General features: G+C 32.0%; 3 protein-coding genes across 3 annotated transcripts in view; 2 read left to right on the top strand and 1 right to left on the bottom strand.

Annotated features, from left to right (window-relative positions):
• Window positions 1–1,662: 1,662 nt before the first annotated feature.
• On the top strand, window positions 1,663–2,325 carry LOC126891656 (uncharacterized). The gene has a single exon (XM_050660882.1). The coding sequence runs from the start codon at window positions 1,663–1,665 to the stop codon at window positions 2,323–2,325; it is 663 nt and encodes a 220-aa protein (XP_050516839.1).
• A 37,390-nt stretch (window positions 2,326–39,715) lies between these two features.
• On the bottom strand, window positions 39,716–62,261 carry LOC126891655 (dnaJ homolog subfamily C member 2-like). The gene is made up of 3 exons (XM_050660881.1): window positions 62,255–62,261; window positions 55,953–56,586; window positions 39,716–39,821 (listed from the first exon to the last, which is right to left on the bottom strand). The coding sequence occupies exons 1-3, from the start codon at window positions 62,259–62,261 to the stop codon at window positions 39,716–39,718; spliced, it is 747 nt and encodes a 248-aa protein (XP_050516838.1).
• An 8,217-nt stretch (window positions 62,262–70,478) lies between these two features.
• Window positions 70,479–72,089, top strand: part of LOC126892961 (uncharacterized) — an 18,271-nt gene continuing 16,660 nt past the window's right edge. Inside the window, exon 1 of the mRNA XM_050662906.1 lies at window positions 70,479–70,757. Within this exon, the coding sequence (XP_050518863.1) occupies window positions 70,536–70,757 (222 nt within the window). The 5' untranslated portion in view covers window positions 70,479–70,535. The remainder of the gene's footprint in view (window positions 70,758–72,089) is intronic.

Genomic DNA, 72,089 nt, shown 5'->3' with positions numbered 1-72,089 from the left:
ACAATATGTTGTTTTATATGCCATTAGAGTGGAAACTTAGTCTTTTGCTAGCAGTTGCCGCTAGGCAGTGGCGTAGCGTGAGTGTCGGCTGCCCGGGGCGGAGGACAATTTTGCCGCCCTTTTATTTAGGTATTTTAATTTAATGTATACTATACATTATATACATTAATTATACAGAACTTTTCGGCAATAAGAGTCATCATTATTTTGCATTATACCTACAGGTTAGATTTTAAATAAAAAAAGGTTATCTAAGTTTTACAATCACGTTTAATAATTCTCTGTCAATATTATCTGAAAAGCATTTACTTTCTGAGCGCACAATTTTAAATCAAGTCCCCTTGTTTGTAAATATTTTTGTGCATCATTTACTTCATGTAGCACCGGTTGCTACGGGCCCAAAAAACAATGAAAATGACTGTATCGAAACTAGTAAAGCACCTGCATCTGTCCTAGTGTTTAAGCTTTCATCTGCCTCTGTCAGTTTTTCCAAAGTGACAAGAATGTCTTTGTAATGATACCATGTCACATTTACGGCATCGCCTCTTGCACTCCACCGCGTGTCTTGAGCCCTTTCTAAGAAGCTTCTGCCTGTAGCTGCTATCATAACTTCCCAACGATGTGCCGATGAGGAAAAAAAGAATAGCAACGTTCTAAAATGCCGAAAAAATTTACTGAATCTACCTCAACTGAGGCAGCGTGTAAACAAACTAGGTTTAAAATGATTTGAGCAACGTACGAATTCAGCTTTGGGGTTTATTTCTTGAATTCTTTGCTGAACTCCTGAATACTTTCCAGCCATAACAGCAGCATTATCATATGCATGGCCTCTACAGTTGCTTATATCTAGGCCATTAGCTTGAGTCTTGTCCAAAATCATCTTTGAAATTCCTTCAGAAGTTTTGTCTTTAGTTTCAATGAAATCTATAAAAGATTCCTCCATGAGAAAGATCTGGAGTGCTGTCGAATATAATTGAATAATACTTAGCCTTTTTTATTTGCCCGATGATACGTTGGCGAACATTATTTCGCAAAATGGCAATAAATTCGTTTTGTATTTGTGGTGACATATAAGTGATTGAAATTTTGCCCCACATTTTAGAACTTACAAGATGTTCAGGAAGTACAGGATCGTATTTTGCAATTAAATTAACCAATTCTAAAAAGTTTCCTCTATTCGTATTGGTGTCGTTTTCTAATAACGTATGGTCCTAAAGTTTTGGGAAAAATTTCACCTGGTCTGATTGAGAAGCAAAATGCATTTAACAAAGAAGGCCATGGAATTGAAATGTCATCAGTTATTGACATTTAATAAACAAAGCAGAATATTTTGGTTTGTGCTCTGCAAAATGTCTTATAAAATTGATATTCGTCAAGGTGTTTATAATATGGTTGGGCGAATGTCGAAACGAGATATTGAACCATATAAGAGAGGCAAGACTGATTGAAGCAGCTAAGAACAAAATTGGGGTCTCACAGCGAAAACTGGCCAGAAGATTTCATGTTGGAAAGACTACAGTATACAGGACCCTACCGAGTAACAATATTATCTACCGGAAAAGAAGGAAAGCTCCAAAATACACAGAGGATCAATAATTAGAGAGAATTCCGAGATGTTGCCGCGCGTTAAGGCGAGTACATTTCGTCAACAAGTTGATCGTGATGGACGATGGAAAATATTTTACTTTGTCCAACTCTGAGATGAAGGGTAACGATGGGTTTTACACGAACGATTACGAAAATGTACCTGATGAAATAAAATTCAAAAGTAAGAAAAAATTTGAGGACAAAATTTTGGTATGGTGTGCAATTTCTGAGGCTGGCTTTATCTCACAGCCCTACATTGGTGTTGTTCGAGGCGAAGCCTTAAACGCAAATATTTATATTCAAAGATGTCTCTCTAAATTGCTTCAGTTTGTGAACACACATCATGCAAATGATCAAATAGTCTTTTGGCCAGATCTTGCTTTATGTCATTACGCGAGGATCACAAGGGACTGGTACGAAACTAACAACATTACCTTTGTACCGAAAGCAGACAATCCCCCCAACCTACCTCAGGCTCGTCCAATTGAAGAGTTCTGGGCAATATTAAGTCGAAAAGTCTATAATAACGGATGGGAAGCACAAAATCAGGAACAGCTAAGACGCCGCATATATACAAAAATTAGAGAAATTGACGCCGAGGTCGTCCAAAGGATGATGCAACGTGTAAGGGGAATTATTAGGCAAATCAAAAATAATGGTCCCTTGTCTGTCATTTTAATTTTGATTTATAATAAGGATGTCCACGTAAAACCAAATTTTTGTGCACTTGACTCGTAACTTGAAATCATAGGATTTAATTTACACCAAGTATTAAATCCATCAGATGAGCAAAATTTAGATCCATTCGGTTTATTTACGTGTTCTCAAATAAATGACAACAAAAGCAAAATAATGATGCTTTAGATGGAGAATAAGCCATCCAAGTACGTAAAACTTTTTCGCCGTTAGTCAATGTACGGTAAAACCATTCCTTAGTAAGCCGTCTTGTCTCTCCTTTTGACTTTAAAGATTCCGTGCTTCTTTCAATCGGTCCGAATTTGTAGTTGCGATAAAAATATAAAATGGTTCAAATATTTACAAAATAGTTTTATTATTTATTATTAAATTTTGCCGCCCCCTAAAAAGTGCCGCCCGGGGCGAGCGGCCCCCACTACGCTACGCCACTGCGGCTAGGGCATCTATGCCATTTCGTTCGTTGCAATTCGTGACTGCACGCCGGGGTTTGTTTTGGTTGGATCGGAGAGAGCAGCATATGTGCCTCCTGATGAGAGACTAATAAGTTTTGAAACCGGTAGAGGTGCTTGCTGCACTCTCTGATTTAACTAGATTTTACTAGGCTGTATTTTCGTTTTGCAACGAAATTGAAAATGGTTATTCATTTTTGATTTACATGTTTACTCTGATTGAGGTACGAAGGGAACCATTTTCGTTGGAACTTTACCACGCTGAGCAGATGGGACGTGAATTAAAAATTGTAAAGTTCCCTCATCTTCCTTAGTCTCAGCATCCGTATGGCTTGCAAATTCTAGAAGCCTCGGAGGTGTAACCAGAGAAGGTTCCTATTGTTTTCAGTCTGGTGGGATGTAGAGTAACATTATGTTGTTTTATTATATGCCATTACAGTGAAAACTTAGTCATTTACATTTATATTTAAGCTTTAGGTACGTCGTAAGCTTAATATCTGTTGGTGCAACCAGGCATAAGAAATAAATCCATATCAATAGGTCCCAAATTAAGAATATAGAGAACGGTTATTAGGCCTATAGTAATTTATGTGTCAGAGACATGGACATTAAATAAAAAGCAGCAAACAATGGTGCAGATATGGGAACGAACAGTACTAAGGAAAATATCTCCGGTTCTAATAATTGGATCAAGGTTTACCAAACATCATTTTGTAGGTTTTTTAATCGAAGAAATTGCATTTTGTAAAAAGGATTTATATTGTTTAGTTTACGAATTATGATCATAAACAATTAAATTGTTTATAACAAATTCCCATCATTTTCGACACAAAAGCAAGTTTGAAATTCGAATTCAGCGGGTCCAAATACATAGGAAAACACTATAAAACTCATTTGACTTTGATCGTCTACGGAGGAGCAACGGCTCCCGGACTATTTGTTTAACCACCAATATTAGCATATTTGCTACCGTTTTCTTAAAATTTATAAACAAATAGTTGTCACTGTCAGTGGCGTGCGCACTGTGGGTGCTGCAGCACCCACAATTGTGACCGAAGGGCGCTAAAATTCAATACTAAGTTAGAAAAAAAAAAGATTTATTGTGTATGATTCGCCAATGTGGATAAGTGGAAAGTAAGATTATTCCATAAAATTTGCCTTCGTAACAATATACCTTCTCCATATCGGCCTGATTCGCCAGGGAATATTTGAACAAGTTCGTTGAATACTTTGAAACAGTGATAAACTTATTAACACTTCGCTGGTCTATATATTTACGTTCATATGTAATTTAACATTTATTATAAATTATAACCTTTAACATTTTTTAATATTGTAGAAAATGAAGTTTATTATAAAGTTAGGGGGGTAGAGGCAGTAAAATTATTCTCGGCACCCACATTAGAAATATGCTGCGCACGCCTGTGGTCACTGTATTAAAATATACGATTTATAATCTATTGCGGTATTTCATTTACATAATATATCTAAATCTACGTTATCACCTTTAACGTAAATGAAGACGATCGTTATCAAATTTAAACGTTTTTGGTCACCTACAAATATGGTCCGAGAGCTGGTAGAAATTTTTGGGCAGGTATTTGAGGAAATCTGAAAATTTTTCAGGTAACTCTTCCATGATAGCCTAATACAAAAATGCCGGCCTGGCTAGATCGTAGCAGTCATTTACCCCAAAAATTACTCCCAAACTTCTTCTTCTTCTTTCTCATAATCTTTAGTGCCCTTCAGGGCATCGGATGTATATACTCTTAGTTTAGTTTTGTTATCTATTTCTGGTTTCCTAAAAATTGTTTTATTTAATGATTAATACACGTTAGTAGCGTTCTTCAGTTTATTACTTATTGCCATGTCCGTTTTTCCATCATAAGTTATTATACTCGCATTTCCGAAATATTCAAAAGTAGATACTTGTTATAGTACGTGTTCCTTTTCTATTATGTTGGTATTCCTTTCTTTTTTCTCATCGTCATTTATTATCATAAGTTTTGTTTTATTGAGATTCATTTCTACTTTTAAGTTCTTTATCTCTTTTGCCAAATGTCTATTAGTTTTTGCATTTTTTCTACTTTGTCTCTTATTGAAGCTACATATATCATCAGCGTAGAGAAGGGACTTGATCGTTACTACATTTAAGTGTTTGTATCCTACTATATATTGAAGGTTTCTTGTTTGATCTTTTGTATTTTTTATTAAGGTATCCATGACTATTATAAAATTTATATTTAATATGAGAGGACTTAGTCCATCTCCTTGTTTAATTCCCTTATCCCATTTAAATCCTTAATCCCCTTATCCCCCAAACTTAAAAAAAAAACGTGTAAAAATTATTATTACAAAAAATATCTTTGAGGAAAATATCTTTTATTAACTTGTACTTTTTTTAAGTAAATTCATAAAAGTATTAAAAAAAAAAGAAAATAAACAAGCCAGGCGTTTTGCGATTGATTGGAAGTCTGCAAGAGGCTTACATGATTATTTTCGGGGGACTGCATCTGAACTTCGGGGGATCTGACTCGTTACATACTATACTTCTTTCTACGGTGCCTATCCGTTCTGGATGATGGCGATCAGCATGGCTATCCTAACTTTGTTTGCTGCTTTTCGGAATAGTCCGGTTGTTGATGTATGGAACCAATTTCTCAAGTTTTGAAGCTAAGGTATTCTGTTTTTCCCTGGTCGTCTTTTCCAAATACCTTGCCCGGAAGAATGAGTTGCAACAAGCCATATATCTGTTCATTCCGCATAACATGGCCAAGATACTCTAGTTTACGCTCTTTGATGGTGTTAATAATCTCCCATTCCTTGTCCATTCTACGTCGGACCTCAACATTAGTCACACGATCCACCAACGAAATTCTTAAAATGCGACTGTAACACCACATCTCGAATGCCTCTAGTTTTTTTAAAGAAGCTTCGGGAATTGTCCAGGCATCCACTCCGTATAATAACGTAGAAAATACATAGCATCTGATGATAGAGCTTTTGGTAGCAAGTGGCAAATGGTGACTTCTGAAAAGAGATTTCATCATTATGAACGCTGATCTCGCTTTTCCTATGCGTTGTTTTATTTCACTTATATGGTCCCATTGGCTGTTTATGTTGGTACCAAGGTATGTGTAACTGTCCACCCTCTCAATTGGTTGTTGGTCAACCAAAAGCTGTGTATTTAATATTTCGCGCTTACTGACTACCATGTACTTAGTTTTTTTCGTATTGAGATCAACTCCGTATTCTCTACATATATATCTGATATGCGCGATATTAAATATTATTTGCAAACGTGTCTAAACACGTATAAATTTATTCTGCGTCGTCGGCATATCTAATGTTGTTTAGACGCACTCTCTTGACTAATACGACCTCCTGCAGTTCTCCCAATGTTTGCTCGAATATATATTTAGAGTATATATTAAACAACACCGGGGACAGAATGCATCCTTGCTTCACTCCTCTATCTATGCAGACTGTCTGTCAATTGGTTATCCACTTTAATATTGGCAGTTTGGTTGTAATATAAATTATATAAATATGATTCTTAAGTCTCTATCATCTAATCCAGTTTCTTTCAAGATTTTTATTAGTTTATCATGTTTTACTCTACCAAATGTAGAATACAGAAGGTTAGGAGTGTATTCAATAACATGGCCAAACTATTTAAAAGCCACAACCTTAATCTGGAGATAGAAATAAGGCTCCTACGATGTTATATCTTCTCAATATTACACTACGGAGTTGAATCCTGGACAATCACTGAAACGATGGAGTAAAAACTTAAAGCTTTCGAGATGTGGTTATACAGGCGAATCCTAAGGATATTATGGACGGACAAGATAACCAACGAGACCGTATTACGAAAAATTGAGGAAAAAGAGAGGTGATGTATACCATTAAAAGGAGAAAGTTAGAATATCTCGGACACATAATGAGAAACGGCACTAAATACAGATTACTGAAGGTAATCCTTCAAGGCAAAGTATTCGGAAAGCGAGGAATTGGGAGAAGAAGAATATCATGGTTAAAGAAACTGAGGAAATGATTCTCCACAACAACAACTAATCTATTTATAGCATCAGTTAATTAAATAATTATAGCCAGAATGATCGCCAATATTCGACACGAATAGGCACCAAAAGAAGAAGACTCTATCAAATGCCTTTTTGTAGTCAATAAAACAAATATACAAGTCACAATAATTAACATCCCTGGGTCTTTGCATAAGCACTTAGAATAGAGCCTCTCGGGTGCCTAAAGTATCGCCAAATCCAAACTGTGTCCATGATACTTGTTCTTTGCATTGTTTATATATTCTGCCGTGTACCACGGCATACAAGCAGGCAGGCTTACATTTTTGTATTAGGCTATTGTGGAAGAGTTACCCGAAAAATTTTCATACTGCCTCAAATACTCTTTTTCTTATTTTACTTCGTGGATATCTTTCTTCTTCTTCTTCCTCTTTATAAGCAATTCTGCTTGTTCATTGGCGGATTGATACCTCTATGGAAGGTTGTCACTTTATCTTTTACGCGGTCATCCGATACTTCTACCGATTGGTGATTTATCTCGTGCTATTTTGACCACACGTGTCTCCCCCATTTTGGTTATGAGCTTGTTCCATTATTCTTTATATTTAGTGTCCATTAGTTTATACACTGTACGTTACATTATCTTCTAATGTCTTCACTCCTCTTTTGATCTCTCGGCGTATTTCCTGTGATTCTTCTCAGTACTCTCCAGGGCCGCCTCTACCATGTGTGCTAAGTGTGCATCGCACACGGGCGCCAGCAATACGGGCGACCAAAAGCAGGTCACTGTTGATAATACTTTTTTTTAAAACGAAAATAAATTCAAATAATTAAATAGTAATGATTCAGATAATGCTGTAAACTATTATTATTATTACCTGATAATACTAAAATGAGTTTAATTTATCATTTATAGTTCTTTTTTTCATCCTAATCTAAACAAAAATATTATTTATTGTATGCACTACCCTTTTGCAAGTATGGTGATAAAGCAGTTCCGGGAATACTTTTTCATTCAAAGCGGCTGGCGGCTTTCGGACTTTTAAGCGCGTGATACACACGCAATCTTTAAGTACGCGGGTTTAAAAATCGCGGACTTACTCGGCTCGCCGTCGGTGATACACTGCAGACTTAAAGTACGCGGTTTTAAAGATCGCGGTCGCTGTCGGTAGCAAAAAATTTAGAAACTGTCCTCGTGGTTAAATTTTTTATTTTCTGTGTACCTAATTTTGCTGAAATTTTGTGTTTTTTAGTAGAGTTTGATTAATTTTTGATCAGGTTTTGTTAAATAGAAGAATAATTTGATTTTTTATAAGTGTGGTAAGCTGTCAAAATCATGATGTGAAGTATAGCACTTGTTTTTGATCTATTTTAATTAATACAAGGTAGGCATAAACACACAAAATATCATAGATAAGATGGAATATTTTCATCAGAAGGATAAAACAGCCTATAAATAATTAGGTTTACTTAAAAACAAATAATCAAAATAATTTAGTATAGCTTAAAATAATGTTTTACGGTTTTCTCAAAACTTATAAAATGTAACTTGTCTCCTTTCAACAATAAACGATTGAATTATTTCTAGGCAATTTGCTTAATTAGTGAAAATATAAGTGTAACTTTAAACGCAATAACATGATGGCTCGAGGCTCGCGGCTCGTGGCAGTGATACACGTACGGGTTACGAGTAAGATTTCAAACTTGTTGGATCGACGGCGTACTTACTCGGCGGACTTAAAGTACGCGTACTTGCGGTGATACACGCGCGAAAACGGCCGCGAGCCATAAGTTCGCGTACTTACTCGCGTGTGTATCACCCCTTTTAGATATTTTTCTCGTGTCCGCGTGGAGGCGGGCCGCTCAAATAGAATACCTCCACAGCTTCTACTGCTCATCGTAAAAGGCAACAAATTGGAGCAGCTCTCCGCTGTCCTCTAGCCAAGCTCCTAACCTGTCCCTGTGTGACAGTTAATACTCCCAACTATCATACGACACCCACCCCTACCCATCATAGGTACACGTCCCGATACCCAAACCTATACCCGAGGAGAAAACCTCTGAAACCAGTGGAAGAAACCACTGAAAAGAAACGGATATGCATAGAGATGACGGCTACGTATCATCCTAATATACCGCCACCCCAACCTCAAGGTGTAACACCATCATACCGAAGGGGTGATGGCCCCGGGGTAACATAGTGGGTTACAAGCAATGCCTAAGGGAGATGGCGAACCCGAGTGGAAAATATCCTTGGAGGGGCAAGGGCGCACTGCCCCACTGAACCGATCAGCACGACCCAACTCGTGGAAAGAAAAATGGGACAAAAAAAGAAAACAATAAAGGCGCAAGAGAGAGCAGCGGGGGCAAAAGAGAAAACAAAAGAGGAAGGGAAAAAGGAAGGGACGAAACTCGAGGGGAGAAAAGGTGGAGGCGAGAAGTGGAAGAAAAGGATTAAATCGGATCTAGAACCAGTGCAATCAAAAGCAATGGAAAAGACAGAGAAAATAAGAGGGAAAAGCGGGAAGAAAGAGAGAAACAGCAAACCAAGATATAGGAAGAAGGATAGAGAACAGGAAGAGAAAAAGAGGGAGAAGAGAACAGACAGACAGACATTTCATTTATTAAAAATAATAGGTGAAAATAGTGTCTATCCTTGTGGAATCGGTACTCACCGGAAGGACAGCATACGTTCAGATACACTTAGCATCTCTTTGGAAAGACAATGAAGTCGACTTTTCAAAATAACAAGAGATTTACTCAACATATTACTTCTGCACATTTCTTTAACTACTAGTAAGGTACATTTTTCTAAAGTGTTGAAATTGGAAGAGGGTGGCAAATATTAAGTTGCACACGGGCGGCCAATACCTTAGCGGCGGCCCTGGTATTCTCAACTCTGCCGTTTCCAGTAGTCTTTGTGGTGTGGCTGTATCGGGTCTTCTTTCTGATGCATATGTCATTATTGGCCTTACACTATCTATATAAATTCTTGACTTCAGCTCAGTGTTAATATGTCGGTTTCGCCATATAGTGTTATTAAGGCATCCTGCCCTATTTGCTTTTTCTACTTGATTTCTCACTTCTTTGTCCAGGTCTCCGTAAGTTGACAATGTAATTCCAAGGTATTTTACTTCCAATACTTGTTCAATACTGATACCATCAATTTCAATTTCTATTTTACATCCGATTGGTTCTTTACTGATTACTATTGTTTTAGTTTTCTGAGATGCAATTGTCATACTGAATTCTTTTGCTATTATGTTAAATCTGTGGACTAATCTTTGTAGAGTATCTTCATCTTGGGCTATCAATATTACGTCGTCTGCGTAGCAGAGTATATTTACTTCTTTGTTTTCCATCCTATATTCTCTTCCTTTGTTGACGTTTTTGATGATTTCAACCATAATTAAATTGAAAAGCATAGGATTCAATGAGTCTCCCTGTCTTATTCCGCTGCCTATATCTATAGGTTCTGTAAGTTGTCCATCTATTCTGACTTCCATTTTGTTGTTTTTGTAGATGTTTTCAATAGATTTTATGATATCTAGGGGGATTTCTCTATTATACAGAAGATGGATTACATTAAAAATATCTACTCAAAAATGTATACAGCTCTCGTGCTAATATGATTAAAGCAAATTACAATTTATGTACGATAGTGGTTCTTTTGAAATGTCCATATTAATATGCGGAATATAAATATATAAAATACAAATATAAATAACAATATTTATATTTACTAAACCGGTACCTTATGACTACACAGGTCTAAACCATAATAGTATAACAATAGACTATCACAACAATTCAACTTAAACTTGAAGAACATGTTGCTTGTTAAAGTGATCTTCGTAGCGTCCATGGTTTGTTTCGTTTGTAGAGGCCAAGATTTAGTTGACCAGTTCCTGGATCATATCCGAAGCGCCTACAGAATTGGATGTAGGGATCCACAACCACGAGCTCTTTATCTTAAGGAGATTTTAAGTGACGAATTGTGGATGCTATATGAAAAGTGGATACCGAAGGTTTGTGATCAATTCATGTACTTTTTTTAATTTTATTTTAAACTAGTGATTTTACCCGGGGATACAATCAAATCAATTGCCCAATTACAATCTAGGGATGGCGGTTTTTGACAAAACACCGGTTTTCGGTTATACCGGCTTTTTTTGCTTACGGTTTAACCTAGCGGTTATAACCGGCCAAAAAAACCGGTTTTTGTAAAAACCGGTTTTCGGTTTTTTTAATCCAATAGGTTACAAAGTTACATTTACAATACACTTTAGTTTGCGATACTCCATTCGACTCGATATCAATATGATCAAAATTAGTACATACTATCGAAAGAACATGTATTACTTTTAACACGTTTGTATATTTGTAGAATAGGTACATTTTAACTCATGTAATACTTCCTGTATGAGTGTATCGTTTTGAAAACGTAGCGAAATTATATTGACTGACATAGTCACAGCATTATTTTTGGTAATCAGAAAAAGTCATTCACCCACTTTCAATGTCAAGAGTTAAGTGTGAAAAATAGATGATGTTTGCGTCTAATTCAACCAGATCACTTCTTACGTAAATATGTATTATGATTACAAATACCTTTTCAAGGAAATATTATAATAAAACTTAATAATTGTTTCTGGCTGATGTGAGATTGCACTTTCAGTTTGCTTCTGTATTTTATAAAATAAAATAAAATTTGAATTATGGTTTTGTTTGGAATAATTACTTGAGAATAATAATTATGATTGGGATCCAAAATAATACCTAACCTAATCCTAATCACCGTAAAAACCTAATAACCGGTTTTTACTTTAAAAAGAAAAACTGGTTATAACCGGGACAAAAAAACAACCGGTAAAACCGGTTATTGCGAACTAAAAAAACCGGTTTTAGGTTTAAACCGGTAGGTTTTTCCCATCCCTACTACAATCAATTTATTTTTTTTTGACCCCTCCTATATTTTCTGACTCCGTCCTATTTTTCTGGCACCCTCCACCCTCCTAAAACTACTATCATTTTCTAAATTTCTGGATCTACTCAATGGATTTTGATCTTTCTTATTTTTTTAAACACTTTTCTTTACTTCAATAGTTTGCATCAAATCTTTAGACGTTAATTTGACTGACTTTTCTTCAATGCAAATGAATGAAAATTTGCAGACATATGCATTCGCGGAAACAATACACGAATAGTCAATAAATTTTTTTTTATGTTTATTAATTGTTTAAATAAAAAAACGATTTTAATGGAAAATACTTAAATTCTCTTGTTTTTTACAATGTAGAACCTTGAAACTTTTACGGATTGTAGCTAATGATATGAACTATACATAATTTCACTTTTTACGTTAATTATTTACGTTATGCTTCATAAATAAACAATACGGTTTCAAATTTTGAACGCTCATATATTTGTTTATATATAAATCGGCGTTTATTCGCGTCAATTTTCAATACGATACGAAATAAAACTTCAACCAAAACTGGAATTAAAAAAATTCGTGTTTTTATCGTAGTCTTAGAAAAACCACCGGTACAGACGTTTTGTGCTACAATTAACATTAGAATTCGTTTTGGCCTATTAATTAAACGCTTTTCTTTAGTTCAATCGCTTGGGTCAAATCTTTGGACGTTATTTTGACTTTATTCTTTAATGCAAATGACTAAAAATTTGCAGACATATGCATTCGCGGAAACAATACACGAATAATCAATAAAATTTTTTTTTGTTTATTAATTGTTTAAATAAAAAAACGATTTTAACGGAAAATGCTTAAATTCTCTTGTTTTTTACAATGAAGAAATTTGAAACTTTTACAGATTGTAGCTAATTATATGAACTATACATAATTTTACTTTTTACGTTAATTGTTTACGTTATGCTTCATAAATAAACAATAAAGTTTCAAATTTTTTGCCGACTCCGACTACTTTTCATGTTTGTACATCATATGTGTTATACATATTTTAATAAACATGACGATATATTTTGATGTTTGAAAAGTGTAAGAGTAAAAAGTAAAAAATAAAAAAATATAAAAAAAATATTTTTAAGAAACGCTTTTCTTTAGTTACGAGTGACTAAAATTAAACATATTATAAAAAAATCAACTAAAAAGTAAAAAATAAAAAAAATTGAAAAAATCTAACACATTCCTTAAAGAAAAGCGTGGTGTGAAAGCCGTTTATTCGATGAAGATGCGCCCCGCTTTTCTTTGACGAATGTGTTAGATTTTTTCAATTTTTTTTTATTTTTTGCTTTTTAGTTGATTTTTTTATATGTTTAATTTTAGTCACTCGTAACTAAAGAAAAGCGTTTCTTAAAAATATTTTTTTATATTTTTTATTTAATTTGTATGTACTGTTTGTGTACATTACAAATATGCAATTAGTATAGACATGTATTAATTAATAGTCAGTCTAATTTGTTTAAACAATTTTTTAAAAAATAATTTTTTCCCTGTTTAATCATAATATCATTATTAATCATAGAAAAAGTTAAGGTATATTTTAATAAATAAATAAATAAATATATGAATGATGTTCAGTAAATAAATATTTAATAAAAATAATTTATTTATTACAGTGTACTTTAGATTTTTCTATGATCATTAATGATAATATCTATGATTAAAAATAGATTTTTTGAAGAAAATTATGTTTCAAGAATTGTTTAAATAAATTAGACTGTTTATTAACTAATACATTTATAAACAAATTTTATATTTGTAATGTACGTAGAAGTTACATGCGAACTAAAAAAAGATCAAAATCCATTGAGTAGATCCGAAGATATAAATTTTTTTATTAGTTTGAACCCCTAGTAACCATTTGAAGTACATACATTTTTGATAATTCGTAGAGGGTCCAGTGAAGGTACAATGTTTGTGCAAATTAAAAAAAAATACTAATCCCATTCTTAAAAATACCATTCTAAAATGGCATCAATAAGGTTCCTTAATTATTATAAACAAATTAGCTGTGAATTAAAAAAATACATGGCTAACCTTGGCAAATTGACCTAAGCCAATTTTTTTTATTTGAAAATTCTTGTTAAAATACTAGCTTTCCGAATTTATAAAAATATTGTTCTGAAGCTATTTCCTTGTGGCATATGTTTCTCCAATAATATTATTTTAAATGGGAATTAAGCCACAATTTTACTAAAAATATTATCTTTTAAAGTTATTTTAAATGTTACTAAACTACAAAATTTAAAAAATTTGCCATTAAGATTTTTGACTAAAATAAATAATTTTTTAATCTTTTTTTAATACACCTTAATAGTATAAGTCTTTTAGTTTCATTTGGCATCCGTAGAATAGCTCTATCTTTATTATTTTCTATGTAGATCAGGAAGGATCTGTTTTTAGGTGGATGTGAGAGGTGGCATTCGGATTTTTGCGGATAAAGTTAGGTGATAACTTCGTTAATAATAATTGACTTATGCTCCTTCTCAAATATGCCCGGAACATTAATAAAAAAAAAATAAAATATTTAAAAATTTCAAAAAATCTCGTTTTTTTTTCTATTTTCTTTGCTTATAACTTTAAAACGATTCATTTTGGAACAAAGTCGTATATGAATAAAACAAAGATAATTAAATTTTATGTCAGATACGATTGGTTAAAAATGTCTTAGCTTAACACCCTTGCTGCAAAATAACAATAAATATAAAATAAGGGGGCAAAACAAGCCTGTCCTTATTCAATGTTTTTCCATCACTTAGGTTACACTTGGAACCTTCCTAATTCGCTTAGAAAATTTTTGTAATGTGCTAAAACCGTCCACTAAATTTCATTAAAATTGACTTACTAGATTTTGCATAATCCTTTTGCAATCTATACTTTTTTAAAAAATTAAAATTGTTTAAAATCTTGCACAACAAAAACTAGAACATACAAAGATTTGTCAATTTTTTTACATACAAAGAAGCACTCCACCTATCTAATGCACTTTACAGAATTGAAATCGGATTATTTAAGCAGCCTCAGCAATGTTTTAAAGTTGTAAACAGTTGTTTGGCTTATAAACAAATTAGTGCTGTGTCCAGGAGGGGGTGCTACGGGCTCCCTTATTTAGATGGACTTACCCAAGTTTTTTTATGTATTTTGACCCATAGAAAACGATTTTTTTGGGAAACAGTTGATCCGGATGTCGATAAGATTGTTATGTTATAAACAAAGAACTTGAGGAATTACATAACATCGATTTTTCGCAAAATAAAACATTTTTTTGTATTTCTTGGGTAATTCTAAGCAAAAAATGTTCTTACAAGTTTTTTCGTAGGATGCATAGTTTTCGAGATAAACGCGGTGGAATATTAAATAAATCGAAAAATTGCAATTTTTGAACGAGAATAACTTTTGATTAAAAAATAAAATAGCAATTCTGCTGACAGAATTTGAAAGTTTAAGTCAAATTATACCGGTTTTAATTATTTGCATTGCTAAAAATTAATTTTTTTATTATTAAACAAAGCTATTTGTTTATAAGCCAAAAAATTGTTTATAATTTTAAAACATTGCTGAGGCCCCTTAAATAATCCGATTTTAATTCTGTAAAGTGTATTAGATAGGTAGAGCACTTCTTTATATGTAAAAAAATTAGACAACTTCTAAATGGTCTACTTTTTGTTCAGAAAAATTTTAAAAATTTGAACTTTTTTAAAAACATTTATATTGCAAATTTATTATGCAAAATCTATTAAGTCGATTTTAATGAAATTTGGCCGACCAGTTAAGTAGGCTATAAGAATTTTCTAAGCGAATTACTAAGGTTCTAAGTGCCACCAAAGTGGTTAAGAAACATTAAATAACAACAGGCGTATTTTGCCCCCTTATTTTGTATTTATTGCTATATTGCAGAAAAGGTAATACCTTAAGACATTTTTGACCAGTCGTATATCATACAAAATTCAATTATCTTTATTTTATTTCTGTACGACTGTGTTCCAAAACAAACCGTTTTAAAGTTATGTTATAAGCAAAGAAAGCAGAAAAAAATTGATGTTTTTCGAAATTTTTGATACCGTTGTCAAAATACAAAACATATTAATGAATTAAACAAAAATGTTGTTGCTTAGTAAAAAATTCTTCTAATAATTTATTTAATCTAACTCATTTATATCGGCAATTCAGACATAGGTATATTATACATTTTAAAGTAGAAGACTTTAAAATGATATTGCCAATATTTATGAGTTGCATTCCTGGGACGACTTTACTGAAAGATAGTTCATTCGATTAGATGAAATCAACCCCAACTCAAGAATATCCGTTACAAAAAAATCATAACTGTGACCTGTCTTTAAAAAGACAACCACATGCAACAGTGACAGTAAAATTCTCGCGTTAGAGATTCCATAGTAAATCACGAGGGAAAGCCAGGAAAAAATTTACTATGGAATCGTTATTTACTGTGGAATCTCTAACGCGAGAATTTTACTGTCACCGTTGCATTTGGTCGTCTTTTTAAAGACAGATCACATGTTACGATTTTTTTGTGACGGATATTCTTGAGTTGGGGTTGATTTCATGTAATCGAATGAACTATCTTTTAGTAAAGTCGTTCCAGGATCGCAACCCATAAATATTGCCAATATCATTTTAAAGTCTTCTACTTTAAAATGTATATGTCTAAATTGCCGATATAAATGAGTCAGATTAAATAAATTATTAGAAGAATTTTTTACTAACCAACAACATTTTTGTCTAATATTAATATTTTTTGTATTTTGACAATGGCATCCGATTTGGACGTAGAAACGTTAATAAAATAATTTTTTTAGTAAAATTGTTTCTTCTTTCCCATTAAAAATAGTTGATTGCAAAAATGCCACAAGAAAATAGCTTCAGAACAACACTGTAAGTCATAATACTTAAAATCTCAGTCTGATAAGTGAGAGGAACAAATAAGTGAGAGGTCAAATGAGAGGAACTGATAAGTGTGACGTGTCAGACTGTGAGTTCAAGAATAACCTGACAAAAAAATGGATTTCAATTGAACACGCGTACATATGTATATCAACTTCCTGTATTAAGCGTAATTTTAAGCTAATTTTTTACTACTTATTTGGCGTAATCACTAACATGTACTATTTATAATCTGTTGCGGTATCCTACTCCCATGCTGGCCATGCACAGTGGCGCACCCAGGGGGGTTTTGGGGGATAAAACCCCTCCCAGGGCATATAACAAGGATATATAAAGAATAGTATTTTTTTTTGAAAAATGGCTTTGACAGAGCCAATAGGGAACTTGCACATTTTTTTATTAGATAATAATGTTCAGTTTCGTTTAAAAATTAGATTTCCAAAATTTCACTCTTCAAAAACTCGTAATAACTTAGAAATACCTATTTAAAGTCTTCTGCGGTATAAAATAGTTCAAACGGCCCGTGACGTCACATAGTTTTGCATTAGTTTTGATTATGGTTATATTTCGCTGTGTCCAGGTACACGCTAACGTGTACGCAAATAAAAAAGTTAGGTAGACGCGAATTAAACTTCATCAAGCCAGTGACGTCATTATTTAGCTTGCGCAGTGACTATACATTTTAGTACATGCTATTTTGATATGTTTAGTGTTTGTTTGATAGAAAAATATTTGTTAAGGGAAGGGAAGCAGAACTATTCACATGTTTCAAACTTAATTGTAATAAATCAATGTATATATATATAAAAGTATATATTTAATTTAGCAAAATAATTATATGTATTTAGTTGACATGACATGTAGGTACAAAATATTGTTAAAATAATTTTTATATGTAAGTGAATTATTATAATCAACTATTCTAAATGCAAAGTAAGCCACAATTTAACTAAAAAATTTATTTTATTAACGTTTCGACGTCCAAATCGGATGTCATTGTCAAAATACAAAAATTAGTCAGATTAAATAAATTATTAGAAAAAAATTTTTACTAAGCAACAACATTTTTGTTTAATTTAATAATATTTTGTATTTTGACAACGACATCCGGTTTAGACGTAGAAACGTTAATAAAATCAATTTTTTAGTTAAATTGTGGCTTAGTTCTCATTTAGAATAGTTGATTACAAAAATTCCACAAGGATAATAATAGCTTCAGAACAAGTTAATTATTATTGTGAAGGGTTTAGGTCTTCCTTTTATTTTAATCTTGGACGGTAATACTATTTCATTTATAACTAAATAAATATATATTAATTTATAGTCTCCTATCTTTTTCGTACTGTTTTAAAATGTTCTTAAACTCATTAAAAGAACTAAATAATTCTCCACACTCCATAGTTAATTTAAAAACAGACACTAAACAAATAAAAAATAAGAAATCACTGACACTCTAACTTTTTTATTTGCGTACACGTTAACGTATACCTAGACACAACGTTATATTTAGGTATATTCTTCTTCTCCTTCTTTAGTTTATTGGCCTCCACCTACTTGGGTATTTGGCCAGCTCATCGTCGTGGAATAAGTCAAAAATATTTATATTCTAATGACATTTATCGTATGTCATTGTAATAATATATACCAGTTTGTTAAAATTGGAGTTTTGTACTGTTTTTGAAGGAAAGGAACGAAGGTTTACTATTGAAAATAAAACCATTTTGTAAAAGTAAAAATTTTCTATGAATAGTTCAAACGATCAAAAACACTTGTAACGTCACATAACTGTATTTTCTACTGACGTTTATAACGTCTAATTTAAAATTCTGTTTACTTTATTGGAAAAATGTAAATGTACAACCCAGTGACGTCACGACGCGTTTTGGACCACCTGTTTTAATTTGAATTTTTAATCGTCTTTAGGGGCCAAACGAAAGACAACCAAAACTTTTTTATCTTTGATACATGTTTTAAATTATGTTCTGTTGTGATTTATAACTTTTTTTTCGAATTGAAAAATTTATGCAAGTTCCCTATTAGCCAGACTTGTTTGTGATTGATTGCAGATTCATAGTCATAAATTTCTTATTTCATAACATAAGTACATACAACAATATTATTTTTAGATACATAGGTACATTGTGTTGCTTTTTTTATTTTGTTTTTTTTAATTATTTTACTGTTTTTTTAATATATATTTTAATTTGTGCTAAACACTTTTTTTACTTACTTTTTTTATTTTTCTTTTCTTTTTTATTTTTTTTTATTTTTTTTTTGTTATTATTTTACTATGTGTTTTTTTATATATATTTTTTGTTTTTTTTTCTTTTTTTTAATTATATTATTATAATTCTATTATATTATATTTATAATATGTATTTATATTATATTAAAGTATTCTGTATACTAATGCAAATGTGTATATATGCTTGTTTCAGATGAGACCACCGTACACTATTCTACACAGATGCGAAGGTAGTGGAGGATGTGGTAAATATTATGGAAAAAGATGCGTAGCAAAACATACGCATGAAGTAAATAGGGTATTTAATTTAGGAGACCCTAATGGCAAATTGCTGAATTTGACAGTTGTAAATCACACATCATGTATCTGCGACGAATATAAGAATTCTCCCATTAAATGAGTTCGGACCGCTTTAAATAATTATATACAGAGTGTAACAAAAAGGTAGGCCATAAATTAAATCACATATTCTGGGAATAAAAATAGTTCGATTGAAAGTAACTTCTTCTTCTTCTTTACTTTCTATCTTCTATCGAAGGTTGGAAGTCATCATGGCAATGCGGACCCTGTTAACAGCCGCTCTAAATAGCTCTGCACTACTGCATTCGAACCATTCCCTTAAGTTCTTAAGCCAGCATGTTCTTCCTCTTCCCACATTTCGCTTTTCTCGGATTTTGCCTTGCATAATAAGTTGTAATGAGTATTTTTGCCCTCTCATCACATGTCCCAAGTACTCAAGTTTTCGTCTTTTGATAGTTAATACTATTTCCGGTTTATTTCCGATTATTCAGTAACACCAAAATTCAAAGGCGGCCAACTTATTCAGATGAACTTATTTTACTGTCCACGCTTCCAAGCCATAAAGAAAAATAGAGAACACGTAACACCGAAGCATCCTTAGGCGTAATTCTAACCTTATATCCCGACAACAAAGAAATTTTAAAAATGTTTAATGAATGATGCACGTGCTATTTCAATACGTGTCTTAATTTCTTTGGTTTGGTATTCATTTGATGTTATCCATGTTCCTAAGTACAGTGGAACCTCGATAACTCGGATTAATCGGGACCGCGGCCGATCCGGGTTATCGAAAATCCAGGTTAGCCGAAGAATATGGTAAACATTAATAAAATACGGTATACTTACAGATAAACTCCGTTAGAATTGAAATAACATGAAATATATATAAATATGCACAGTACCTACACATCTAAATTACTAAAAACACGCAAACACAAAGCTAAGCAAACGGAAGCGAACAATACAATACTGTATTCATACAGTCACAATCGGAACGATGTTTTGTTATTATGTATTAAGAACAGTCAAAACTAAGACCATTGATTACAAAAGAATTTTTTAAATAGTCTTTCTTAAACAATGCTAACACAGTTTGAAATAAAAAAATAAAGGAATACTACAGACAGGTGCCTGTTGTTTCTGCCGGCTCGTGCCATGAGTCATTTTTACTCTCGTATAGTTAAAATTACACAAATACACATTATCTCTCAAATATTATATTATATACATACATTTTTATTCTTGAAATGTTTATCTGATAATTAACTATTTTGATGGGAAACAAGCCACAATCAAATTGAAAAAATAATTTTATTAACATTTCGACGCCCATAACGGGTGTCATTGTCAAAATAAAAAATATGTATTGAAAATCAAAATATTTATCTGATGAAAATCGGTCCGGGTTATCGGGGGCCGACTTATCGGGCTTCCACTGTATTTGTAGTTATTCACACTCTCAATTACAGTGCCTTCAATAGTCAATTTAATGTGTGCTGATTTAGTCATGATCATGAATTTATTTTTCTTTAAATTCATCTTCAGTCCGTACTCATGACAGCGTTCATTAAGGCGTTGCATTACGTTCTGTAAATCATTGTTGTTATCCGTTATTACTGTATCGTCTGCAAAACGTAAGTTGTTCAAAACTTCTTCATTGATAGATATACCTTCTATTGAATCTGAGAGCGCTTCTTGAAATACCGCTTCAATGTAGACATTGAAAAGTAGTGAAGACAGCACGCAGCCCTGACGGACTCCTCTCTGTATTTTGATATCTTGGGTGTCCTGGTTGTGAACTCTTACCTTGGCAGTTTGATTCCAATATATATTAGATATAATTTTCATATCACGACTGTCAAAATTTTTTCTTTTTATTATATCTACAAGCTTTTTATGTTGAATTTTATCAAATGCCTTTTCAAAGTCTACAAAACATAAGTACATATCCTGATTTATGTCCATGCATCTCTGGGCCACAGGGCCTATTTTATCACTAGGCCCGTGAGGCACCTGCCTCGGTCCCGCATTTTAATGGGGCCCGAAAAGATCACCAAATTGTAATTTTGTCAAAATATAAATTTTATTTATTGGTAATAAAAATTTAAATTTCTAATTCAACATATTTCTATTAAATAATTAATACGTTTAAAACCGTTATTATTATTACTATTAAATTATATTTAGGGGCCCGAAAATTGTGTAGTGCCTCGGGCCGGTTTGAAGTAAAATGAGCTTTGGGGCCAGCACATTCAAGCCGAACAAAGCATCTCTAGTGCTCATACCATTTCTAAAGCCAAATTGTGTGTCACTAATTTCATATTCAAGAGTCTTAACAATTCTGCTGTGTATTATTTTCAAAAATGTTTTAAGTGTGTGATACATTAGAGTGATGACTCATTAAAGATATTGTTCTGTGATCTGAGCAGGTTGTTGCACTTGGCTTTTTGGGAATTGCTACAAAGGTCGATTGCAGCCATTGTCTGGGGATAGTGGCAGTCTGATATATTAGATTAAAGAGTTCAACCATTACATCAATACTTTAAATCAAACAAAAGTAACTTACCTTAGTACAAATGGGCACATAAAAACAGCCCTTTTAAGTTACAAAATGAAAATCGATTTGTTCCAATATAGCTAAAACTATTCGAGATTTTTTATTGAAAATGGACATGTGGCATTTTTATGGCAGGAACATCTTGCAAAAATAACAGTGAAATTTGTACACCCCATAAACATTTTATGGGGGGTTTGTCTTCTTACTTTTGTGTACGTTCCAATTAAATTATTATTGTGGTATCATTAGTTAAACACAATTTTTTTAAAACCTTTTTGCATCTTATTCCCTTTGTGATAAGAATATCTATCGAATTATTTTTAACATTTTTGTCAAACATATTTTGAAACATATTGAAAAAGAAGCCACATCTCTAAAAAAACTGGATTATCGAAAAAATAGAGGCAAACAATTTTAAAAACATTGTGTTTAACTAATGGTACCACAATAATAATATAATTAAAACGTACAGACAGTTGGGGGGTTTAAGGAAACAAAACCCTCATCTCATGTTTATGTAAGCATATTAAAAAAGAAGCCGCATCTCGATAAAAATTGGCCTATCCAAAAAATATGAAGACGCAAGAAATTTTTAAAAACATTGTGTTTAACTAATGGTACCACAAAAATTATTTAATTGGAACGTACACAAACTTTTGGGGGGTTTAGGGGAACAAAACTCCCATAAATTTTTTATGGGGTGCACAAATTTCACTGTTATTTTTTTAAGAGGTTACTGCCATAAGAATGCCATATGTCTACTTTTTAATTAAAAATTTCTAATAATTTTCGATATATTGGGTAAAATCAATTTTTATTTTGTAACTTCAAATGACTGTATCTAACTTTCTTTTTGTGCACATTTGTACTAAGGTAAGTTAGGTTCAATCGAACTTTTTTTGTTCCCAAAATACGTGATTTTAATTTATTACCAGCATTTTTGTTACACCCTGTATAGTATGCAAATATTCTAGTCAACGTGAAGATGGATCACCCGGTATACAAACATTTAGGATTTTAGATATTTATTTAGTAGAATTTATTTATTTTTGTATAAGCTTACAATAAAATTCTATAGCAATGGACTTATTCTTTTTAATTCCTACTGTACTTCTTTTTCACAATACTGTAAAAAGTAGTGTATACCTACATTTTATTGAAATTAAGACAAAAACTCTAGATACAGTATGAACCATATTAAAGATTCTAGAAAACTAAAGATTGATGAATAACTTATTGATGATGTAATTTAATAAGGAACTAAACTGTTTAAGGAATTTTATTTTTTCTACGGCCGTGCTAAAAGAACCACTTTCACGCACGCATTTCGTTTCCGAAAGTTGCACTTTCCCGCACGGCGTGCGTGAAAGTAAATTTTCCCGCACGGCGTGCGGGAAAGTAAAGTACCTTGTAATATGGCATTATAATATATTATAATACATGCAATAAACTAATATTTAGATAATATTTACTAATTTATTTCAAATTTATCTTATTGTGTTCATGTTTTAATGAAATTAGCGCGATTATTTCAGTCATAGGAGATTCTGACCAATAGAAAGCTACATAAATCTAAATTAAATCGATAAGTTTGGATAATTTCCCATCGTCAAGTATATTACATCAGATGCCCTTCGTTGCTACGAAAAAATACATTCAGTGACATTAATGACAATTAATGCTTTAAAAATTATAAAAGTGATGACTTTCAACCGTCAAATTAATATTTATAACAACTGTGTGTTTAATTGTACTAATTTGTACTTACATAAATAAATTACAGTAATGGTGTTGAACAGTTTTATTCATGAAATAATCGCAACAACTTGCACTCGATCTCTAAAATTAATATAAAATTTTAGAGCTCTTGTGCAATTACTACTGATAATAAAATTGTTTTGACATAATATTTAAAAGTCAGATCAGTAGACAATTACAATGGTTTTGAATCGTCGTCATGGAAACCAATATCTTCGTCGTGGTAACCCATTATATTGAAAGATTGGTTTTGACAACCTTGTCAAAGAATTAATTTGTGTATTTTCACTTCTAAATAAAAATTGATATAACTCTATTTTTTGTGGCTTTTTTCTAAACGTACGGCCCTAGAAAAAATATTGTTCCTAACTCATGCGGAAAGTGTCTTCCCCGCACTCGACTGCTTGCCCGAATTCCGCTGTCGCGTCGTTCAAGTCAACAGCAGTCTCGACTATTTTTCCAAAAATCTATCTCTTTAATCATACTATCATTATTAATCATAAAAAAAGTTAACGTATATTTTAATAAATAAATAAAAAATCTTCAGTAAATAAATATTTAATAAAAATAATTTATTTATTAAAGTGTACTTTAATTTTTTCTATGATCATTAATGATACTATCTATGATTAAAAAATAGATTTTTGGAAGAAAATTATTTTTTCAAGAATTGTTTAAATAGATTATACTGTTTATTAATTAATACATTTATAAAAAAAATTTCATATTTGTAATGTACGTAGAAGTTAAATACGAATTAAAAAAAGATCAAAATCCATTGAGTAGATCCGGAGATATTTTTTTTTTCCCTGGAAGCCGTCTGTTGTGAACCGGTTGTACTGCAGCCACTTGGCTTATTGTACATCTTCCATTGTTTATGAAACCCATTCCAGAATTCTGGAACCCTGTACCAGCTTGTACAGGTCTAGTGGGTGGGTGCCATATAATTTTGGAGTCATTTCGATGTCTCCGAAAAGTGTTTGCCGCCTCCGATCCAATGCCTCACAGTCATGCAAAATATGGTTGACTGTTTCAGGTTCTCTGTTACAGAGTCTGCAGCTCAAGTCTCCATGAAACAGCCCCATTGTATGCAGGTGACCCTTAACTGGCGCATGTCCAGTGAGGAAACCTGTTATGACTCTGAGCTGATTCCTGCTTGTTTTCAGCAGTAACTCAGCTCTACTAGCACATGTCCGTCCGATATACATCTTGCCATGTGTTTGACCGGGTACACTCTCCCAGTGTGAGTTGTGTTGGCTTCGGATCCAGGCTTTTTTTCGTTCGCGGACGGTGCTTTTTGGCACTCCCACGGCCGGCTCTGGACCCAGGTATTTTGTAGCTGATGCTCTCTTGGCAAGTGCATCAGCTCTTTCATTGCCGTATATGCCCCGATGACCTGGAACCCATACCAGTATAACACTGTTATGTTGTGCCAGTCTATCAAGTTCTTGTCGACATTCCCACACCAGCCTAGAGTTCACCTTAGGGCTTATAAGAGCCCCAATGGCTGCTTGGCTATCTGTGCATATGTTAACCCGCTGCAGTTCGAATGCCCTCAGGTTGTTTTCTCTTGCACACTGCAAGATTGCAAAAATCTCTGTCTGAAATACGGAGGTACATTCTCCCAGTGGAATAGAAATGTTGAAATTTCCACCACTATAGAATATTCCTGCGCCCGAACCGTCTGCAGTTTTAGACCCGTCCGTATACCAGGTGCAACCCTGCAGTCTGGGTCGAGAGTTTCCTCTGTCCCATTCGTCTCGTGGGCAAATGTCCACTTGAAAAGGTACTTCAGGCATATATCTTGATGTCATATGGTCAGAAATCATCATCCATTCGGCATCATTAATTTCATTCGTTATTTTACTATGTCCTGATTTAACTGGTACGTTGCTCAGGTTTTCTCGCAGTCTATAATAGCCCATTCTCGCCTCACCTCTTATTGTTATTTCTATATCCGGAGATATAGAAAATTTTATTAGTTTGAACCCGTAGTAACCAGTAACCATTTGAACTACATTTTTGAAAATTCGTAGAGGCTTTTTTAAAGGTACAATGTTTGTGTATATTTTTTAACAAAAAATATAAATCCCATTCTTTAAAATGGCATCAATAATCCCTAATTATTATAAACGAATTAGCTGTGAATTAAAAAATGCATGGCTAACTTTGGCCCAAATTGACCTAAGCAAAACTTTTTTATTTGAAAATTCTTGTTAAAATACTAGCTTTTCAAATGTATAAAAAGATGTTTTTCTACGGACAATATTTTTAAAGTTATTAAATGTTGTTTTTGTTGTTTGTTTGGGTTTATATGACTGCGGACACTTAATACATTCGCCATTATTAAATGTTACTAAACTACAAAATTTCAAAAATTTGCCATTAAAATTTTTGACTAGAATAACTAATTTTTTAATCTATTTTTAATACACCTTGATAGTATAAGCAGAGAACAACGGTATAAGGCTTTTACTTTCAAAAACTCTAACATGAAGTAAAAACCACTTCTATGTAATTGGTATATTTATTAAAAATTTAAAAAATCGCAATTGATTGAATAAAATGTGTAAAATTCAGAACGTTTTCAGACCTATCGGTCCATCATCAGTGAATTTGAATACTTGCTAAATAGCCCCAGAACCAAACAATGGTTGAATTTATAATTCGATCTACATTATTTAAAAGTAATATTAAACAGGCCAAACGCCGATGTTACAAGATATAACGTCCGGGAACATGGTGAACCCCTACCAGCAAACTTAAGCATGATAGTCAGCGTTGGCCTAAGATGGTTGCTTAAGTTTCCTGGTAGTTTTTCACCATGTTTCCTTGATAGTCAGCGTTGGCCTAAGATGGTTGCTTAAGTTTCCTGGTAGGGTTTCACCATGTTCCCGGACGTTATATCTTGTAACATCGGCGTTTAGCCTGTTTAATATTACTTTTAAATAATGTAGATCGAATTATAAATTCAACCATTGTTTGGTTCTGGGGCTATTTAGCAAGTATTCAAATTCACTGATGATGGACCGATAGGTCTGAAAACGTTCTGAATTGGACACATTTTATTCAATCCATTGGGATTTTTTAAATTTTAATAAATATACCAATTACATAGAGGTGGTTTTTACTTCATGATAGAGTTTTTTAACTATATGGTATACAGCCAACCTAGGGAACTTCCCTTTTAGCTTTTACTTTCATTTGGCATCCGTAGAATTGCTCTATCTTTATTATTTTCTGTTATTTTATTGCAAAAAAAAGGTATCTGGGATAAACAAATAGAATAACTTTTAAACTAATTAATGGATCGGTCTCAAATTTTTAGAGTGTATTAAATACCCCAATACCCAACTTTTGATGAAACACTAAAGTTCTAAGTTAGTTTTAGTAAAATTTATTAACAAATAACGATTTTCACTTATTTTGCAGTTTGCAAAGCCACAAATTGACTTGTTAACTTTCTGAAATAGACATTTTAAAGATTTTTTAAGCTTTTTCAATGTTCTAAAAAATCAAATTTTGTAATTTTATCTCAACTATTTAGCTTTTTAATGGGGTGCAAAAAAAATCGAAAAAATCGCGTTTTTTGCACTAAATTGTTAATAATTAAAAACGGCTCCGAACGCTAGGCAAGAAACAGGAGGTTCTCTTCCTATAGATCTTGGATATTTCAGTGTCCTGAGAAAGTCCTTATAGTCTGGGCAGATTATCGGAGAATATGCCATTTTTGGGAAAAGTTACTTACCAGCAATTTTATTGCTGCAATCGCATCTTATGATTCTATATATTAATAATATAGGTATGCAAAGTCCGCAGATAGTGTGCTACTTTTTTTATAAACAAAATGGCGCCCGAAAATCGTGTTTTTTTTTTCAATTTTTGCTCTATAATTCCAACGATTTTAACTTTACACCAAAAACACCCAAATAAAAATTCACCGTAATTAAATTCTGCATGGACACGTGTTTTTCCCGATTTACTTGGACGAAAATTTTCCCCGGAAAATGCGGGTTTTTCCAACAAAATCTTTAATTTTCAACTAAAATTTTAGATAAGTAATTGTTTATCAATAATTAAATAGCTTGGTAATATAAAAGCACTTGCGTATAGATTATAATTCCAGAAACCGATGGAAATTGAATAAACAGTATAGCAAAAATTGAATTGTTAATTAAAAATTTACGGTCACTATAATAACCACAATAATTATGGTACATAAGAATACCTATGATTTTTGTTTAAAAAGACACTGTACCTATCTAATGTACTTTATAGAATTGAAATTTTACTATTTAAGCACCCTCAGGAATAATTTAAAAGTGTAAACAATTTTTTGGCTTATAAACAAAAAGAATATCTCGGGAAATATTAATAGTTATTTATGATATAAGTGTTAAAAGTACACGTTTAAGGCACGCATGTGAAAGTTTGCAGAATGAGCGAAGCGAGTTCTGCAATTCACATGAGTGCCTTAAAAATGTACTTTTTAACACGCATATCATACAATATTTTTTCTACAAACGTAATTACAGGACAATATCTACAAAAACTTTTACTTGAACTTGACTGACATTCCATTTTTATATTTTTTTGACATTACTTCAAAATGGCCTATACGGTCAATACGAACTGCAGTGCCATAAAAGTTTTAAAGCACTGGTGCCTTAAAGTAGGATTATTAACGCTCGTATGGAGTGCTAAAAATTGCATTTTTAACACGGTTGTAGAAAAAATAAATTAAATCATGGAAACGGTAATAAAAAAAAGCGGCAGGACGCTTCTTTTAAAAGAAAAAACGTTTAATTGTGATGAGTGGTTCCCGAGATAAAACCGGTCTAAGTTGACCAGTATTTACGGCAAACATATAAAGAATAGGATCATAATTTTTGAACCATCACCTTTTTTTTTCGGTCGTCTTTCTCCACACCAATTTTCATATCTTTAAAATATTCACAACATATATTATTATAATAAAAACTATCGTTAGGTATTACGAGTGAAAATTGCCAAAAATAGCAAAATTCCAATCAAAAATTAGGTTGGAGAAAATTTAACCTCAAAGTTTAAAATCTGTATACGTTAAAAAAATGCATTTTCTCGGCTATGGAGCAATTTTCTTCATTCTTTTTTTGCTCCCAAGTAACTCGAGTCGAGTCATCTAACTAACTCATTATTAAATGTCAAAGTTGCTTTTGTTTTGTTATAATAAATTTATTTATTTATTATAAAAAAATTTTTAATTTGTTTTAATAAAGATTGTTTAAATAATTATACAGCTTTGAAATGAGAATATTTTGTGTTTTTAACGTTAAAATGTACCGTTCTAGTAAATTTATCTAAAAAAGTCTACAACTGGAAAAAATATGTAGTTTTCTTTTCTTATAAATAAATTAATCTATTATAACAAAACAAAAGCAAGTTTGACATTTAATGATGCGTTGGTTAGATGGCTCCACTCGAGTTGCTTGGGAACAAAAAAAGAATGAAGAAAATTTCTCCATGGGAAGCCGAGAAAATGCATTTTTTTAACGTACACCGATTTTGAACTTTGAGAATATATTTTCTCCAACCTAATTTTTGATTGGAATTTTGCTATTTTTGGCAATTTTCACTCGTAATATCGATAGTTTTTATTATAATAATATATGTTATGAGTATTTTAAAGATATGAAAATTGGTGTGGAGAAAGAGGACCGAAATAAAAAGGTGATGGTTCGAAAATTATGATCCTATTGTTTACATCTTTGCCGCAAATGCCGGTCAACTTTGACCGGTTGTATCTCAGGAACCAGTCATCAAAATTAAACGTTTTTTCTTTAAAAGAAGCGTCCTGTCGCTTTTTTTCCAATACCGTTTTCATGAGTTAATTTATTTTAATATTTTCCGAGATAAAATTGTTTATAATTTTAAAATATTCCTGAGGCCGCTTAAATAGTCCAATTTCCATTCTGTAAAGTACATTAGATAGGTACAGTGTCTTTTTATACAAAAATCATAGTTATTCTTATGTATCATATTTATTGTGGTTATTACATCGACCGTAAATTTTTAGTTAACAATTCAATTGTTGCTAAACTGTTCATTCAATTTCCATCGGCTTCTGGAATTATAATCTTTATGAAAAGAGCTTTTATATTACCAAGTTATTTAATTATTGATAAACAATTACTTATCTAAAATTTTAGTTGAAAATTAAAGATTTTGTTGAAAAAAACCCGCATTTTCCGGCGAAAATTTTCGTCGAAGTAAATCGAGAAAAACACGTCTCTATGCAGAATTTAATTGTGGTGAATTTTTATTTGAGTGTTTTTGGTGTAAAGTTATAATCTTTGGAGATATAGAGCAAAAATTGAAAAAAAATACGATTTTCGGGGGCCATTTTTTTATAAAAAAAGTAGCACACTATCTGCGGACTTTGCATATTATCTATATTATTAATATATGCAATCATAAGATTCTATTTCAGCAATAAAATTGCTGGTAAATAACTTTTCCTTGTATTTTGCTAATTGGCCCAGAGTATTAGTTCTCTGCACTATAAGTCATAATACTTAAAATCTCAGTCAAATACAAATGAGAAGAACTGATAAGTGTGACGTGTCAGACTGTGATTCCAAGACTAACCTGGCCAAAAATGAATTTCAATTGAACACGCGTACGCGTACATAATATATGTATATTAACTTCCTGTATTAAGCGTAATTTTTAAACTAATTATTTTACTACTTATTTGTCATAATCATTAACATATACTATTTACAATCTGTCGCGGTATCCTACTCCCATTCTGGCTATGCATAAGCTATTTTTGTCATCTTTAGCATAAATGAAGAAATAAATCATGATTAAATGCGTTTCCAGTAATATTCTTGGAATTTCCTTAAATGTAACAATATTTAATAACCCACTCCATTTCGACTATACCTATTATAACAACAGAGTGCACCTCAACAACAACTTAAACTCGAAGAACCAACCATGGCGCTTGGTTGTAAAGTTATATTCGTAGCTTTCGTTGTTTTTTTCTTTTGTGATGAAACAGAGTTCAAGACATTAAATGGGCTGTGGTTAGAACACATCCAAAACAATTCCAAAATGCCCTGTAGGAAGCCGCAACCGAGGGCCGTCTATGGCAAAGAAATTATGAGTAATGATATGTGGAATAAGGAGTATAAAGAGTATAAAAAATGGATACCGAAGGTTAGGTATTTTCATTTTAGTTGTAATTTGTTATTGTTCGATTTTTCTTGATCCTTCTTGTAAATGTACCACCGATGCTATGTTTTCTGTACTTCTTCTTCTTAAAGTTCCATCTCCTATCAGAGGTTGGATATCATAATGGCTATGGTCACTTTGTTGGCTGCTGCTCTGAATAGTTGTAATGAACTACTGTTAAACCATTCTCTACGGTTTTCAGCCAGGAGATGTGTCTTCTTCCTATGCTTCTTCCAGTGGCGTACTGATAGATCAGTGGGCCCTGGTTCCAGTTTGGATGCGGGCCCGCCTGCCCAATAAAACCACACATTGTATACCTATCAAAAGTTTTTAATAAACATTGAATATAGATCGTCCTATATCATAAAATATTGTATCATACATTTTTTTATAAAAACTCAAGCTAATTTTTAAAGGGTGATTGATTAGTGGGGTAGATGATCTAGTGATCAATAGATCCACTAGAGTAATAGATAGCAATAAAAGTTAATAACAAAAATTATAGCCAACTTTGAGCTGCCAACTTTGAGCTTCCCATTGCAAAATTAGTTAGAATTATACAGGGTGTTCGATAACACATTGGCAAAATTTTTATCTAAAAGAACCTTACATTTTTGTATGGTATCTTTTTTCCTATCTCTTATCATTTTCGAGTTACATAAAGAAAAAGGAAGATTTTTAAGAAAATTGAAAAATGCGCTCTATAATTTGATCTTATCTTTTTCAAAAACCATTCATTTTAAACCCCTCCAACTTTTTTCACTAGAAATAACACTAAAATAAAAGGTATTGTATGAGGAAAACGATGCATTTAAATTCTGGTGGATGTGGGGTTAAATACACTTCTCATTTTTTCTTAAAATACATTAGTCATCAATTTATTTTGCAGCATATCTCACTTAGTTTGAATGTAATCGACATTTAATATTGCTTATTTTAAATGTCTTTTCAAGCACTAAAAAAGGTATTGGTAGAATTATACACCTAAAATCGACCGTTTCTCTGTTATATCAAGTTGAATACACCGATTTGAGCATGCACAAAAAAAAACAAACTCTTTTCACCTACCATATCTCTTTTGTATTATAACTAGAAGATTCATGAAGGAACTAATCTCTTTGTTTTTTTTTATAAGTTACAAAAATGTTTAATATAGTTTTTATTTAGATGCATAGATTTTAAGATATTCGCAAAAAACCGTCCGAAAAGGTGTCATTTTTCAATGAAAATAGCTAATTTTCAAATACGAATAACTAAAAAAGTATTGAGTTTCCAAAAATCAATTATAGAACAGTTTTTACTTAGAATTAGGTTCTCTAGTTACTTCCGTAGTTGTTTTGACCAAAAAATTTTCAACCCACTTGAAGGGGTGGGAATTTCCCCAAGATAAAAGCGCCATAGTATATAGGGTAGACTTTGTTTCTTGAGCTATTCCCTACTTACAGTGAAAATATCAAGTAAATCAATGTAGTAGGATGGAATTCGGAGACGGAGAAAAATACCCTCATTGACTGCCCTATAAGCAATTTCGTAGTGTGTACTTGTGTACACCTTTTTTAAAGTGTTTTAAAAAGCTGAATTTCCGATTTTTTAAGTTTCAAGCATTAAAAGTAAACAATGTACGCTCAAAACAAAGTTAGTCCCTTTTCTTGGCAAACAAATCGTAAAAATCACCACCTAATTAGCATCTCAAATGAAACTAATCGTTAAAGCTTCACAAGTTACTTGACTTACCTATGTAGTGTTTATATATCATCTGTAACTTTTATCGGTTCTCATTTTTGAAAAAAATTGGTTGAGCAGATATAATTTTCTATATTTATGCAGTGTCATGAGGGTGCTATAAATACGAACAAAAGGAACGTCGAGCGTCTTGGGATTATTTTTGTGACCCAGCGTATAAAACTTGCATTGAATACATGTTCCCGAATTACTGTAACTTTGCAGTTTACAACTCTTACTCATAGATCGTGCTAATATAAAAAATACGAAAGTGTTTATATTAGCACGTATTTAGGCAGCCACCGGCGGTTATTCTAAACAAGTGTTGAGACAAGGGCTTTTTTTAGCAGGTAAAACGAAGGAACCTTACAATCACGTTCTCTGTATTTCTTAATAAAGGTTTTCAAATTTTTTGATGAATAGATATTTTTTGTTTTTATTTATAAATATATATACACCGTTCTTAGGCGTCAACGCCCTTCGGTAGGGATCTATGGAGGAGTATCACCAAGCCGCAAGCCCTTATCCCTTGCCGTACCGCTCCTCCATATGCCGATCAGACGCCATTATCCCAGACCAAGCCGTAAATTCTACTAAATTTTCTACTACGACGTTGGCCGACTTTTTTTATTTATAAATACCTACACAAAGATTAAAATTTATTAAGCAATTTCGTAGTGTATACTTGTGTAGTTCAACATGTCCCAAACAAAAGAAGCAAAAAGCGCCTTAGAGCGGGCCCCTGCGGGGCCCGGCCCTTGTTCCGCGGAACCCGCGGGACCATGCTCAGTACGCCGATGGCTTCTTCTTCCTTGAATATTTCCTTGCATAATAATTTTAATGATAAAAAGTTGTTTTTTATAAAAGTGTAATTATATTATATTAAAGTATTCTGTATACTAATGCAAATGTGTATATTTGCTTGTTTCAGATGAGACCACCGTACGCTATTCTACACAGATGCGAAGGTAGTGGAGGATGTGGTAAATATTATGGAAAAAGATGCGTAGCACAAGATACGCATGAAGTAAATAGGGTATTTAATTTAGGAGACCCTAATGGCAAATTGCTGAATTTGACAGTTGTAAATCACACATCATGTATCTGCGACGAATATAAGAATTCTCCCATTAAATGAGTTAGGACCGCTTTAAATAATTATATACAGAGTGTAACAAAAAGGTAGGTCATAAATTAAATCACATATTCTGGGACCAAAAATTTAAATTAACCATATTCTGGGACCAAAAATAGTTCGATTGAAAGTAACTTCTTCTTGTTCTTTACTTTCTATCTTATATCGAAGGTTGGAAGTCATCATGGCAATGCGGACCCTGTCAACAGCTGCTCTAAATAGCTCTGCACTACTGCATTCAAACCATTCCCTTAAGTTATTAAGCCAGTATGTTCTTCCTCTTCCCACATTTCGCTTTCATCGGATTTTGCCTTGCATAATAAGTTGTAATAATGAGTATTTTTGCCCTCTCATCACATGTCCCAAGTACTCAAGTTTTCGTCTTCTGATAGTTAATACTATTTCCGGTTTATTTCCTATCCTTTTAGTTATTTCCACGTTTGACATTCTTTGAATCCATGATTCGTAGGATTATTCAGTAACACCAAAATTCAAAGGTGGCCAACTTATTCAGATGGACTTATTTTAATGTCCACGCTTCCAAGCCATAAAGAAAAATAGAGAACACGTAACACCGAAGCATCCTTAGGCGTAATTCTAACCTTATATCCCGACAACAAAGAAATTTTTTGTTGCGAAAAGTTTAATGAATGATGCACGTGCTATTTCAATACGTGTCTTAATTTCTTTGGTTTGGTATACATTTGATGTTATCTATGTTCCTAAGTATTTGTAGTTATTCATACTCTCAATTACAGTACCTTCAATAGTCAATTTAATGTGTGCTGATTTAGTCATGATCATGAATTTAGTTTTCTTTAAATTCATCTTCAGTCCGTACTCATGACAGCGTTCATTAAGACGTTGCATTACGTTTTGTAAACCATTGTTGTTATCCGTTATTATTACTGTATCGTCTGCAAAACGTAAGTTGTTCAAAACTTCTTCATTGATAGACATACCTTCTATTGAATCTGAGAGCGCTTCTTGAAATACCGCTTCACTGTAGACATTGAAAAGTAGTGGAGACAGCACGCAACCCTGACGGACTCCTCTCTGTATTTTGATATCTTGGGTGTCCTGGTTGTCAACTCTTACTTGACAGTTTGATTCAAATATATATTAGATATAATTTTCATATCACGACAGTCAATATTTTTTCTTTTTAATATATCTACAAGCTTTTTATGTTGAATTTTATCAAATGCCTTTTCAAAGTCTACAAAACATAAGTACATATCCTGATTCATGTCCATGCATCTCTGGGCCAGCACATTCAAGCCGAACAAAGCATCTCTTGTGCTCATACCATTTGTAAAGCCAATTTGTGTGTCACTAATTTCATATTCAATAGTTTTAACAATTCTGCTGTGCATTATTTTCAAAATTGTTTTAAGTGTTTAACTCATTTAAAATGTTTAACTTATTAAAGATATTGTTCTGTGATCTGAGCAGGTTGTTGCACTTGGCTTTTTGGGAATTGCTACAAAGGTCGATTGCAGCCATTATCTGGGGATTGTGGCAGTCTGATATATTAGATTAAACAGTTCAACCATTACATCAATACCTTAAACAAAAAAAAAGTAACTTACCTTAGTACAAGTGTGCGCATAAAAACAACCCTTTCAAGTTACAAACTGAAAATCGACTTGTTCCAATATTGCGAAAACTATTCGAGATTTTTTATTGAAAATGGGCATTGTTATGGCAGGAACATCTAAAAAAAAATAACAGTGAAATTTGTACACCCCATATAAATTGTATGGGGGTTTTGTCTTCTTAAACTCCCCCCTCAAACTTTCGTGTACGTTCCAATTAAATTATTATTGTGGTATCATTAGTTAATCACAATGTTTTTAAAACTTTTTTGCATCTTAGTACGTTTTCGATAAGAATATCGAATTATTTTTAACATTTTTTGTCAAACCCACCACGTAATTTACATTTTTCAGGTATACAGGGTGTCCAGAAACTCTACCGACAAACTAAGAAAGGAGGTTCCTCAGATAATTTTAAGACAATTTAACCCAATTCACCTAGTCCGAAAATGCTTCCTAAGGGAGCTAGAGCTCTTTTTGAAGATGGCATCTTGTAATTGGTTTTTCTTAAACCCCTCCGGAACGCTTCTATATAGAAAAACAAAAATGCGTATTTATCTTTCAGAGATAAATCGATTCCATTTATTGCGAATTTCTAGCACTGGTCGTATGCGTCCGTTTTGGGTAGGGCAACGGTTATTTTATCACATAACTTTGCTGTATTTAATTTTGAAGCATTTTTCACTCTGTACTGTTAAATTGTGAGGTATTATAGTACTAAAAGGTACTCTCGATTTAAGTCGATAGGATACACCGTTTTCTAGAAAAACCGATTTGAAAATTTTTCGTTTTTTGAATTTCAAAAAAAAACTACATATTTAGAAAAACGAAAACTTGTACTTTTAATTATATTCCAGTGATGAATCGATTTTATTAATTGCGAATTTCTAGTACCAGTTATATGCTTCGGTTTTGGGTAGGTAAACGGTTATTTTATCGCATAGCTTGTTGTCTTTAATTTTTAAGCATTTTTGTCACTATATTATTAAATTATGAAGTATTCTAGTAGTAAAAGTTACTCTAGATATAAATTGGTAAAATACCCCGTTTTTTTAAATTGTTTTCAATTTTTTTTTTTTCAAATTCAATTGACGAAAATTTTTCAAATCAAGTTTTCTAGAAAACGGTGTGTCCTAACGACTTAAATCAAGAGTATCTTTTCGTACTAAAATACCACACAATTTAATAATCCAGAGTCAAAAATGCTTAGAATTTAAAGACAAAAAAGTTATGCGATAAAATATCCGTTACCCTACCCAAAACGGACACCTATGACCGGTACTAGAAATTCGCGATAGATTGAATCGATTTATCTCTGGAAGTTAAATATGTGTACCAATTTTCGTTTTTCTGGCTAGAAGCTTTCTGGAGGTATTTATGAAAAACTAATTACAAGACGCCATGTTTAAAGAGCTCTAGCTCCATTAAGAAGCATTTTCGGACTAAGTGAATTTGATTAAATTGTCTTAAAATTATCTGAGGAATCTCCTGTCTTCCTTTGTCGGTAGAGTTTCTGGACACCCTGTATATATTTTGAAACATTAAAAAAGAAGCCATATCTCTATAAAAACTGGCTTGTCGAAAAAATACTAACCGGCAAAAAGTTTTAAAAACATTATGTTTAACTAATGGTACTTACCACAATAATAATATACTTGGAATGTACACAGACATTTGGGGGGTTTAAGGAAACAAAACCATCTCATGTTTATGTAAAAATATTAAAAAAGAAGCCGCATCTCGATAGAAACTGGCCTATCCAAAAAATATTAGACGCAAGAAATTTTTAAAAACATTGTGTTTAACTAATGGTACCACAAAAATTATTTAATTGGAACGTACACAAACTTTTGGGGGGTTTAAGGGAACAAAATCCCCATAAATTGTTTATGGTGTGCACAAATTTCACTGTTTTTTTTTAAGAGGTTACTGCCATAAGAATGCCATATGTGCACTTTTTAATAAAAGATTTCTAATAATTTTCGATATATTGGAAAAAATCGATTTTTATTTTGTAACTTTAAATGACTGTAACTTTTTTTATGTGCACATTTGTACTAAGGTAAGTTAGGTTCAATCGAACTTTTTTTGGTCCCAAAATACGTGATTTAAATTTATCACCAGCATTTTTGTTACACCCTGTATAGTATGCAAATATTCTAGTCAACGTGAAGATGGATCACCCGGTATACAAACATTTAGGATTTTAGATATTTATTTAGTAGAATTTATTTATTTTTGTATAAGCTTACAATAAAATTCTTTAGCAATGGACTTATTCTTTTTAATTCCTACTGTACTTCTTTTTCACAATACTGTAAAAAGTAGTGTATACCTACATTTTATTGAAATTAAGACGAAAACTCCAGATACAGTATGAACTACAATAAAGATTCTAGAAAACTAAATATTGATGAATAGCCTATTGATGATGTAATTTAATAAGGAACTAAACTGTTCAAGGAATTTTTTTTTCATAGCGCCGCTCCGGTCCTGAACAAGAATGAAGTAACTGCAAAATTTTTCAATTGAGGGGGCCAGACGTAAAAGGGTTTAAGTGCAGTTTTGATAGTTCTGAGATAATCAGCTTCAAAGTTGTTTGTGTTTTATAAATTCTAGGAGTCATTAAACTAAAGTATGTCTAGTGTACTACTATAAAATGATGAAAATATAAGCGTATATTATTACTCCTACTATATCCTTCCTTTTTTTTAATTAATAAAAAAATGGACTTGAATCGGTACATGGTGTGGATAAATGTTACTGGTAAAACGGTTCAAGTGCAGATGTTAACCACATATTATTACTAATCATCCACAGTGTAACTACAACTGGCACGTTACATAATACTTAATTAGTCTTCAAAATTGGTCACAAATCTAGTATTTATTTACTGAAAAAAAGAATGTGTGTGTACTTTGTACGCACTTAAGAAGTTATACCTCTATTATATGATTTTAACGAAATCAGTATAACAGTTTATTTACCTATATTTTATTTAAATATTAAACTAATTTTAATACTTACTGCTTTCCAAAAAAATTTATTAAAACAATACGAAAAATTAAAAAAAAATAAAAGAATAAAACACACGCAAACACATTGAAAAATGAAACCAAAGAAATTATTTCTGAACAATTGTTGAGAAAATTTTAACTAAATACCTACGTACTTTCTGAAAAAAAATATAATAAATATACTTACAATCATAAAATGTATAAAAAAATAAAAATTTGCATTGGGAATTGAACCTGCGTCTATCAGGTTTAGATTATTTTGAACTCACCCCACGCAGAATTTAACTAGCGAGACATCTGCCGTACTTTGGCAAAACCTAGTAACTATGATTTAGACAATTATTCAGGAGAACAGATTTTGTAAAATTGGATTGCCCTTATTTCTAATAAAAACTGAAACAAGACTAATGATGGAAATCTATATACTTTTTAGCGAAAATTTCGATAAAGTAAGACAAAAGTAACCTATGTTAGTCCTTTATAACTAAATCTTACTTACTATGTACTAAATCGTAAAATATAGTATTTTTAGTTGCTAGTTTATGCTTAGGCATCTCAACCGACAATTATGTTCACTGAAACTGAAACAAAATATAGTAAGTCGATGAAATAAAACGAAAAAATTATTTTATTATTAAATTTATTTTTTTTAAATAAACTGAAATACAACTTAGAGATGTTTCTAAAGTTTTAATGAAAAGTATGTGCGCTTATCATTGACAGTAAACAATAAACTTAAACATGTAGCTTATACATTAATATATCCAACATAATAATAAATATGTTTTATGAAATATGTAAAAAATATAAATATATTATATAAATACTAAACTTATGTACTAGATCTCGGATACTGTACATAAATCACGAGAATTATTGTTTGATGGTAAATATGTCCAGAATAATTTTTTTCTTTCATCACTAAACAGTGGGCAGAGCGTTTTTAAAATCTCTTTTTTATCCGTGTTTATCCCTATACATTCCGAAAGTGGAGCGGATGGCATATTTCGTTCAAATTTTGTCTTTAGAAAATCTGATTCGATATATACCTCATTGGACATTTTATTCTTATAAAAAAGGTTTTGGAACCTTTACGAAACTGAAGTTGTTTAATTTTATCAAGTAATGGAATATTGTTGTTTTTAAGTTTCTTACAACCATCTGTAAAAGGAAAAAAATCCGAGATATTGAGAGCTAAACATTTAGTTTTCTTTGAGGATTGCTCGATTATATTTAGAAGCTGTTGAAAATCGTATATATTGGGGTGCTTCTTCATTTGTGAACTAATTCGACCGTGTACTGAGTCGGCCGCCATGAAAGAATGGCCAGGCTCAAAATATTTGAATGTTATCTGATTTGGCCCCCATTCCGAATTTACAAAACAAATTATAGATGAATATAATGTCCAATTTTTGTTTTGGGCGGAGCAATTATCCACCCAAAATGTAAGCTTTGATACTTTAGAACTTAGGTTTTTCATGATATTATCAACTTATTATTTTCAAGTCACGTCAGCTGCACTTCTGCCTCTGATGGACTCGTGCCACATAACACAAATATTTTCGCCATTTCCTAATGAGGCAAATGTTTCGTTGAACACGACGAGCCTGAATATACACAAATAAAAAAAAATAAGTACTATAATAAAACTATAATTTAAATCAATTTTGTAAAAATGGGGTGTTCCGTAATTTTGATAAATAAATAAATAAATAAGGTGGTATTAAGGATTGAAGCGTTTTTCAATGTATCAGATATCTGAAATATTTATGTAATCTAACAAAATGCAATTTAGGGTAATTTGACATTCAGATGAATTCCTTTTTTTATGTGAGCATATTTATAATTTTGTAAGTATGTTTTCTAGTACTTTATCTAAATAATAATTAGCAGTTTGAATGTAAATTTCATGCAAAGTGAAAAACTGAACAAAAAATTATAATCCTTAAAAAAATCTTACCTTGATATAAATAACGAGTTCTTGGTTGACATTTTTGGTAAAAGTAACACTTTCTGCATGTCAACACTAAAAATTCTTTCGTCCGAATCCAGCTTTTTCTCCTGATCTGCTTGGTACGCCTGTCTGGCCTCTGTGTAGTGTTCTTTATGTTCCTGATAATATACACAATATTTACCATTGCATTTCAAATTATTCGCATCATTGGGATGAGCCTCGTGGATGGTGCAAACCTCGGATTCATCTTGCACCGAGAGAAAAAAATTCTTGACATAAAGAAACTTTATTAATATTTAAGAAAGATCGACTTGGCATATTGCCTAAGAAATATATCTTTGTATGTAAGATATAATTTTCTAAAATATTTCAAATAAATTCTACTACAGCCAAAGAAATATATCTTAAACATGATTGAACTATCACTTTCTGGCAAACTTCAAACCCATTTATCAGAAAGAAATTACACTTGATGTTAATTAATTTTATTAGTCATAAAAATATATTTTCTACACATTAGAAAACTATTCTTTCTGAGCAATAATATTTCTTAGTAAGGAATATTATTATTTTACTATTAATAATTAATTTATTTAATGTTAAGAAATATATTTCGCAGAGATGAACGTATATTTAGAGTTAAGTTAATATTTCTTGAAAATAAAGTGATATTACATACGGCGAAATAAATCATTGTGTTAAGGTAAAATCATTATTTATTAATAAAACAAGATATAAAACGTTATTATTACATACAAATATTTTCTCCACTCTTAAACCACTGGCTTCTACACAACAATAAAGGGATGGAGAGACAAATCCAACTTCCTCAAATTTTCCTTCTTTTGTTAATAGCACTTTGTATATCAGCAATTCACTAAAACAAAATCATTATGTAGAAAGAGTAAACTTACTTTAATACAAATTTTTTATAAAGATATAGATATTTATTTTGACAAATTTAGGAAATACAAAAAAAAACAAATACACGGCCCCACATAGGAACTATTAATACTAATAATAATCAATCATATTTAGTTCAAACATGGCATTATTTAACCTATACATCTTTGTTTATTTTTTTCTTTTTGTTAATGAAATATTAATTATTTATCTGTATAATATTAAGTCACACAATAAACATTGTTTAGCTAAAACAAGAGGGAAAATACAACCAATGTAAAACATTGAAGCAGACATAATAATATGTAATTTTCTTAATTTTTATAATCTAAAAGAGACAGCATACCTAATCATTAAGAAATTGTATTACGGGAAAGTATTATTACATACTTTACATCTAAGTCATTTAATACATATTAACTAATTCACGGTTTTCGGCAATAACATTTCTTAACCATAAACATATATTTCTTTTAGACTAACTGATTTCTTTATCTCAAATAAATTAACAGAAAAAATCCTCAGCGTTGCACCCGCCATGTTTGATATAGCGTTGAATTGTATATTTTTATAGAAGACGATACATTCAAGAAACCTATAATGGTTGATACACATTCTTAAAAAGGTACTTACATGTATGAACTTCTACCATTTCTGGAAGGCCCCGCAGTTGGTTAATAACTCCTTTCTTAATATTGTTCTGAAGCTATATTATATCATTCTGTCCCAGCTTTAAATTGTGGCATATTTCCCAGTTAGAATAATAAGCTCCTTTATTTCAGAGTCGTCCATCATTATACCTAAAAAGCATATAAAGATACTATTATGTTTCTTTTTTAACCATTCGGATACGCAACAATATTATTATTACATCTTAAATCACTCAATTTACTTTTATTTAATACCTATATATGTACGTACCTTCAAAATATCCGTTAATTTTTAAAGTACACCAATGAATCCAACATCCATCTATATTAATATGAACATATCACGCCATCTTGACAAACACTGCCGACTAAATCATAAATAGTTAATCTGCGCAATTCTTTTGTGGAAGAAAATCTCTTTGCAAGGAACATTTTGGCATTAATGACAAAGTTTTTATTTTATAACCACACTTACTACAGAGGGTATTTCTGAAGAATTATTTCTTGTGGTTTAAAATATATATTTGATTGCAAGAAAATTTCTTGTTCACAAATATAAATATGGATTAACTTAACATTATATTTCTTATACTGCAAAATATTTGTAGTTTTCAATTTAAGAAATAAAAACTTTAGGATAAGAAAATTAAATGTAACCATTAATGCATTTCTTAGTATTGAAGAAATTATCTGTAAGAAATTATTGAGTTGTGTTTAAAAAACTCGTTTCTTTATATGTGAACCGGTATGTTTAAGTTAATAGGATATGTTAACTTTTAAGAAATATTGCTCAAAGAAATCGGTGTTTTAGGAGAAAAGAAATTGTTCTCTCGGTGTGGGATGGCCTACAGAAACCAATATTTTTTCTTAAAAACGCTTCTATAAAGATCATATCCAATTTTATGATTGGTACAAAAATCTTTCCACAAAAAAGATATCGTCAGTTCTGAAGGCAAGTATCTTCGATTAGGTGCATGTTTTAAGTTATAGTGAGATATGACTGGATTGAAGCAATTTATATGATTTATTATAAGTGATTCATGTTCCACTTTTTGGTCGTTTAAATTGGACCGAGCAATAAGCCCCCTGTCGTCTTTGGTTTTGGCAATTCCATTATCTGAAGTCCTTTTACTTCTTAGGTGGGTAGTAATCATGCCATCTGTTTTTAATCCCAATGTGTACAGAAACATATTTTTTCATGTTTTTATTTCCGTAACACTCCTAGTTTCAGTTTTGTTACCAACTACTTCCTGTAAAACTATCTTAACTGGCAAAAAATATTTTAGAGAAAAATTTCTTTTTGATGATAAAGCCTCCTGCATTCTGGTTTTTACATTCGACTGTTTAACCCAAACAAAACCCGTCTGTTCTCGTTGATTAACTACTGAGCTCTGTTAGTTATGCAGCAAACACAAGAGAAAATGAAATGTGTAAAACCTAGCATATTGATATGCTACCATCAGTGGTCGTTGAAATGGTGGAAATAAACGTTGTATAAACTAGTAACTGAAAGTTGCTGTCTTCTGACAAGTTCCTACACCAAAATTTTTAGGTCAAAATAATTATTTAAAAGCTAGTATCTTCAAACCACTGGCGCCAATATATTATAAATTTTGACGAAATAATTTTCCAAAACCTAGTAACTTAAAATACTAGTTTTTACATAATGCAGATCTTAGTAAAATAAAGAAGAGCGAGGTAGTAACTTTATTTGCTATGTTCTTCTCTAGGATATCTATGCTATTCATCGACTTACTAAAAAAAGAGATCAGCTGATTGGGTTAGCCTGTAGGAGGTAAAATGTAAAAAAAATATATAATACGTAATTTTTAACGGAGATTTCAAAAATCGTGTAATTTTTTAAAACCTAGTAACTCGAGTTACTATGTTTTGTTAAAGTAGGGTAGACATGTGAATGAAGTGGAAAGCGTGACCCATCAAAATAGCCCGGTCAAAACAGCCCTGTCAAAAAAGCCCTGTCAAAATAGCCCGGACACAAAATAGCCTCGACAAAATAGCCCGGAAACAAAATAGCCCCGACAAAATAGATCGCAGCCCCGGCTAAAACACCCTCTTAGAAAACACCTCCAATAAAAAGGTTTACCTTTTAACCGAGTACCATTTATTTTAAATTATTATTTATTAAGCTCAACAGGCCGTGAAGGCCTAGGGCTGAAAGATTTAATTTTTCCTTACAATTACTATTACATATTTATATATAATGCTATATCCTATACTACTATAATATATACAATATTACATTTGTTTGTATAAAACACTTATACTACACTTAACATTATAGTCTTTCCATACATTTCTTCACCACTTCCTTCCATTGTTTTCTGTCCAAAGCTTTTTCTTTCCAGTTTACAATATTACTTTGTTTTAAGTCTTCATATACGCTGTCCTTCCATCTCCTTCTTGGTCTTCCTATTCTTCTTTTTTGTATTGGCTTACGTAATAGAACCATTTTTGGCATTCTCGCCTTTCCCATTCTTTCTATGTGTCCTAAGTATCGGATTCTCTGTGCTTTGATTGCCGTCGTTATTTTTGGTTCATTATATAGTTCTTCAAGTTCCTTATTATTTCTTCTTCTCCATTGACCGTCTATTTTCACGCCTCCATATATTGCTCGTTGTATTTTCCTCTCCCATCTTTCTAAAAGGTCTATTTCTGATTTTTTAAGCACCCATGTTTCACATGCATATGTAGCTGTAGGTCTGATAACTGTTTTGTAGATTCTTATTTTTGTTTTTCTTGACACATCTTTGGATTTCATTAATGGACGCAATGCTCCATACTTTTTGTTTGCTTTTGCTATTCTTGCTTTTATTTCCCCTTCCCCATGTCCCTTTTCATCTACTTTTACACCCAGGTATGTAAATTCTGAAACTCTTTTAAATGCGCATACATTTTCTCCTTCTATCTCCAATGTGAAATTGTCTTCATTTTCTTTATCTGTTTCTCCCATTATCATGTATTTTGTCTTTTCCTTATTTATGAGAAGACCAAAAGGTTTGGCTTGTTTTATTATATTGCTCATTAATTTTGTTAGCTCTTTCTTACTTGTCGATAATAATGTTAGATCATCTGCGAATGCAATACATTGGTGGCCATTTTTAAAAATCGTTTCCTGTGTGCTTATTTTACTTTTCCTGATTATTCCTTCCAGTATTACATTAAAAAGAGTCGTTGATAGTGGGTCTCCTTGTCTTAATCCTTCCTTTGTTTCAAAATTATTTGATTTATGTCCCTTCCATGCTATTTCGTTTGTGGAGTTATCCATAGTCATCTTTACCATCCTGACGATTTTACTTGGTATGCCCATTTCTTTCATTAGTGCGTACATCTGTTGCCGCTTTACCGTATCATAGGCCTGTTTAAAGTCGACGAACAGGACGTATACTGCTATTTTATGTTCGTAGCACGTAGTTTGGATTTCTTTTAACGCAAATATTATTTGGTCTGTCGTCGACCTATTACTTCTGAATCCTGCCTGATATTCGCCCAATATCTTTTCCGTGTATTGATTCAGCTTTTTTCTTAAGATGTTTGTCAATATTTTGTACACGACTTCTAGCAACGCGATACCTCTATAATTTTCACATCTCATTTTATCACCTTTTTTATGTATGGGGCATATCCTTGCCCTGGTCCATTCTCCTGGCATTCTTTCTGTTTCCCATATACTTTTTATCAGGCTATGTATCTCCTTGTGTAGTCTTTTTCCTCCTGCCTTTATCATTTCCGCCGATATTTCCGTTATTCCTGGGCTTTTATTGTTTTTTAGCCCTCTTATTTCATTTTCTATTTCTTCCCTCGCAGGTGTTTCTATTACTATATGGTCATCTTCAATTTCCTGGATTGTTCCCCTTTCTTCTTCGTTTTTGTTTAAAAGTTGTGTAAAATAAGTTTGCCAATTTCTCATTATTTCCCCGGGTTCATTTATTAATATTCCTTCCTCATTTTTCATATATGGGTTATGTTTCTGATATCCCCTTTCCATTTTTCTTGTTTCCTGGTAAAAGGATCTTATTTCCTTTTTTTGGAATTTTTCCTCTATCACTTTGAGTTTTTCTTCGTTGTATTTTCTTTTTTTATTTCTGCATGTTCTCTTCATAATTCTCTTCAATTCTCTATATTCTTGTGTGCTAATGTCACTATTATTTCTTAAGTTTTTTATTCTTATTTTTCTAATTTCTTCTGCTATTTTTTGACATTCCTCATCATACCATTCTTTTGCTTTTTGTTTTCTATTACCTTTAATTAATATTTCTTTACTGGTGTTTAAAACTGCTTCTTTTATGCTTTCCCACTTTTCTTCCGGGAAATTTCCGGTTCTTTATTTTAAATTACTATTCTAATTGGGAAATAAGCCACAATTTACTTAAAAAAAATTATTTTATCAACGTTTCGACTTCCACTTCGGACGTCGTTGTCAAAATATAATATATTAATAAATTAAACAAAAATGCTGTTGCTCAGTAAAAAAATTCTTCTAATAATTTAATTTCATCTGACTCATTCATATCGGCCATTCAGACGTACAGTATGGTGCAAATGGAAGGAATATATTCGTTATTTCGTAAACCCGCGACGTTAAGGAAAAATCCTGAAATATATCGATTTTTATTTTTAAATTACGATATTCTGTTATATATGTCATACTAGTGACGTCATCCATCTGGGCGTGATGACGTAATCGACGATTTTTTTTACTGAGAATAGGGGTCGTGTGCTAGCTCATTTGAACTACATAATTCTTTATGTAATCTCATGTATGCTCATTACATAATTATTTATACAAGGTGTCAAAAAACTTTCTTTTAATTTAAATTATTTGACAAAAAAGAAGAATGTATGTAATTTATTTAATTAAAAATGCATTTTACTGTTGCCCGAAAACAGAAAAAGATGTTTATATCACAAATAAACATTGATTTTCGCTTAAATTAAATGTTCAAACTTCCAAGAGGCAGAGAAGACAGGACTCGAGTTCTCTGAAAAGACCATTTTTATTTAATGTGGTTAAGATTTAGTTAAGATGTGAATAGAGGATAATTACCATTTCCGAAAAAATGTATTTTTAAGGGATTATTTCATGAATTCTGAAGGAGCTTTTTTGTCGGGGGCTATTTGGTCGGGGCTAATTTGTCGGGGCTATTTTGTCGGCGGGCTATTATTCAGCGGCTATTTTGTCTGCAGGCTATTTTGTCGGAGCTATTTTGTGTGCGGGATATTATGTCGGGGCTATTTTGTCGGAGCTTTTTTGACGGGGCTATTTTGACGGGGTACCAGTGGAAAGATATACCTAGCAACTAAACGTTTTTAAAAAATTTTGACAGTTGCTTATTCTCTTAGTTTAATCAAATAAATTTGATTCTTGTGGAATTAAAATACGACAAAATATAGAATAAAAAGCAATATATTAGATGGAGATTTTTGTTGGTAATCAAATTATGTAAATCAAAGCATTACTTACTAGCTAAGTAGGTACATTTTCCAAATAGGTTTTTACCTAATTTGTAATTTTTTATTACAATACTGAAACATTTACAATAAGGTACGTACCTGTTGCTTTTAAAAAGTATTTAAAAAGTCACTACAATTATGAACTTGTTTTTGTCACTGTCCCCACAACAATAAAAACTAATATACACAACATTTTGTTTATCCAGAATCTCCATTTGAACAATTATTGACAGATGATTTTAACACCCAATCAGATCCCTCATAACGTTTCATACCATACTGTCGGTGTGCGCATGCGCCCAGCAAAATAAAAATTTAATCTCGTGCCTAAAGAAGTATAACTTCAAAAAGAATCCTGTATTAACACGGGTTTACACATTATAGAATACTAAAAATAGTTTTGTGGTCAAATGGTTCAAGCGCACTTAAACCCGTTTATTACTATTTGTTTTTACAGAATACTAAAAATAGTTTTGTGGTAAAACGTTTCAAGCGCTCGGTTAAACCTGTTTACTACCAAAGCAAACTGCAATTGTTTTCAGTAAACTAAATGTAATGGCGATGGATGGCGACTATAGGGCGAAATATGCTTAAATCGTTTTACCACAAAGTTCTAATACCATTTAAGTATGCGAATCTGTACTTAGAGTAACATTTCAAAAAAGTGCACTTAAACCCTTTTACTTGTAACCCCCTCAATTCTAAAACACTGTGTACAGATGATACAAAAGCGACAGAACTGTAACTATGTGCTGAGTCACTACAGGGTAGTTGCGTCGTTATTGAAATACGCACCATTTTAGACTTTGTTTCAGATAATAATGACGCAACTGTCAATAGATTTGAAAATGGGGGGATTAAATTAAAATAATGAAATTCGGACCAATAGGGATGAAAATAAAAGCCATCGCTGTAAGAATAAACGGCATACTAAACGTTTAAAACTCGTTTTTTTGTACAGAAAAATTTTAAGATTAAGAATAACGCAACTGTAGATTGGGTTGAGAATGGGGGGGTTAACTTAAATTAGTGAAATTCTAACCAATAGGGATGAATCTAAAAGCCATGATTCTAAGAATAAACACCATACCGATGCTCCTGGACGGTTACTCTTTATTTAATTACTATTTTAAATATTTAAAAATTTTTAGATGGATAATGACGCAACTCTAGATAGGGTTAAAAATGGGTGATTAAATTAAGATAATGAAATTCGAACCAATAGTAAACAACAACATTCGAACAAGAATAAACGCCATACCGATGCTCCTGGACGGTTACTCCTCATTTAATCCCTATTTTAAATATTTAAAAATCGTTATTTTGCTCTCCTGAGAAATGTGGCTTTTTGCAGTTATTTCATTCTTGTTCCAGGCCGGGGATATGGTTAATTAATTCTAAAAATGATATCATCGAAAACTGTGACCAAATAGAACCATGCGCAAAAATTTTTTTTCCGTGCTCAAAAATCAAAAATGGGAAGACCAATGTCATGAGTTGGACACGTAAATCGGAGGGCAAAAATCTAGAGAAGTCTAGAGATTTATAAAGAATGTAAGAGCCAACAAAATAGAAGAAACTGTGATAAACCCCACAACAACAACGATACCCATATAGCACACAACATCCGATGGACGTTCATATAACGTACATTTAAAGTCCAAACGTCCATGGACCAAAACTGGACGTATTATGTACGTCCATTACGCGACGTCCATTGGACGTTTGATTTCAACGTACATTGGACATCCATTTGTGATCCATGGAGATTTTACACAAAACGCAACTATTATTATGAGTAATTATATATAGCTTCTTGTTTTAATCAAAGCAATATTATTAGTAGAATACAAGAAGCTTCTAATAAATGTAGTCACATATTTTTTCATCGTTGGATTAAAACACTGAACCACTAAAATTATTTTAATTAAACCTATATAATATTAGATGACGATAAAACGATGGTAAACTTTTTCAGAATAACGGAGCTACATCGCGCATCGGTAATTATAGAACTTACAATAATTAGACACTACCAATTTAAATCTTAAATGTGCATTTTGTAACTATTAAATTTCCCGCCAAACTAAATGAGAATCTTCTTGACAACGTTGTCGCTCTTCACGCTATCGGTCGTAAAAGGTAGTATTAGGCAGGTACTTTTAGGGGATTATCGCTGTTAATTGTTGTGGAATACTGATGGAGGATTTATTTATGATAATTCACAGAATGGCAAACCCGCTTGCAATATACAACCGTACTGACTCTAAAGTTCTAAGAAATAATGTTTGGAAGGAACAGAACAGAAATAAACCTCTTTTAATGTGCATGCTTCATAGGGCGCCATTATCTGAATTTTGTCTTTATTAAGTTATTACATACAATATAATACATCCTGTGATATCTTTGTGTTTGCTGTTTATCGTGCAAGTGCAGTTGTGCATTAATGAAGTTCCTATTATAAAGTATACATAATAAAGTTATAATAAAGAGAAATAAAAAAGGTATTTTGTGTAATATTTTAAAGTATAAGTTTCGTATTATAGGAACTATTTCCGATACTTAGAGGCTTTTTGCTATGTATGTATTCAAAAAATTATGGACACTAGATTGCTTTCTGAAAAGTGTCCAACAAAAATGTCCATAAGACGTACATTGAATGTACATCAGATGTACATTGAATGTACATAAGATGTACACTGAAAGCTTCAACAACGTACACTGTACGTTTGTAGCGGACGTTCTATGGACGTCCAATTTTGTGAACTCTGGACGTTCGTTGGATGTCCATCGGATGTCCATTGTACCTTAGCGGGACGTCCATTGGACGTTCCAATGTACACAGATGTACGTCCATTGAATGTCCATAAAACGTACTTGTGCTATCTGGGTATGGGAAGAACATTACAAAGCCCTATTGGTAGAATTCCTGAATTTCTGCAAGAAACCATTGTTTAATCTCAAATATTCAATTTTCATATCCGATATTAAACAATATTTTTATCACTCCGTAATAATAATAATATCGTGTGGCATTTTTGCCGGGGAGATCCTTTCGGACAGTTCCGGCGCCATTTATATCTTTAACCCTGTTTTAAGTAACTAGTGCCGATGTACACTAGCCTAGGGGGGTCGACGGCTTAACGTGCTCTCCGAGGCACGGTGCGACGGCTCGTGTCATTCTTGGAAATGAAAATGGTTTGCCTTTGGAAGGGCTCGAACCCACGTGCACTGGCGTATGAGGCCAGCGATTATGCCGTTACTCCACGGCCGCTCACAACTCCGTATATCACATTAACGCAATTTGTTATTATATTTAAACATGTGCGGGCTGCCAATTTAATTAACTATTACAAATCATAAACAATATAATTTCTTTGTTATCTTAATATTTGGTAATAAATAATACGGGTGGGTCCTGACCCAAAAAATACATATTGCCGTTAAGAAAGAACATTCATTTGATTCATTCGATTCAATTCAAACAGTCAAGATGTGACTTCAGATCATTCCTTCGATTAACTTCACAGAGACCAGATGTAGTCTCGACGATTTTCAATTTATCATTCATACATGAAAGACAGTAAAAATACGTAGATTAGCAAAATTGTAAAGCTCCCGGGTTTGAGTGTCGTTCATACATAAAGTTTTATCTTTAATTTGGTGTTTCACTATCGGTAATAGAAGTTAGCTGAGCCGAATTTATTCATGCATTCTTGCAGAAAATTTACAAGATCTCCAGACATTAGTAAATCTATTCACTGAAGCAAGTTATCGGAGAGCCCTAAAAATTAATATTTCAAAGACAAAGTAGATGGCAGTCGAGAGATTAATTTAGATCAAGGTGTGCTTTCTCTTGATGGAGAGGAGATAAAACGGGTAAACCATTTTAAATAGTTGGTTAAATGTAAATTGAGATTGTGATAAAGATAAAAACTAGGATCTAAAAATCACGTAAGGCTTTTATGACCTGGAAATAAGTTTTATGTAACCGAAGTCTGTCGATGAATATTCGCAAGAAGGTTCTGAAAAGTTATGTGTATTCTCTTAATTAATCTTAAAGATTAAAAAACCGCTAAACGCCGTAAAAATGAGTAGCGCATACAATATTCCAGCTACAAAAGATCTGATATGAATATTACGTGGCGCGAAAATGTATTTTCATTTTGAAGCAAAACAAAATTCTAGTTTTATTTTAAAAGATTTTGCCATAAAATTTGCTAAATTTGAAGTAAAACGCGCAACAAAAGAGTAACTTTGATACAGTTTGACTTTTGAAACTCTTTTGTGGCGCGTTTACTTCAAATTTAGCAAATATTATGGAAAAATCTTTTAAAAGAAAACTAGACTTTCGTCTTGCATCAAAATGAAAATACATTTTCGCGCCACGTAATATTCATATCAGATCTTTTGTAGCTGGAATATTGTATGCGCCACTCATTTTTACGGCGTTTAGCGGTTTTTTATTCTTGTATCAGGAGTTTTTCAAAGTTATTTATAAATTAAATGTATGAAGTTGAATGCAATGTTTCTCGATTACACGTTAAGCTTTATAAATGGTCGCCTTTGTAGCATTATCTCCCAAATGATCTAGTGTCCATCGAATGTACAATAGATTTTTTTTCTATTCGAAATAGATTGAAAAAAAATATTGGGATGGCCGGTACATGAACTCGGATTGCCCGTTGCCAGATCGAATTTATCGTCGTAACCACTACAACTTCATAAACCATTTCGGGAATAATCGTTAATTGAATTATACTTTTGTAGCTTAATAACTTCTAAACAGCTTAACCGATTTTAATCACTCAACATGAGTTTGAAACGTGTTGACAAGTAGTATCTGATGCATCTAAGGTCAATTATTATAACTGAAGCTATTACAGGAATTATTGAGCCTAAAAAACAGTTTTTCCCGTAGGAAATAGATTTGATCATACTTATAAAGCCTATAACTTAAAAATTCGAATTTTCCCGGATATGAGGTATACATCGTTAGATTCGTCTAGAGCCCTTCTACAAACGATCAGTTATGCATCTTTTCATGAGCATTTTTCAGTGCGTCACAAATCATAGAAAAAAAGGTAAGTCCGTGATAATATACATTTTAGTGACATGACATTTTAGTTAAATCTGACAGTTGTCACATTGTATTTGCACTTTGGCATAAAAACAAATCAATTGCGTTTAATTCATTTATAAAATGGTATTTTCTTTGATTTGTATAGTCTTATAAATTGTTCAGATTATATTCGTAGATATATTCTGCCCTGTGATGGATGACCGAAGGTATCGTTAACGTAAAGTTATCCTGTAGTTATGTTATAACCATCGAATTGGTGTGATGTATCATACTCAACTTAACTATTTGCGTTATTTCTTGACAGTTCTTGAGTTATCTGGTCACTTAATAAGGCGACGTTAAACCTCAAGTTATGAGATAACTCTGTAGTTATGCAAGGTTAGGTTCATCTTTTGACTTGTTTTTAGACAGAAATCAAGTGAATTTAGAAGCTAGTAATTTAATAATTAAGAATAGAAGGGTAATACAATTTTAAAAATTATACAAAAATCAAATCGAGCGATATAAGTTGAAATTTTATTTTAACTACCTACTGAGCTTTCTATCCAGAGTTGCCAGATGATATTTTATAAATCCCCCACTTAGAAACTGAAATTCCCTGAAATTGAAGCTCAAATACCCCAAAGTCCCCAAATTTAAATTGTTGTCGCATTTTAATAAATTATTAGTCAGATGAAGAGAACAGTAAAACAAAATTCATACTACAATATCAACGAGGGCCATGGAAATAATTCATAGTTCCTATCGTCTTCGATTATATGGGAGTTTAATATAGAGTTCTATGCACATTCGCAAATTTAATTTACCATAACCCCTTAAAATCATCCATAATTTTCCATCCCCAAAAAATCCCACTACAATTTCTGCTTAGAAAAATTTCAATAGACGCTTTCAAATTAACCCAAAATTTTGGGAAAATACACCAATCTGGCAACCCTGTTTCTATCTACCGTTTGAATGCAACTTAGAAACACCAAGAAACCCAAACAGCTGTTTGCTGTTCGGTCATCGGCGGTAGCCGACGACGGGTATGTTCGGAACAATCTCTCGCGCTCACTCCAACTTGTACTATTTGTACATAAGGTTCTCTTTGTTACTTCAAAATTTGTTCCTCAAAACTTCTTTCTAATATAACGTTGATGATATAACTATTTCGTAACTGCGAGCGATACATCACACTAAATTTTACCTATGCAGTTATGAGCACGTTATTCCTGAGAGTTATCTTAACTTTAACTCAAACGTTAAACTTAACTTCGGTCATCCATCACACGACTGATTATATAATTCGCAAATTATTTTGTTTCAATTATAGCGCCATCTATTGACAACTAGAATAAATGTTATAAATGTCACCGACGAAATGTAATCACCGACGTGCGTTTTTTCTGTCACATACAATTTAATGCGGTAGAAAGAAATCGGAAAACTGTGACGCACTGAAAGATCCTCATGAGAAAAAGCATATTGACGCAATTCGTAGGTTGAAATTTTGAGTAATTGTCGAAAAACCAAAATTTTCAAAGTATCGTTTTTCAGTTTTTCGGCTATACTGAGCCGTGTGTATGTCTGATCCTGACGGCTTAGACACCATTTGAAAGCTTAACTCAACACTATTGATTTTGTGTACTTGCGGTTCTCCTATCTCTTCTTGAACCGAAGACATATACCCCCAAAAATATTCCGTTTTGTACCTACCAAGTCCTATAGCTGGCTTATGGGTGGTCAAAAGTCACAAACTACACCGGTTCTGAATCGGCCCTGACCTACTCTTCAAACACAAAAAAAAACATTCAGATCGGTTTAACTTTTCCAAATACATACATACATACATACATACTACATACATACATACATACATACATACATATTACATACATACTGTTATGATCTGCTTCTTATTAATTTTATATTAATTATTATTTATTTGATTAATTATTTAATTGTCGCAAATCATACATAAAAAATGAATAAAAAATCTCAGGGTGCCTTTTTATAATATCAAAAAAAAGTCTAAATTATCTTACGTTATACTTATCTTCTCTCGTGGGTTCAGTATCTCTTAGTTGAGCCTAATCGGGATAAAATAGGAAAAAGAAATAAAGCAAAATATAAAATAAACATACAAAATTGTCTTTTATTTATCAAAATCAATACCCTAAAAATCTATCAAATCTAAATAAAACCTGTGGACACAGATGTCCGAATGAAATTCCTACCACTTAAATTTATTATAGTTAAAAAAAAACAATTTATCGGTTTGTTCCCGATGACTTTGGTAAAACAAACTAAACAAAACAAATTTATGTATTCGCAATATTACCTATATTTCCTATTTGCTTTTTGAAATATTGGAATTTTAATTCATATGCTTTTTACTCAAAATTTTAGTTTCCGAACATAAAAATCTCTTTCACATAAATTGGCTGACCTTTTGCTTCACTCACTCTGATGTCTTCTCGTGACCCAAAACAGCGCTCCCTCGTTGACTATGTTAAAGGCTACTCATCAAAGCCCTCTCCGTTCTCCAGCTTCAAAACTATCCAGCTAACTATACAGCATACCAGCACCAATTCTCCAAAACGAGCCAAAGCCTCTTTTGACCAGTACTCGATTCAAACAGAACTCCAAGAATTCTCTGCTCTCCTTCTCAGAATAATACAGAATCAAAGAGGTATTTCGTCTCAATTTGATCTGTCTCTCGTTCCACTTTTCAGCACTATTCTCCACTATCAAACAACCACCGGTACTTGCTAACTATCTATCCACGAAAACGTCGAACTGCTCCTCAGCGATGCCAATAACATACTAATTTCTTTTTCAAACTCACTCAACATTCAAACCACTTTTCCCCTTCCAACTTGCCAAGAATTAGAAACATTTCTCTTTTCCATTCGACAAACAAACAGTCATTTTCAAAATTATTGCGACCATCCTAATTACTTTCGGGGAACCCTACAATATTTACTCGGGTTGAAACAAAGATATTAAAATTCCAAACTTTCTTTTAAACCATTTTTCTAGAAAATGATAATTACCTCTACCTGTGGATTCTATAGTTCCCGTAATAAATAATCTTTTTCCATTTTAAATCTAAATACATCGTCCTTTTCACTTTAATTATTCACAAAAGTCTTTAATGGTTCATCGGAAAGCTCATTAAAAAAGAAATCCACTTACATCCAAACTAAATTCTAATAAATATTTACAGATCAATATACAGGGTGTATTAAATTTATGTGCCCTCGTTATTTAAAAAAAATTTAATTTAATTTTCATTTTGCTTTGATTGATAAATTGAAAACACAATAACATCCCCGCCTTGTTTTGAGATAAAATCAGTATTAATAAGTGCAACAAAAAAATGATTTTCTCTCGACAACAACACTTTTCTATTGTGTCAAAATATTGAGTCCCACCTGAAAAACAATTGCTTTCTTTTTCCCAGTGTCTGTACTTAGATGGGATATGGTAAGTTTTCGATCGAAAATTTCTTAAGTCTTTAGTCTCAAATGAATTTTCATACTTTTTGGCTACTCTGTTTTCTTCATTTATTAATTTTTCACATTCCCTCAATATTACACGCAGTTCCTTCTCCTTTTCTTCTCCACATATCAATTTTATTTCTTCTTTTTTCTTTCTTAATCTCTCAGCTTTGTTTAACTTATCCACATACCTTCTCTCATCACGATCTTGACATTTATCTTTATCCTCTTCGTCTTCATAGGAATATTCCCTCCATGATTTAAAATCATACCAAAACGAATAAAAGTGTTCCACCTCTTCCTTTGTCGAATTTTCAGTTCCTAATTTGGGCACCCGTGTTTTTTCAGACCATCGGGAGTTTAAGTCAAAATAATACGTAAACGCTTTATAAAAGTCTTTTTTTATATCACTAGTACAAGGTAGATCATTGTCGAATTGTAGATCAACAGAATCGTACGCTCTTCTCCTACTTATATTTCCTAGAGTTTCATAAACCATTGTTATACAGGTAAAATAGTCATCATCTGTTTTTATTTCTTCCCCTAGCGCTTTACGTTTGTCAGGATGTTGCTTTAAGACTTTCTTCCTGTAGGCAGTTTTGATAATGTCATCTGTTGCTTTGTATCTTATATTTGGAATACCTAGGACTTTGTAATGATCTTGTGACTTCCATTCTTTAGGGTCTAAACTTCTCAAATATTCTACATCGTCTTCATAGTCCACGTTTTCTGGAGTTAGTTCTTCCTCTTTGTCCTCTTTTGGAATATCAACTTCTAGTTCGATTAAGGGATGTTGCACAAAACGAAGTTCAGGTTCTCCTCCGCCTACATTTTCGTAAATAAAATAATATCTCAGCGCGACTGCTGTGCAAATACCACTTTTTTCAATTCTGGCTTCTCCCCTGTTTACTTCTTCTTCAAATAACACAGTTTCAAAGGTATCTCTTTCGCCTTCTTTTTATATTCTGATCTCTTCTTCTTCTGGGCTCATCTCATCTTTTGAGGAATCCCAAGCTTCATTTTCCTGTGTCAATCTTTTTTCTTCCTTTTCTTTTTCTGGTCTCATCTCTTCTTTTGAGGAATCCCAAGCTTCATTTTCTTTTGTCAATCTTCTTTCTTCTTTTTCTTCTTCTGGGCTCATCTCTTTTTTCGAGGAATCCCAATCTTCATTTTCTTTTATCCATCTTCTTTCTTCTTTTTCTTCTTCTGGACTCATCTCTTTTTTCGAGGAATTCCAATCGTTAACTTCCTTTGTCACTCTTTTTTCTTCTTTTCCTTCTTCTGGGCTCATCTCTTTTTTCGAGGAATCCCAGGCTTCATTGTTTTTATTTATCTTCTGTTGCTTTCTCCTCTTTCTTCTCTGTCCTTGTTTCATTGCCAAATTCATTTCCACCGTTTGTTTTTTGTCAAAATTACCCTTTTTCCGTTTCTCATGTTCCTTGTCCATTTCCAGAATGTCCTGTTCTTTTTCTTTTGCTTGTTTTGTTTCCTGTTGATTGTTATCCATTTTTTGTTGTGTTTCCTTCATTGCTCGTTTTGTTTCTTCCTGATTTTCTTGCATTTTATCCATTTTATCCATCTTCTTTGATGTTTCTTCCTGATTTTTATCCCTTTTATTTAATATTTCATCCCATTTTTGTAACTGGAGTTGCATCAGTTGTATTACTTTATCTATTCCTGATAATTCCTGTTGTTCTGATGCCATGATTGTTGTTTCAAAAATGTCTTCTTGTTCTATATGTTCTTCTTGTTCCAAATGTTCTTCTTGTTTTTTGTTTTCTTTGCCTTTGCTTCTGGTTGTTATCGACATGTATTTAAAATTTATCCCCGCCTAATATGAAATCCGAAAATACCTTGTATGCTGTCGAGACGAAAATTTTTCTCTCCCCAAATATAATCAATTTATCCCACAAATTTTTAAATATTTCAAAATTCAAATCAATCAAAAATAAAATAAATATGTAAAAACTGTACCTAGATAAAAAAATTAAGTCAAACAAATATTTCAAAAATTTTAAATATATCAACTTTTTCCGACGGGCAAATAAATTTTCCTTCACCTGTTTTTCCGTTTCCTATTCCCTTCAAATTCACAACCAGAGATAATTTAATGTCCTACGTTGGCTCGCCATGTTGTTATGATCTGCTTCTTATTAATTTTATATTAATTATTATTTATTTGATTAATTATTTAATTGTCGCAAATCATACATAAAAAATGAATAAAAAATCTCAGGGTGCCTTTTTATAATATCAAAAAAAAGTCTAAAATATCTTACGTTATACTTATCTTCTCTCGTGGGTTCAGTATCTCTTAGTTGAGCCTAATCGGGATAAAATAGGAAAAAGAAATAAAGCAAAATATAAAATAAACATACAAAATTGTCTTTTATTTATCAAAATCAATACTCTAAAAATCTATTAAATCTAAAACCTGTGGACACAGATATCCGAATGAAATTCCTACCACTTAAATTTATTATAGTTAAAAAAAACAATTTATCGGTTTGTTCCCGATGACTTTGGTAAAACAAACTAAACAAAACAAATTTATGTATTCGCAATATTACCTATATTTCCTATTTACTTTTTGAAATATTGGAATTTTAATTCATATGCTTTTTACTCAAAATTTTAGTTTCCGAACATAAAAATCTCTTTCATATAAATTGACTGACCTTTTGCTTCACTCACTCTGATGTCTTCTCGTGACCCAAAACAGCTCTCCCTCGTTGACTATGTTAAAGGCTACTCATCAAAGTCCTCTCCGTTCTCCAGCTTCAAAACTATCAGCATACCAGCACCAATTCTCCAAAACGAGCCAAAGCCTCTTTTGACCAGTACTCGATTCAAACAGAACTCCAAAAATTCTCTGCTCCCCTTCTCACAATAATACAGAATCAAAGAGGTATTTCGTCTCAATTTGATCTGTCTCTCGTTCCACTTTTCAGCACTATTCTCCACTATCAAACAACCACCGGTACTTGCTAACTATCTATCCACGAAAACGTCGAACTGCTCCTCAGCGATGCCAATAACATACTAATTTCTTTTTCAAACTCACTCAACATTCAAACCACTTTTCCCCTTCCAACTTGCCAAGAATCAGAAACATTTCTCTTTTCCATTCGACAAACAAACAGTCATTTTCAAAATTATTCCGACCATCCTAATTACTTTCGGGGAACCCTACAATATTTACTCGGGTTGAAACAAAGATATTAAAATTCCAAACTTTCTTTTAAACCATTTTTCTAGAAAATGATAATTACCTCTACCTGTGGATTCTATAGTTCCCGTAATAAATAATCTTTTTCCACTTTAAATCTAAATACATCGTCCTTTTCACTTTAATTATTCACAAAAGTCTTTAATGGTTCATCGGAAAGCTCATTAAAAAAGAAATCCACTTACATCCAAACTAAATTCTAATAAATATTTACAGATCAATATACAGGGTGTATTAAATTTATGTGCCCTTGTTATTTAAAAAAATTTTAAATTAATTTTAATTTTGCCTTTGATTGATAAATTGAAAACACAATAATACATACATACATACATACATACATACATACATACATACATACATACATACATACATACATACATACATACATACATACATACATACATACATATATACATACATACATACATACATACATACATACATACATACATACATACATACATACATACATACATACATACATACATACATACATACATACATACATACATACATACATACATACATACATACATACATACATACATACATACATACATACATACATACATACATACATACATACATACATACATACATACATACATACATACATACATACATACATACATACATACATACATACATACATACATACATACATACATACATACATACATACATACATACATACATACATACATACATACATACATACATACATACATACATACATACATACATACATACATACATACATACATACATACATACATACATACATACATACATACATACATACATACATACATACATACATACATACATACATACATACATACATACATACATACATACATACATACATACATACATACATACATACATACATACATACATACATACATACATACATATATACATACATACATACATACATACATACATACATACATACATACATACATACATACATACATACATACATACATACATACATACATACATACATATTATCCACAAACATTTTCCCTTTTTTAAATAGAAATTGAGTCATATTTCTGATCTCCGATAACTTTTGAATGGTATAACCGATTTTCAAAATTAGACATGCGTTGGAAAGGTAATGATCAGTACTATTAGAAGCCATAAAGGTCGGTCTTAAATTTTCGAAGTTTTTGGGAGTTTTAGGAACGAGAACGAAAAAACAGACCCTTTTTTGAGCTTGCGTTGTTTGGTATCCATCTTGACGACAGCTATTTGATTCCAGTAAAGAGCTTCTATGCAACGAATGCCTTTTTGATCTATGTCGAGTTGTTTTAGTATATGTACGAGTTTATGATGTTGTTCTCTATCAAACGCTTGTTCAGAATCTATAAAGCACATTATTACATCTTTCCTTTGATCATAGCAGTTCTGGGTTATCACCTGGGTTGCAACTAGTGCTTCCCTCGTACCCAGACCTTTTCTAAATCCAAATTGTGAGCAACCAATAACCTTATCGCATTTTGTGGAGATTCTGTAGTGAAGAACTTTGAGGAATAATTTTAAGGAATGGTTTATCAGACTTATTAGTCGGTGTCTTTACACTTTGTTGCGTTGTACTTTTTTTGGCAAAGGGATAAACGTAGGTACAAGATATTGGACAGGGAATTATCCTTTTTTATAGATCTGGGTGGAAAATCTTTGGTGTATCTTTGTAGTGTACAGTTGTATTGTATTGCATTGGAACAGTTTTTGTTCTGGAACAGGTTCTGTAAGTTGTCCATCTATCCTGCCTTCCATTTTGTTGTTGTGGTAGATGTTTTTAACAGTTTGTATATGTGGGTTGGTAGGTAAAATAAAAATAATAGGAACTGATAAGAGTGAAGTTTACAAACATAACCAACGTGGTAAAACGTCAGAGTGGTTGATTTGACTCTTTTTCAAGACTAAATTGACCATAAATAGGTTTCAATTAAACATACGTATATCTACATATATTAATTTCCTGTATTAGCCCAAGCGTAATTCGTAAGCTAATTCTTTAATGAATATTTGTCATTACAATGATTTGTTATATTTAATTCAAATCTATTGCGGTATCCTACCACTACCTACTATGAAAATTAAAATTAAAATTACATGCGTGTATGGTATTTTTTTGCAATTTCATTATTAGCAGCAATATTTAATACTCCATTTTGACTATAACATAATTTGGGCACAGCTCCCAAATGCCATGATAAACGAAGAAAAAAAAATAACCAAACAAAAATCTGACATAACCTTTTATAGGACATGACTTTGACACTTATATTACAGACAGTTAGATATCTTTGGAAGTAGAAGGCATCCTGCCAGTTTATTTGCTTTTTGTACTTGTTTTCTCAATTCTACACAGTGGCGTAACAAACTCCGTCGGGGCCCCCCGCAGAAATGGAAATGGCGCCCCCTTTAAAAAATTACTAAATGCGACATGTGTAACAAATATCTATATGTGTTACAGCCCAGTAAATCAACGTAAAATATGGCGATACCGTATAATTTTCCGTGTCACGACCGAAGTGGTCAACTCAGGACTTTTCGAGTTATTTATGAGTAAAAATGTTTATTGTTCAACAAAAAAATCACGTTTGTAGGCGATTTTTCGCAAGTAGTTCAAAGATTATTCGATCTAAAAGAATATTGTTAGCAAAAATAGATCTCGCTTGTAAAAAAATTAAACAAAAATGAAGTCTATCGACTCAGTAAAAGAAAACTTGTAGCTCATGAAAAGTTTTTCTTTTGAAAAAGAAACTAGCTCATGAAAAGAAGCTTAATTTTTTACAAAAGTTTCTAGCATCAAAACTAAGCCAGTTAAGCTCAAAATACAGTTAATCCCATTTTTTGGTAAAAAATTGTGAAAATCTCCCCCTATTTAGCACCCCAAATGAAACTAATCATTATCGCCTTACAAATTACCTTAATTTTTTATACGACCTGTAAGTTTCACTGGTTCAAAGTGCTTATTTTCAAAAGGGTTCTAGTTGAAGGGCTTGAACGAGTCACTTATCACGAATATATGCAAATTTTAAACAGCCATGTCTTAACCAATTTTTGTCTTACAGAAAAACAAAATAAAGCCAAAATATTTATAAAAGCAAGACCTATGTACATTTCTTTACTCTTTGAGATTTTTCGTATCACTAATACTTTTTAAGTTATTTTGAAAAACAAGACATTTTTCCAAAATAAAAATTTTTTTTTCAAAAATAAGAACTACGAACCGCTCAAACTTACAGATCATATAAACAATAAATATTCAAAGTAAATGGTAAAGCGCTAATGATAAATTTTATTTGGAGTGCGAAATAGGGGCAGATTTTCACGATTTCTTTTACCAAAAAAGGGGCTAACTTTATTTTGAACGTAACTTGTATAGTTTTAATGCTAGAAACTTTTATAAAAAATAAAAATAAAGCTTTTTTTTTGAAACATTTAAAAAAAAAGTTTTAAGAGTTTTTCCCTAAAATTGCTTTATTTTTTGGTTTTTTCAGGTTGAAATATTCGATTTGGAATTGGAAAAATAAGAATAATTTTTCATCAGCTTCAACTGTGCTTTTACTGTGTCGATAGACTTCATGAATAAGTATACCATTTTCTGTATCTTATAAGCTACATTTTTGCTACAAATATTTTTTCGATATCTAATATTTAATTATTTAATTCGATAAATACTTATTTTTGAGTTATAATTTGCGAAAAACCCGTCTGCAAACGTTGTTTTTTTTTTAATAAACATTTTCACTCGCAAATGGCTTGAAAAGTATTAGCATAGAAAAAGAAACTCTATAGAAGAACAAAAGTTGCTTATAATTAGTCAATTTATATATTTCCGGACTTATTTTAAACATATGTTTTTCACCCCAAGCAGGGGTGTCATCCCAGAAGTAAAAGCTACCAACGGCGTAAATCCAACTTTGAAATGGAGTGTAACTAGAAGCTAAATACAAATTGTCAAGCAAATACGTCCGTCGTGACGTTGATTATTTTACTCCAAAACTGTCTTTTACTGAGCTATTGGTGTATTCATTCACTGTTTATGACGATTTACATTTTTAATTTTTATTGGTAATAAATAATACAATAGAACATAATAAAATAGAAATAATAATAGTATTTCTATTTCATCAAGTAACGGTCGAATCCATCAATTAAATAATAATAGAATAGAACAAAAATTGCTAAATGATTACATTAGTATTATTCTATGAGATGAACAACTTTCTTCGTCCACTATCTACTATCAGCGAATATATCTACAATTTTATTAATTCGGATGGACAACTTCATTTTCAATACTGCGCTGCTTAAAAAACGTATGTATGCAAATAATAACACAACACATCTTTACATATATTACACAATAAAATGGGGCCCTTGACATATTGGGGCTCTCCGTAAGCTTCACGCTGCGGGGGCCTCTGTTACGCCTCTGGAAATACTAAACTCTATCGAAATACTAAACGTAGGTAAAGATTAAAGAGAAAACTCATTTCTAGATTTAGAAATATTCGGCAAATTGCAATTCTCAAATCTTTCAATAGTCACCTACAAAGCATTATAGTTTATTGTCGTTACTATAAAATTTCGGTAGGCCAAAAGGGATTAAGTTTCTAGATATTATGAGATGATTCACTTGGCAAATACGTCTATTCAGAAGTTTACGATTTTAATTTTAAACACACAACGTAAAATAATATATCAATAACAGATTTTTACATAATCAGATGAGAAGATGAAGCCCCAAAGCGATTGGGGCCCCCCGCAAGCTTCACGCTGCGGGGGCCTCTGTTACGCTCCTGATTCTACAGTACAGTTTTGTAGTTTTCTAATTCCAAGGTATTTTACGTACATTACTTGTTCAATCATCTAATCATCAAGAACACTTTCTTCGAACATAAAGAAATACATAAAATAACCAGAGAGGTTCCCCAACGCAATGAAAAATCAATAATAGACTACATCATAGTTTCTCGGGAAACAAGAACTAGAATCAAAGATGTTAGAGTAAAGAGAAGCTTCGAAATAAGTAGTGAACATTATTTACTGGAAGGAAAAATTAAAATAAGCAGAAACGAACTTGATAAGACTCAGGAACCTACAAGAAACTACAGCGGAAGAATTAGGACATACAAACTAAGGAAGATCGAAACCAGAAATAAGTATGTAAAAGAAACAGAAAAAGAGTTTGAACAGATTGATAAAACTGAACATATAAACAATGTGGAAGTTAAATGGACCAGATTTAAAGAAATACTCTTGATAGCGGCAGAAAACTTTTGTGGATTTACAAGAAGAAACAACAATAAGAAACAGATGAGTTGGTGGAATGCAGATATTAAAAAAGAAGTGAAAGAGAAGAAACGTTTATGGAAAATGTATCTACAAAACAGAAATCAGTTGATCTACGATAAATATAAAGACCAAAGAAACAAAGTTAAAACAATGCTTAAACAAGAAAAACAAAATGCAGATTTTGGGAAAAGTATGGAAGAAAATAGAACCCATAATAATAAATTATTTTACCGAGTCCTAAAAAATATGAGAAAGGAACCACACATGAAGCTTCAGCAGGTTAAAGATCGGAATGGGAATATAATAACTGAAGAAGACCACATTATAGAAAGATGGAAAGAATATTTTATGGAACTTTTAAGCAAAGACAAGACAACAGCAGGCAGCAAAACGGTAACGTTAAACAATACAACCACAGAAGAACAAGATGTAATTGGGGACAATAAAATACAAATGAATGAAGTGGAAGATGCCTTAACCCAACTAAAAATAGGCAATGCTGCAGGTATAGATGGATTAGATGCCGAGTTGTTGAAATATCTGTAGATTTGGTGAAAAATGTTCCACATGTTATCTAATATGTGTACTTTCATTTGGAAGTGGTCTCATTCTGCTATTATTTTTTTATTTTTTTGGTCCATTTTAGAGCTATCTGCACTGGTCTAAATACTCAATCGAGAAAAGAGGAAAAGTGTTAAAGTGATTTTTTAATAATGTATTGTTACTATGGAACGCTTACAATTTTGAACATCTTTAATAACAAAATACTTGGATCACATAATATATCTTGATGTATTCTCTGCTTCTATCTTCCATAAATAATACACAATAAATAACTTTTTATAAAGTTCACCTCTTAAATCAATTATTTATCAAATACACTATATATCAATATTATTTAATCAACAACTAAAAATATTCCCGATTCATGTCAAATAATTATTTAAAATTGTCACTGATTGTCAGTGTCTGACTGACAATACTCTATTCGACTAAGTGCGTTGTATGACAAAGATAGATTTGGAAAATATAACCACGGACATTGTGTTCATTTTTTCGAATCCTGAAAAAACCAATAAATGTTTTTGAAAAATCTAAACGCAGAATGAAAGACTAAATTATTACCGAGGGACGAAAGTCCTTTAGAATAAATAAAAAGTTTATTTTGAATGAGATATTTGAAATTAAAAATAACACTAAATTTTCTCTTAGTTTTTCACCCCTGTAACTTATTAAAATAAACATTATAGAAGTTCTCAGGGACTTTCGGCCCTCGCTAATAACGCAGTCTTTCATTCTGCGTTTAAATTTTTTAAAAGTACTTATTAGTTTTCTCAGGATTCGAAAAAAATGAATCCCCATTTGAATAGCATTGCAGCCGAAAAAACGTACCGATCCTCTTAAAGGAAAAAATTCATGAAAAGAAATTAAAATGGACTGGGCGCTTATTTAGAATGAATGACGGCAGACAGGTTAAAATGACATGGGAAGCGAGGCCGATAGGGAAAAACAGGAGAGGCCGACCAAGGAAAACGTGGAATACAAGTGTGATGGAAATATTGCAGAATAGAGGAAAATTGTGGCAGGAAGCCAAAGAATTAGCTAGCGACCGAAAAAAGTGGCGTAAGTTCGCAGAGAATAACGAGTAAAGAAGACACCTCGACACCTTACGGTATAAGAGTATCATCGATTATGTACCGGGTGTCCCAATAAGAATGGCTCTCGGCCATATCTCAGGAACCGTTTATAGTAGAGCTTTGAAATAAAAAATTTTATAACAAAAGTTGCCTCAGGAAAAGCCTGGAAATTATTTTCATAATTGTGGGACCACCGCTAGAGGGCGTAATTGAATATCAAAAATTAAAAAATCTAAATTTTACAAAATTTTCCTAATGAAGGGGCACTGGAAATCCGATCGTCGCATTCTTCATAAAATTCTACGCATATTTGATTTGACAAGTTTAGGTCTACCTTTGGAAATAAGAGGTGGGGGTGAGTGGGAACCTTGTTATGAAAAACTGGCTGTGAGTCCGGTTCTGCTTAATTAAATTTTGCAAACTTGGTCTTGTTGAAGACAGATCTTTTTCGTCAATGTAAAAGTTATGATTTCCAACTAACTTAGTGAGTAATATGCCAGCTAGAAGGCGTTATTTAATTTTTTTCAGAAATCTAGTGTTCCTTGGAAAATATTAAATACAAACATGCATTTTTAATACCATATTACAAAATTAGATAAAATTAGCAACAGAATAGCGAAAACCGCATGTTAATACCTTTTTTCTATCTCGAGATATCTTACAAAACATGTAAATTTAAAAACATAACTGTTACTGTCACCGGTAAACGAAATTAATTAAAAGTAGTGTGCTATGGAAACAACAAAGAAACATTTTCCAGCTATCAACGTATATTAGGTCTTTTCAACATTTGTTTCGAGCCTCGTTCATATCTCGTATATTAATATTATACACGGATTATACGGCATATGACAGAGGCTCGAAACAAATGAGAAGCGTTGTAAAGCCCTATTACAAAGAAATAAAAACAACTATTTAGTGATGACATAAACGTTCAAATTTTTGCCCATCATTTTCGTTGCAAACATTTACTTTTTCAAGAGTAGATTGAACAGCAGTCTCAATTTCTGCTTTCGATATGCTTTGAATGGCGTTTAGTATTCTCTGGATAATGTATCCTAGAGTAGTGTATGATGGGCAACAATTTAAATATTTAGGTCGTCACTAAGTAGTTCTTTTTGTTCTGTGTTATATTTAATTTTAATAGTATTGTCTCTCTTTATATTGTTGTTTAAATTAATTATATTTTTATACGTTGACATCTGGAAAATGTTATTTTGTTTTTTTCCACAGCACACTACTTTTCATTAACTTAGCTTACCGGTGATAGTAACAGTTATGTATAAAATTTACACGTTTCTCGAGATATCTTGAGATAGAAAAAAGGTATCGACATGCGGTTTTCGCTATTCTATTGCTAATTTAATCTAATTTTATAAAGTATGATTAAAAATGCATACTTGTATTTAATATTTTCTAAAGAAAACTAGATTTCTGAAAAAAATTAAATAACGCCTCCCAGCTGGCTTATTACTTACTACGATGGTTCAAAATTATCACGCTTACATTAAAGAAAAAGATCTGTCTTCAACAAGACCCAGTTTTCAAAATTTGATTTAGCATAACCGGACTTACATCCATTTTTTCATAACAAGGTTCCCACTCACCCCCACCTCTTATTTGCAAAGGTAGAGTTAAACTTGTTAAATTAAATATGCGCAGAATTTGATGAAGAATACAATCATCGGATTTCCAGTGCCCCTTCATTAGGAAAATTTTGTAAAATTTTGATTTTTTAATTTTTGATATTCAATTACGCCCTCTAGCGGTGGACCCATAATTATGAAAATAATTTCCAGGCTTTTCCTGAGGCAACTTTTGTTATAAAATTTTTTATTTCAAAGCTCTACTATAAACGGTTCCTGAGATATGGCCGAGAGCCATTCTTATTGGGACACCCGGTATGTATGTATGTACTTGTTCAATACTGATACCATCAATTTCTATTTTACATCTGATTGGTTCTTCACTGATTACTATTGTTTTAGTTTTCTGAGATGAAATTGTCATATTTAATTGTTTTGCTCTTATGTTAAATCTGTGGACTAATCTTTGCAGACTATCTTTATCTTGAGCTATCAATATTTCGTCGTCTACCTAGCAGATAGTCCATTGAAATGTTACATTTAGTGTGCATTTCTTAGAGGAGTCAATTTTATTTTTTAATGTGTAGGGAGGTTCAGTAGAAGCTTAAGTTCAAGTTTTTGGGGTTGAGGCCCTTGTCCCCCGGCCGCCATCTTGGAAAAAGAGGTGCAAAAGGCTTTCGCGCTGTATCTCGTAAACTAGCTACCCTACAGAAAATTTAATTTCACATAAAATGAAGCAAACTAAATTTTCTACAATTTTATATCTATTACTTTTTATCGCAAAGTGACCAACAAAAAAGTTATAAACAAAAATAAGAGAAAATTTTGTAAGAAATTTCCTTTTGGAGGTTATAACTTTTTTTACGTTCATTTCACAATAAAATAACATCATAGCGATTTTGTAGAGGATTTTTCAATAAACAATTTTCACTATAAAGTTGTTTAATTTTGTTTATTATCTAGGTTTTACAGTGCTCCAAACTTGACCAGATTCTCGAATTCTCGTAGAAAAATAATGCTTTTCTATCTATATATTAGACGAGCGGCACTAACCGTTATGCCAATCACGAAAATCAAATTTAAGGTGAATGATCAATTTTGGTCTATTTTTATGTTTTCGAGGTCGCTGAATCCGAATATGAACTTTATTTTTATCTAGACTTGGTGGAACATTTTAAAAAAATAAATTTTATACAAAAATGCCAAAAATTAATTTTGATGATTTTTCAAATTTACCTCGCTGTATCTTTGGTCGCTGTAAATATTTCCTTTTAAAAATTTTACTGTGTCATCTTTGAAGTATGTAGATAACAAAGAAATTTGTCCAAAATGTTTAAACACATTAAAAAAGGAGTTGTTAATTTATTACCATTTTGTCATCATATTTCGTTAGTTTCATGTTTACTTAAAAAAGTTGAGTGACAAACTTTTTAGTTTATAATTTTAACCAAGACAATAATAAAATATAGTTTATGAGGAAGTTTTTTGGAAAATTTTAAGTCAAAATATTTAATAGGAAAAAAGTTATGTTACTTCATATACAAGCGGCACAAAAAACACTTATATCTCGAGATCCTGACCATGGTGTGGTGAATGGCTAATTTTTATCATACTTTATGATTTTGAGATCAAAAATCGTTTTTTGCTCTGCTTAAGAATTTTGCATTTTGCGGTTGCGTCATTCTTCTTCTGAAGCGGCGAATTTATCCTCAAACAACTTCTTGGGCCTTTTCTATATATGCTTAGAGTTATAAGTTTTATAGTGGAAGAAAGGTCAAAAACAGATTAATAATAGCATAGGAATATTAAAATCATAATAAATTGTATGAATAAAAAATATATATAGATAGAAAAGTAAGCCTAACTTTAATTTTTATTGTATCCCTATGAGCATTCGAGAATCTGGTCAAGTTTGGAGCGCTGTAAAACCTTTATAAATAAATAGAATTAAACAAATTTATAGTGGAAATTGTTCGCTGAAAAACCCTCTACAAAATTGCTATAATGTGATTTTATTTCAAAATTAACTGAAAAGAAGTTATAACATCCAAAAGGAAACTTGTTAAAAAAAAATTACATATTTTTGGTTATATCTTTTTTGTTGGTCACTTGACGATAAAAAGTAGAAGAAACAAAATTGTGGAAAATTTAATTTGCTACATTTTATGTTTAATTAGATTTTCCGTAGAGTTGGTAGTTTACGAGATATAGCGCGAAACCCCTTTGCACCCCATTTCCAAGATGGCGACCGGGGGACAAGGATGACTACCCCAAAAACTTGAACTTAAGCTTCTACTGATCCCCCTACACATTAAAGAAAGAAAATTGACTCCTCTAAGAAATTTTAATGGACTAAGAGTATTTTTACTTATTTGTTTCCCATTCTATATCCTCTTCCTCTGTTGACGTTTTTGATTATTTCATCCATGATTAAATTGAAAAGCATAGGACTCAATGAGTCTCCCTGTCTTATTCCGCTGCCTATATCTATAGGTTTTGTAAGTTGTCCATCTATTCTGTCTTCCATTTTGTTGTTTTGGTAGATGTTTTCAATAGTTTGTATATGTGGGTTGGTAGTAAAATAGAAATATGTAATAGGAACTGATCAGAATGACGTTTACAAACATACCCAACGTCGCAAAACGTCAGTGTGGGTGATTAGACTCTGTTCAGTCTTTTCCAAGACTAGATTGACCATAAATAGGTTTCAGTTAAACATACGTATATCTATATTAATTTCCTGTACTATCACAAGCGTAATTCGTAAGCTAATTCTTTAATGAACATGATTTGTCATTACGATTTGTTATATTTAATTCATAATCTATTGCGGTATCCTACTCACTAACACGAAAATAAAAATTAAAATTACATGCGTGTATGGTATTTTTTTGGAATTTCATTATTAGCAACAATATTTATTAGCCCACTCCATTTCGACTACTCCTAGTATAACAACAGAGCAAACCTCAACAACAACTTGAACTTGAAGGACCAACCATGGCGCTCAGTTGTAAAGTGATAGTTGCAGCTGTCTTTGTTGTATTCTTTTGCGTTATCACAGAATGTACGACATTAAATGGGCTATGGGTGGAACACAAAGACAACAATTCCAAGATGCTCTGTGGGGACCCGCAACCAAGGGCTGTCTACGGCAAAGAAATTTTTAGTAAAGATTTGTGGAATAAGGAGTATAAGAAATATAAAAAATGGATACCGAAGGTTAGTTATTTTCATTTTAGTTGTAATTTGCTTACTTATTTAGTCCTAAGTCTATCTGCCTTTAAGTGTAAGGCTGGTGGAGTTGAGTTTGGCATTGTAGTCTCCATGCTTTCCGATCTTGTGTTAGGCTTCTTGCACTTTACAATGTCAATACTTTCTTCTCGACTTCCTTCCTGATATCATCTACCTACATAACTCTTGGTCTTCCTCTTTTGTTTTTCTCCTGCACTCTCGTTTCGAACACTCGTTTTGGTAGCCTCTCGTTCGACATTCTACACACGTGCCCGAACCACCTAAGTTGTTCCTCTACTATTTTTTCATTGATTGGTTCTAGTTTTACGTTTTATCTGATTGTTCCGTTTCGTATTTTGTCTAGAGATGCATCAAGTCAAAATAGTTTGATTTTATTCAGCAAACTTGACTTGACTTGAAAACCAAACTTTTTTTTTAAAGTTTGACTTGACTTGATTTCAATATCTTTAGGTTTGACTTGAAATCAAACTTCTTCAAACAGTTTGAAGTTTGAATATCATTTTGGGCAACGTGTTTATTTCCAATTCTCTTTGCTACTCCGCCTATGGCGGATCTACAAATTTGCCTTTGGGTGGGTAAAAATAAGACATTGATGGTCGAACCGTTTTCTTCTTCTTCTTCTTCTTTTTCTCAAACTATCATTTTAAGCGATTTGGTGTTTATTTAGAATTTTTTTATCGTAACATATCAATGGAAAAAACAATGTTTTAATAGAAATAACTCAAAAATATTAATATTAGGCATTATAACAAGTTTTTTTTATTTAAAACAAGTTTTTGATCAAATTTTAGTGTAGAAAACGTTAAAATACTATTTTTTACATGTTCCTCCATTCCCAAAATATAAGTTCTTCGATTTGGCTGAAAATTTGCCCACACATAGCAAAAACACACATGTTAGCCGCCATCTTGATTTTAAAGGAGAACCGGTTTTGCTCAATACCTCCTTCATTTTTAACTTTTCGACAAAAAGAGTAAGGGCTGAAATTGTTGAAAATATGATTTCCTATAATTTCTTTTATTATAATTTTTTGTACCGTCAAAAATTGGATCAAAAACTTGTTTTTAATTAAAATAACTTGTTATAATGCGTTATAATGAATTTTTGAGTCCCTACTTTTAAAACATATTTTCTATTGATATTTCACGATAAAAAATGCAAATTTGTTTAAATAAATACCAAATCACTGTAAAATCGCTTAAAATGGTATTTTGAGAGAAAAAAGAAGAATTAAGCAGAAGCTATACACTAAGTTTCAGACAAATCTGACATCCAAAAGTTTTTGTCTGAGTGATTTGA

This window comes from Diabrotica virgifera, chromosome 9 (genome assembly GCF_917563875.1).
Source record: "Diabrotica virgifera virgifera chromosome 9, PGI_DIABVI_V3a".
In the NCBI taxonomy this organism is placed as follows: Eukaryota; Metazoa; Arthropoda; class Insecta; order Coleoptera; family Chrysomelidae; genus Diabrotica; species Diabrotica virgifera.
Note: the sequence above shows the minus strand (reverse complement) of the source record. Positions and strands in the feature narration are given on the sequence as shown.

What these genes read in the sequence shown, in the direction of transcription:
- LOC126891656 (XM_050660882.1), top strand. Translation starts at nt 1,663, where the DNA reads ATGGACGATGGAAAATATTTTACTTTGTCCAACTCTGAGATGAAGGGT.
- LOC126891655 (XM_050660881.1), bottom strand. An exon ending in CAAGATCGTGATGAGAGAAG is followed by an intron (nt 39,822 to 55,952) that starts GTATGTGGATAA and finishes GTGTATATTCAG; the next exon opens with GCTCGTCGTGTTCAACGAAA.